Source organism: Henckelia pumila, chromosome 1 (assembly GCF_033568475.1).
Source record: "Henckelia pumila isolate YLH828 chromosome 1, ASM3356847v2, whole genome shotgun sequence".
In the NCBI taxonomy this organism is placed as follows: domain Eukaryota; kingdom Viridiplantae; phylum Streptophyta; class Magnoliopsida; order Lamiales; family Gesneriaceae; genus Henckelia; species Henckelia pumila.
The window spans coordinates 69,354,763-69,426,851 of record NC_133120.1 but is presented as its reverse complement, the minus strand read 5'-3'; the positions used below and the strand labels follow the sequence as shown (position 1 = coordinate 69,426,851).

At 37.7% G+C, this 72,089-nt stretch overlaps 2 protein-coding genes and 1 long non-coding RNA gene across 8 annotated transcripts; 1 reads left to right on the top strand and 2 right to left on the bottom strand.

Moving 5' to 3' along the window:
• Positions 1–31,921: 31,921 nt before the first annotated feature.
• LOC140875841 (uncharacterized) lies at positions 31,922–34,290 on the bottom strand. The gene is made up of 4 exons (XR_012148603.1): positions 34,152–34,290; positions 33,442–33,483; positions 32,472–32,670; positions 31,922–32,348 (listed from the first exon to the last, which is right to left on the bottom strand). It is a non-coding gene; the product is annotated as an uncharacterized lncRNA (long non-coding RNA).
• A 1,205-nt stretch (positions 34,291–35,495) lies between these two features.
• LOC140875256 (transmembrane emp24 domain-containing protein p24beta3-like) lies at positions 35,496–38,495 on the bottom strand. The gene is made up of 4 exons (XM_073278909.1): positions 38,088–38,495; positions 36,374–36,560; positions 36,155–36,262; positions 35,496–35,903 (listed from the first exon to the last, which is right to left on the bottom strand). Exons 1-4 carry the CDS (start codon positions 38,310–38,312, stop codon positions 35,770–35,772), a joined length of 654 nt encoding a protein of 217 aa, XP_073135010.1. The 5' UTR covers positions 38,313–38,495; the 3' UTR covers positions 35,496–35,769.
• Positions 38,496–53,826: 15,331 nt separating this feature from the next.
• On the top strand, positions 53,827–56,787 carry LOC140875790 (serine/threonine-protein kinase Nek3-like). 6 transcript variants are annotated; one of them, XM_073279576.1, is made up of 6 exons: positions 53,827–54,375; positions 54,471–54,746; positions 55,885–55,934; positions 56,030–56,111; positions 56,201–56,250; positions 56,558–56,787. In XM_073279576.1, exons 2-6 carry the CDS (start codon positions 54,620–54,622, stop codon positions 56,561–56,563), a joined length of 315 nt encoding a protein of 104 aa, XP_073135677.1. In that variant the 5' UTR covers positions 53,827–54,375; positions 54,471–54,619; the 3' UTR covers positions 56,564–56,787. The 6 variants fall into 6 exon arrangements, with proteins under 6 accessions (XP_073135677.1, XP_073135681.1, XP_073135676.1 ...); XM_073279580.1 differs by adding an exon at positions 55,384–55,464 and having other exon boundaries at positions 53,827–54,746; positions 56,526–56,787; XM_073279575.1 differs by having other exon boundaries at positions 53,827–54,746.
• The last annotated feature ends 15,302 nt before the right edge of the window (positions 56,788–72,089 follow it).

The window sequence follows — 72,089 nt, the reverse complement described above, 5'->3', positions numbered from 1 at the left end:
TAATATATATACATTTTTCTTGCAGATTATTACTTGCTAAAGATTGATAAATAGTTGAACGCATATTTAACATAAGTTCACATGATATGAATTATTTAAAAACACTAATATTATTTACATCCAATATTTGACATTGTGTACGTATGTTAAGTACTTAATTTGTGTATCTCGCACTTAACACGTTTATATCAAATTGGCAGAGGTTGATGAAGAAGACATACAATCAAATAGTGGTAATGAATCCGATCAAGCCGCGTTGTGCAATACACTAGATGCTTGGATTAATTGTATCTGTGGTGTAGGTAAAAAATTCAAGAATGTTGTTGAATTTAAAAGATGTGTTAAAAATTATGTTATTGCTACAAGACGGTCATTTTTTATTGAAATAATGATAGTGAAAAAGTAATCGCTCCTTGTACTGAAAAGAGTTGTGGATGGAGAATTTATGCTTCTAAATATCAAGTGGACAATTTATTAGCGATCCGAAAATGCATTTTACATCATACATTTGTTCGCTCATCAATTGAAGTTTTTATGTCAATGCGATATTGAATTTTTTTTGGATGCTTACTGACCATGATCCTGTATCGAGACATTTTCACGCTATAACTTCAACCGGAAAATCAATTGTGTTCCAACTTGGTTAATATGACTCACTCTACGTTGTGCTCGATTGACGATATATAGTACTCAATTAATGTGTACACGGTTATCGATTAGAAAACTAATGTACTCAATCAGATATATTTTGTACTCGATAATTTCTTTAATTGTCCCATCATCAAGTAGAAATTGTGCTCAATCGACGATATATTGTACTCAATTCATGTGTACATTGTGCTCGATTAAAAAACCAATGTACTCAATCAAATATTTTTTGTACTTGATAATTTCTTTACTTGTCCCTCATAAAGTAGGATATTAGTTTGATCAATAATTTAAATCAATATGTTGGATTTACCTTGCAATGGGATCTTGTACATTTTAGTAGCTAGTGTATATCACATCTAATGATGCTACTATAAAATGGTATATTTTCTTCTGTTTTACTAATGACACGTTGCATGTCATATGGATTCATCTGCATTGAAGCTTTTGTGTCAATGCTATCTTAAAGTTTTTGGATGTTTACTGACCATGATTTTCCACCTCGACATTTTCACACTATAACTTCATCCAGAAAATCGATTGTGTTCCAGCTTGGTTAATATGACTCACTCTACGTTGTGCTCGATCGATGATATATAGTACTCAAATCATGTGTATACGGCGCTTGATTAGAAAACTAATGTACTCAATCAGATCTATTATGTACTCGATAATTTCTTTAATTGTCTCTCATCAAGTAAGAAGTGTGCTCGATTGACATTATATTGTACTCAATTCATGTGTACACTGTGCTCGATTAGAAAACCACTGGACTCGATCAGATCTTTTTTGAACTCGATAATTTCTTTACTTGTCCCTCATAAAGTAGGCAATTAACTTGAACAATAAATTAAATCAATATGTTGGATTTACCTTGTAACGAGATCTTGTACATTTTAGTAGCTAGTGTAACATCAAGTGATGCTACTATAAAATGGTATATTTTTTCTGCTTTACCAATGAGATATTGTATCTCATATGGATTCATCTGTATTGAAGCTTTTGTGTCAATGCTATCTTCAAGTTTTTGGATGTTTACTGACCATGATTTTCACCTCGACATTTTCACACTATAAATTCATCCGAAAAGTCAATTGTGTTCCTTAGCTTGGTTAATGTGAATCACTCTACGTTGTGCTTGATTGACGATATATAATACTCAATTCATTTGTACACGGTGCTCTATTAGAAAATTAATGTACTCAATCAGATTTATTTTATAATCGATAATTTATTTAATTGTCCCTCATCAAGTAGGACTTTTACTCAATCGACGGTATATTGTGCTCAATTCATGTGTACATTGTGCTCGATTAGAAAACCATTGTACTCAATCAGATATTTTTTGTACTCGATAATTTATTTATTTATCCCTCATAAATTAGGATAATTAGCCTGATCAATAATTTAAATCAATATGTAGGATTTAACTTACAACGAGATCTTGTAAATTTTATTTGTAATGTATATCACATCAAGTGATGCTACTATAAAATGGTAAACTTTTTTATGCTTTACCAATGAGATATTGTATCTCATATGGATTCATCTGTATTGAAGCTTTTGTGTCAATGCTATCTTCAATTTTTTGGATTTTTACTGACCATGATTTTCACCTCCAAATTTTCACACTATAAATTCATTCGAAAAGTCAATTGTGTTCCTTAGCTTGGTTAATATGACTCACTCTATGTTGTGTTTTATCGACGATATATAATACTCAATTCATGTGTACACGGTACTCGATTAGAAAATTAATGTACTCAATCAGATCTATTTTATAGTCGTTAATTTATTTAATTGTCCCTCATCAAGTAGGACTTGTACTCGATCGATGGTATATTGTACTCAATTCATGTGTAAATTGTGCTCGATTAGAAAACCATTGTACTCAATCAGATCTTTTTTGTACTCGATAATTTATTTACTTGTCCCTCATAAATTAGGATAATTAGCCTGATAAATAATTTAAATAAATATGTTGGATTTACCTTGCAACAATATCTTGTAAATTTTAGTTGTAATGTATATCATATCAAGTAATGCTATGATAAAATGGTATACTTTCTTCTGCTTTAATAATAAAATGTTGTATCTCATATGAATTCATCTTTATTGAATCTTTTGTGTCAATGATATCTTCAAGTTTTTGGATGTTTACTGACCATGATTTTTACCTCCATATTTTCACACTATAAATTCATCTGAAAAGTCAATTGTGTTCCTTAGCTTGGTTAATATAACTCACTCTACGTTGTGCTTGATCGACGATATGTAATACTCAATTCATGTGTACACAGTGCTCGATTAGAAAATTAATGTACTCAATTAGATCTATTTTATACTCGATAATTTATTTAATTGTCCCACATCAAGTAGGACTTGTACTCGATCGACAATGTATTGTACTCAATTTATATGTATATTGTGCTCGATTAGAAAACCATTGTACTCAATCAGATCTTTTTTTACTCGATAATTTATTTACTTGTCCCTAATAAATTAGGATAATTAGCTTGATCAATAATTTAAATCAATATGTTGGATTTACCTTGCAACGAGATCTTGTAAATTTTAGTTGTAATGTATATCACATCAAGTGATGCTACGATAAAATGGTATACTTTCTTCTGCTTTAATAATAAAATGTTGTATCTCATATGGATTCATCTTTATTGAAGCTTTTGTGTCAATGCTATCTTCAAGTTTTTGAATGTTTACTGACCATGATTTCCACCTCCACATTTTCACACTATAAATTCATCTGAAAAGTCAATTGTGTTCCTTAGCTTGGTTAATATGACTAACTCTACGTTGTGCTTTATCGACGATATATAATACTCAATTCATGTGTACACGGTGCTCGATTAGAAAATTAATGTACTCAATCAGATATATTTTATACTCGATAATTTATTTAATTGTCCCTCATCAAGTAGGACTTGTACTAGATCGACGGTATATTGTACTCAATTCATGTGTACATTGTGCTCGATTAGAAAACCATTGTACTCAATCAGATATTTTTTGTACTCGATAATTTATTTACTTGTCCCTCATAAATTAGGATAATTAGCCTGATCAATAATTTAAATCAATATGTTGGACTTACCTTGCAACGAGATCTTGTAAAATTTAGTAGCTAGTGTATATCACATCAAGTGATGCTACTATAAAAGGGTATACTTTCTTCTGCTTTACTAATGACATTTGTATCTCATATGAATTCATTTGTATTGAAGTTTTTGTGTCAATTATATCTTGAAGTTTTTGGATGTTTACTGACCATGATTTTTCACCTCGACATTTTAACCCCATAACTTCATCCGAAAAATCAATTGTGTTCCTTAGCATGGTTAATATGACTCACTCTACGTTGTGCTCGATCGACGATATATAGTTTTCAATTCATGTATACATGGTGCTCGATTAGAAAATTATTGTACTCAATCAGATCTATTTTGTACTCGATAATTTCTTTAATTGTCTCTAATCAAGTAGGACTTGTGCTCGATCGACGATATATTATACTCAGTTCATGTGTACATTGTGCTCAATTAGAAAACCATTGTACTCAATCAGATCTTTTTTGTACTCGATAATTTCTTTACTTGTCCCTCATAAAGTAGGATATTAGCTTGATCAATATTTTTAATCAATATGTTGGATTTACCTTGCACATAGACATTTTCACGCTATAACTTTATCCGGAAATCACTTGTGTCCCTTAGCTTAGTTAATATGACTCTAACTCTACATTATGCTCGATCAACGATATATAGTACTCAATTCATGTGTACACGATGCTCAATTAGAAAACTAATGTATTCAATGAGATCAATTTTTGTACCAAGACACCGCGACAATATAACTTCATTTCGAAAATGACGTGTTATTTAGAATGGTTAATATGACTCACTTTATTTGTGCTCAATTGACGATATATTTTACCCAATTCAAGTGTACACGGTGCTTGATTATATAACCATTATACTCAATCACATCTTGTTTGTACCAAGACACTACTACAATATAACTTCATCTAGAAAATCACTTGTGTTCCTTATCATGGTTAATATGACTCATTTTAGTTGTGCTCGATAAACGCTAAGTTATACTCAATTCACGTGTACTTTATGCACGATTAGAAAACGAGTATACTTAATCAAATCTTTTTTGTACCCATAAAATCACTTGTGTTCCTTAGCATGGTTAACATGACTCATTTATACCTTACATGCCAAAATTTTTATCTCATATGATTCATCATTATTGAAGTTTTCTTGCCAATACTATTTGATGGTTTTGGAGTAGATAATCATCCTTACATGCCAAATATTATGTCAAGGTACACATCATACTTTTTAGGGATAATACAGAAAATATCTAGTATAAAAAACAACAAAAAATTGAGAACTCATTTTGGGTCCTCTATTTTCTGTATTGTGCTTGATAAATTAGGAAATGTGTTTCTGCTTTAGCGCACCATATGATTTATATGGTTGATCAAGGTGCATATGATACTTTTTATGAACAATATAGAAAATATCGAGGACACATTGAAAGTAATCGAGCTCAGAACTAGATAAACTGAGAACTCAGTTTGGGACCTCCATTTTCTGTATTATATGTCATAAAGTAGGAAATGTGCTTATGCTTTGTCATTCCTCCTGCGTTTTGGTGTGGAGCTATTCGGTTGGCATTAGTGACCTTGCCGTCAAAATTCCGCGTTAAAAATATAAAGTTCAGTTTCAAGTCCATGTCAACTGGTTGGTCACTATGAGGTAAGCCAAAAACAATTGAGAAATCTGCTAATTTGAAAGGGATGATAATGTCATCACGAACAATAAAAGAACATGAATCAACCTCAAATCTGTTTAGAAAATAATCAATCCGGCCACTACTTATTGCAAGGGCCAACATATCAATCCATTTTGCAAATGGAGTATCATTTATTGACTCCTCTGCTGCTCGCCTAATATTGGCTTCAATTCTCCCATCAGAGTTTTAAAATAAGGAGGGGAACATCGTGAAAATATCCATTTCCTCTCTTCTTCTCATGATGATCATTAATTGATCTCTCTTCCAAAACCATTTCTATATTAAAAACCAGAAACAAATTTATAAAAATAATTATTATAAACACAACTATGAAAAAAGAAGAAGAAACAGAAGATAAAATACCTTATCAATTAAACGTTTCACGTAAATATTGATGATAATTTGAGCCTTATATACATATATATGTGTGTATGCGTGTGTTTCTTTTCATTTCTAATAATATGCATAACAATCCAAATAATTGAATAAATAACAATATCAATCTTCTTGATTTTCAACTTAGTGAGCCGAAAAAAGATACAAAAACATCCCTCTAAATTTTCATGCAGTACACCACAACAGTAACCACAAAAAAAAAATAATCGAATGCCCAATAGAAATTGATTTGTACAAAACCCAAAAAATTTCGAATTGCTTCCTTGAAATCAAGCACTGCAACTCATTTCTTAATTTCAAAAATTTTTGGAAAGAGCAATCTAATGCAACTAAACATCAACGGAATTGCAATATCAAACACAAAACCTAGAAATTGGGGAAAATAGTTGTCAATAAGCTAAAATAAACAATTATAATTTCAAAACCACGAAAATTTTTGTAGCAAAAGATAAATACCCATATTGAAACTGAATTGCACAAAACACTACAAATTTCGATTTACTACCTCAAAATCAATGCAACTAAAAATAGATTGACTAGCAGTATCAAGAACAAACCCTATAAATTGGGAAAAATTGGTTGTCAATAAGCTAAAATAAAAAATAATAATTTGAAAACCCCAAATTTTTTTCAACAAAAAACAAACGATAGAAATTGAGAGAAATGTCTTGGTTTTCCTTCGTCTCTTTCCTCGATTTCTTCTTATTTGTAGTTGTATCACATTTTTTTTTCATTGTAACTTCTGTCGATTTGTCCTTTTGATATGAATCTTATGTATGAAAGGCAACACGACTACAACGAATCGCACCTCAATTCTATAACAAAAGAATTCAAAGATTTTATCCCGAATTTAAAACAAGTAACAGATTTTGGAATCTCCACCTCTAGTTGAACCTGTAACTAGCAACAGAGAATTCACGATGGAAACAATCAAAGATTCAATTAGACCTTCAAAGGAACCTGTCTTTGACAACCCAATTGAAAATCGATTGACAAACGCCACAAAGCTATGAAACTTTGATAAGTTTGATTTTTGGGTAAAGCAAAAGCTTTGATAAAATTCTAGAGAGAATTTTGTATTGAATAATCAATAATCAGAAATCTTAATTCTATCAATAATGAATGTTTTTGTTGTATTTATAATACAACTACAAATAATAAAAGATATCGCAAAATAACTTAAAAATATATCTAAAGATATGATAATATCTTCCTAAAAATTTCCTAGTAGGAATAAAAGACTCAAAATAAGAAAATAATGCCAAAAATATCAAAAGTCTCGCACACACACAAACACGCCGAACTGTGTGTAAAAACATGAGGCGCGGGCGCGCATAGCTCTCTGTCCGTCTAGCGCAGGCGCGCATGGGCTTCTGTCCATCCTCTTCAAAACACACACAGATAAGCGCGGGCGCGCATGCCTCTCGGGTCCTGTCACCTATTTTTGTATTTTCTTTGATATTTTCTCCACTCTTTTGAATTCTTTGGACTTCAATAAGATTGTAACATTCCCCAAAGTATTCTTCAGACATTCCAATGTTTTCTTGACAATTCATCATCAACGATTGAAGTGCTTCCTTGAACTTCTTAGCTTAACCTCTCGTAATTGGTCCTCGAGGCATCTCCAACGGGTCCTTAACCATGTGATCAACATGCGAGCTATCCGTAATCGCATCATCCTCCCCTTCTTGAAAAGGATTTGTCCTCAAATCTCGATCATCACCTACATCAAACAACGACAAGTCGAAAACATTAAAAGTAGTACTTACATTATACTCACCTGGCAAGTCTAATTTGTAGGCATTATCATTGATCCGCTCCAAGACTTGGAAATGTCCATCGCCTCTAGGTAACAACTTAGAATGCCGCTTCTCCGAAAAATGCTCCTTCCGCAAATGCAACCAAACCCAATCACCCGGTTCAAATACAACCTTCTTTTTACCTTTATTTTCTTGCTTCGTGTATTGCAAATTCTTTTTCTCAATGTTCGCCTTTACCCTTTCATGCAAATTTCTCACAAAGTCCGCCTTTTTCTTACCATCCATATTAACCCTTTCACTCATAGGCAAAGACATCAAATCCAACGGGGTTAAAGGATTAAAACCATACACAATTTCAAATGGTGAAAAATTTGTAGTAGAATGCACACTACGATTATATGCAAACTCAACAAATGGCAAACATTCTTCCCAACTCTTCAAATTCTTTTTAATGATAGCACGCAACAAAGTTCCTAACGTTCTATTAACAACTTCAGTTTGACCATCCGTTTGAGGATGACATGTAGTCGAAAACAGTAGTTTAGTACCAAGTTTGCATCATAATGTTTTCCAAAAGTAGCTCAAGAAACGAGTATCTCTATCAGACACAATACTCCTAGGCATGCCATGCAATCTAACAACTTCATTAAAGAACAATTTAGCAACATGAGAAGCATCATCAGATTTATGACACGCAATAAAATGAGACATCTTAGAAAATCTATCAACCACAACAAAAATTGAATCCCTCCCCTTCTTAGACCTCGGTAGTCCTAAAACAAAATCCATAGAAATATCTACCCACGGTTCACTAGGAACGGGAAGTGGAGTATACAAACCATGTGGATGTTGCCTAGACTTTGCTTTCTTACAAGTCACACATATTTCACAAATTTTTTCAACGTCATGCTTCATATGTGGCCAATAAAAATGTTCATGCAAAGTTTCATAAGTTTTAGCCACACAAAAATGTCCCATTAATCCACCCCCATGTGATTCTCTAACAAGTAATTCACGAATAGACGACTTAGGAATACACAACTTATCCTCCTTAAACAAATACCCATCATGCATGAAGAATTTATCTTTTGGACCATGCAAACATGACACATATATCTCACCAAAATCAAGATCACTAAGAGTTCCTATGAATTTAGAATCTAGAGTAGATAAAAGTACATACTTTCGTGATAGAGCATCCGCTACCACATTTTTCTTCCCTTGCTTGTATTTGATAACGTAGGGAAAAGTTTCCACAAACGCCATCCACTTAACATGCTTCTTGTTTAGCTTTTGTTGTCCTTTGAAATGCTTCAATGATTCATGATCCGTATGAATCACAAATTCTTTTGGCCTCAAATAGTGTTGCCATGTCTCAAGTACCCTTACCAACGCATAAAACTCCTTGTCGTAGGTAGGATAATTCAAGGATGTCCCACTAGGCTTCTCACTGAAGTATGCAATCGGTCGCCCCCTTGCATCAAGACACCTCCAATTCCTACACCTGACGCATCACATTCAATTTCAAAAGTGTTAGTAAAATCATGTAATACAAGGAAAGGATCATTAATTAATTTATTCTTGACAATATTAAAAGACTTCTCTTGCTCCTCGCCCCAATGGAATGGAACGTTCTTCTTGATTACTGCAATCATAGGTGTCGCCAAAGTACTGAAATCTTTCACAAATCTCCTATAGAAACTTGCAAGACCATGAAAACTCCGAACTTGACCAATAGAAGTAGGTGTTGGCCAATCTCGAATTGCACGTACCTTGTCCTCATCAACTTTGACACCTTGAGCACTCACAACAAAACCAAAAAACACAAGTTCTTTTGTACAGAACACACACTTTTTCAAATTAGCATACAATTGTTCAGCTTTTAGTGTGATTAGCACAATCCTCAAGTGTTCAACATGCTCATTCAAGTTCTTACTATACACCAAAATATCAACAAAATACACCACAACAAATTTTCCAATATAAGCACGCAAAACATGATTCATCAACCTCATAAAAGTACTCGGTGCATTAGTTAACCCAAATGGCATAACCAACCACTCATACAATCCGTACTTAGTTTTAAAAGCAGTTTCGATTCATCACCTTCTCTCATCCAAATTTGATGGTAACCACTCTTAAGATCAATTTTACTAAAGATGCTAGAACCATGCAATTCATCCAACATATCATCTAGTCTAGGAATAGGATGCCTATACTTGATGGTAATATTTTTAATGGCTCTACAATCCACACACATTCTCCATGAACCGTCTTTCTTAGAAACTAACAAAACAGGCATAGCACACGGTGACATGGACTCACGCACAAAACCTTTATCTAAAAGTTCACTTACCTGTCTTTGCATCTCTTTTGTTTCCTCCGGGTTGCTCCTATACGCTGGACGGTTTGGCAACGCACTTCCGGGTACAAAATCAATTTGATGCTCAATCCCCCTCAAAGGTGTTAATCCTTGAGGCAAATCCTCCGGAAATAAATCTTCAAATTCCTGCAAAAGAGAAACAACATTGCTCAGAAGATTTCCGGCTATATCACTTGTGTTAAGGAGAATCTCCTTATAGAAAATCAACACAAGTGAAGTATGCACATGTAAAATCTCTCGCAACTCACTCTTTTGGGCCATAAATATTTTTTATCGGCCTCTTTCCTCTCAATTTCTTTTTCATCTTTTTTTTTCTCAATATTTTTTTCTAAGACCATCTCACTTTTTTGTTCACTCTTTTTTTCGGCCTCCTCTTTCTTTTTCTTTTTCAAATGGTACTCCAACACTTGCTTTGGAGTCATAGGTAACAATACTATAGGCTCCTTTTTCAAGGCAAAAGAATAACGATTTTTAAAACCGTCATGTATCACCTTTTTATCAAATTGTCACGGCCTACCCAACAGAATATGACAAGTGTAGTGACCCTGCATAGTATCACCTACTAACTGGCAACTAATAGCATGCATTAAACTTAATACAGCAAAATAACTTAACAGAGTAAAACATGCGGAAACAAAACCATAATTTACATATCAGCTTAGTAACATAATTCAGGCTTAAATCTGTAGTGATACAACCAAATCGAAACAGTAAACATTATACAGCTATATCGAATCCTGCTGTATAAAATCCTCAAGGCTCCTGCGCCCTAGTCCTGCCTTGAAATACCAGCTCCGTCCATCCTGCGACCTGCCCCATGGAATAGGGTGTCCAAGATAACAACTAGGACGTGAGCGCTAACGCCCAGTACATAGACATGAGTAAACATATGTATATAATGCATGCAAAATGATGACTGGTACAGGGTCATCTGAAAAGTCATGCTCAGTACCGGCGCCACATGAGTGCTGCCACCGCACGGATCAACCTCTGGGTGCAACCACACTCGTCTAGTACACCAGAGTAGACAGACATAAATGCCCCCGCCGTCGCGGTACTCTCAGTGACAGACTATCGAGTATAGAGCTGAGTGGCTCTATAGTCAGGTATAACAAGGTATAGGCTCAACGTGTATATGCACATGACATATGAATATAGAAAGCAGTAAATCATATATCATGCCATATAATAATTCCAAATAAATGCAACATATAAACATGTATACTCGCTGGCAATCTCAGTCAATGTGTACGTACCTCTAGGCTAGTTCACGTATAATAAGATCCTAGGTTCCAAGCCTATATTCAAAAGTTCACCGTATCACTACATAAATTCTATCAGTCTTAACTAAGCTAATAAGTACTCCCAAAACTTAAATAGATTTCCGGACCATACCTTCGTCCGTAGATAGCCCTTTGGAGTCGCTAGTCCTGGATGACTATAACCACACCTTGGTTATTCCAAAACCTCTATTATAACCGATAGAGCCCTCAAGTGTATATCTCACACTATATAACTGAAGAAAGAAACTCGGGAATTCGTAATTCAGAATTGAATCTAAGAAGCCCTATTTATAGGAAAAATTCCCGGTCAGGATCGGAACTTCCGATTTCGGGATCGGAGCTTCCGATCCAGCTCATTGCGTGCATGCAAGACACGCCAGGATCGTAACTTCCGATCCGTCGATCGGAGCTTCCGATCTCACCCCCGATCAACACTTGTCAAAACTCGCGGCTGAGTCATCGGGCAAAGCTGGCAGCCGGAGATCGGAACTTCCGTTCCTGGATCAGAGCTTCCGATCTCGGTGCTTCCGCTGAGCTTCCAAAGTGGCTGGGATCGGAGCTTCCGATCTGGGTTCGGAGCTTCCGATCCGGCCCAAAGTCAAAAGCCCAAATTCTCTTCCGAAGTCCAAAAATACTCCGAAATTGATTAATTACCAACCATTAATCATGTTTAACATATTATTATCTTAAAATGGTCTCTGGGTTACTACATTATCCCCACCTTTAGATATTTCGTCCGCGAAATAACATCTAAAGACAAATTAAGATAACAATATAAAACATCAAACCATGTTTTATTACAACAACTGTAATTACATCTTACATGGTAAATCAAAAATACAAAGCAAACAACTCAGGATATTCTGCTCGCATACGACTCTCAGTTTCCCAAGTTGCTTCTTCAACGCTTCGGCGCTGCCACTGTACCATCACAAGTGGTATAGTTTTGTTCCGAAGAACTTTCTCCTTCCTGTCTAGGATACGGATTGGTCGTTCAACAAAAGACAGATCTGGCTCTAGCTGAATATCAGTAGACTGAATCACATGAGATTCATCAGCTATATATTGTCGAAGAAACGACACATGAAAAACATTATGTATACTGGATCTGGAAAGGTCCAATAAAACGAGGAGACAACTTGCCTTTCACGCCGAATCTCATCACCTTTCTGAAAGGTGATACTCGAAGGAACACATATTCACCAGGCTCAAACTGAAGTGGCCTACGGCGAATATTAGCATAACTGGCTTGTCTATCTTGAGCAACTTTGATCCTATGCTTGATCAAATCTACCTTGTCTACAATCTGCTGCACCAATTCAGGACTCTCGACTTGTCGTTCCCCGACTTCATCCCAGAATAACGGAGTACGACACCGTCGACCGCACAATGCCTCGAAAGGTGCCATATTAATACTACGATGATAACTGTTATTGTAGGCAAATTCGATCAAAGGTAACTGATCCTGCCAAGATAAGCCAAAATCCATGACAGAAGAACGTAGCATATCCTCCAGTGTACGAATCGTCCGTTCTGACTGCCCGTCAGTCTCCGGATGATATGCAGTGCTCAAACTCAGAGTGGTACCCAACGCCTCCTGAAAACTACCCCAAAAACGTGAGGTAAATCGCGGGTCTCTATCACTGACTATGCTCACTGGAATCCCATGTAATCGCACTATCTCCTGGATGTATAAACGTGTCATGCGATCATAAGAATACTCCCGATTGTAAGGAATAAAGTGTGCTGATTTTGTCAAACGATCAACGACAACCCAGATAGCATCACACTGACGTGACGTCATAGGCAAGTGGGTAACAAAGTCCATAGTCACATGCTCCCACTTCCATTCGGGAATCTCAAGATTCTGTAGTAATCCACCTGGTCGTCGGTGTTCAGCCTTGACTTGTTGACAAATCAAACATCTCGAAACAAATTGATACACACTCCTCTTCATCCCTTTCCACCAGAATCTAGTTCGCAAATCTTTATACATTTTCATGCTACTAGGATGAACTGATAATCAACTCCTGTGAGCTTAAGAAAGAATATCATTCCTGAGCTCCGCAACATTAGGTACAACCACTCGATTAGATAAGCACAATAAACCATCTGCCTGAAAATGGAATCCAGATGTATTAACTCCATTGGCTAGATGTGCCAAACGCTGAGTCTTAACATCAGATATCTGAGCATTTCTGATCCGAGAATACAATGCTGGCTCAGATAAAATAGTATACAATTGAATCCCATTTCTCCCTTTCTTGTGCTTGAGCATAAAACTCAATGAACAGCACTCTTAAATCATATGAGATACTTCACTAGTCTGAAGTGCAGAAAGTCTCACTTGCCGACTCAAGCATCAGCAGTAAGATTAACAGAACCTGAATGATATTTGATTTCACAATCATAATCCTTCAGAAGATTCATCCAGTGTCTCTGTCGTATATTCAACTCCGCCTTAGTGAATAAATACTTCAAACTCTTGTGATCCGTAAATATCTCAAATTTCTCGCCATAAAGATAATGCCTCCAAATCTTGAGCGCAAATACAATGGCGGCTAACTCGAGATCATGCACTGGATAGTTAGTCTCATGCGTCTTCAACTGTCGAGAAGCATAGGCAATAACATGGCCATGCTATGTTAGAACACATCCTAACCCCTGACTAGAGGCATCAGTATAGACAACATAACCTCCTGATCCAAAAGGTAGAGCTAGCATAGGTGCAGTAGTAAGACGTCAATGCAGCTCGTGAAATGACTCCTCACAATCCGAGGACCATATGAAGGCAACATCTTTCCGTGTAAGCTGTGTCAAAGGCCTTGCCAACTGTGCAAAATTCTCGATGAACCGACGGTAATATCCAGCTAGACCCAAGAAACTACGAATCTCAGCAACCGTCATCGGACGAGACCAGTTCAGTACTGCCTCTATCTTACTAGGATCAACAGATATCCCTTCATTAGAAATCACATGACCGAGAAACACTACCCGATCAAGCCAAAATTCACACTTGCTCAATTTCGCATACAGCTGCTTATCTCGTAACGTCTGTAAAATAATCCTCAAATGTTGTGCATGCTCATCCTTGTCATGAGAATAGACAATAATATCATCAATGAAGACGATGACAAATCTATCCAGATACTCTCGAAATATCTGATTCATCAGATTCATGAAGACTGCCGGTGCATTCGTTAAACCGAATGGCATTACCAGAAATTCATAATGCCCGTATCTGGTCCTGAAAGTAGTCGTAGAAATATCTGAGTCCCGTACCCGCATCTGGTGGTATCCAGATCTCAGATCTATCTTAGAATAAACAGAAGTACCCTGTAATTGATCGAACAGATCATCAATCCGCGGCAAAGGATACTTATTCTTGATGGTGACACGATTCAACTGCCTGTAATCAATACACAATCGCATCGATCCATCTTTCTTCTTGACAAACAAAACAGGTTCTCCCCACGGAGAAACACTCGGACGAATATATCCCTTATCAAGCAGATCCTGTAACTGCTGTTTCAATTCCCTCATCTCTGAAGGTGCCAGACGATAAGGTGCTCGGGATATAGGCGTAGTTCCTGGTACTAAATCAATACCAAATTCAACCTCTCGCACCGGAGGAAAACCAGGAATCTCATCAGGGAATACATCAGGAAACTCGCTGACAACCGGTAACTGATCAATACCCGTACTACTCGTGGACATATCAACTGCATAGATGAGGTAGCCCTCCCCACCTGACTCCAAGACATGACATGTCTTCAGAGCCGAAATAAGTGGCATCGGAGGTCGCGCACCCTCACCATAAAAATACCAGCTATCACCCTCAACCGGATGAAACTGTACCAGACGCTGATAACAATCCACAGTAGCATGATACAAAGTCAGCATATCTATTCCCAAGATACAGTCAAAATCTGCCATCGCTAATATCATCAAATTAGCTACTAACACATTACCTTCAAACTCCAGAAGGCAACCCATCACTAGACGCTTAGTTACTATCTCTTGCTCCAACGGAGTAGATACAACTAAATCCATATCTAATGATACATAAGGTAATCTATGTCTCTTAACAAAGCGACTAGAAATAAAGGAATGTGATGCTCCAGTATCAATTAATACAAGTGCAGGAATACCACATAACAGAAAGGTACCTGCCAACATGCGATCGCTTCCCTCTGTAGCCTGCTCCTGAGACAGAGCAAACACCTGCCCTTGAGTCTGGGGATGGTAACCAGAAGAACTCTGTGGTGCCGGCTGCTGACGTGGAACAATAGAAGCCTGAGATCCAACATGTGATCCCGATCCACTAGCAGAACCCATGCGCTGAGGACAATCTCTCCGCAGATGTCCCTGCTGACCACAAATATAACAAGCACCAGTAGCTCTCGGACATGAAGCTGCAGGATGCTTCCCTCCACAATGACTACAAAATTTTTTCTTCTTCTTCTTCTTCCCAAAATGAAACATACCTCGTGAACCACAAGATCCAGATGAAGTAGTAGGAGTAGAAGAAGACATAGGTCCAGATTGCACAACAGATTGAGCTCGAGGCTCAAAAGATCCACTAGGCTGTCCTGGCATCATCAACTGTGCCCGCCTGTTGCTAATCTCCACAAGACGGCAACGGTTCACCAAAGTCTCAAAAGATACCGGGTCATCATAGACGACAACCTGAGAGTAGATATCTTGGTTCAAACCTTGTAGAAAGATATCATACTTTGACGCATCACTCTCATTGATATGAGGACTGAAAGGTAACAGATCAAGAAATCGTTGCTGATATTGATCAATAGTCATTGATCCTTGCCTCAAAGTAAGCAACTCCATCGATCGTGCTTGGCGAACAGCTGGAGGAAAATACAATTTCTGAAACTCCCGACAGAAATCCCCCCAAGTCACATGTCCTCTCTCAGTACGTGCCTGAGCAGCCTTGGCATCCCACCAAAAACGTGCTCGATCTTCTAGAACAAATTCTAGAACTTCCAATTTCTGATCCTCAGTACAATCGAAAGCACGAAAAGTACTCTCGAGTTTAGACATCCAACTCCTCGCCTGTTCAGGATTCTCGCCTCCCACCAAAGGTTTCGGTCCTACTTGCATGAACTTATTGATAGAGTAGCGACATCTACCCTCATGATGATGATGATCATCATCATGATGATGATGGCGACGATGATGATGACCACCTCCCTGGCCAACACTACCGTGACTCTCGTCAGCCATATCCTGAAAAGAATTGCACATTAAAATCCCAAATGCCCAAGAATTACTCAAAACTAAACTAAATCCCAAGTACTAATCCCAAAATCTAAGCATGCTCTGATACAAAAAATGTAGTGACCCTGCATGGTATCACCTACTAACTGGCAAATAATAGCATGCATTAAACTTAATACAGCAAAATAACTTAACAGAATAAAACATGCGGAAACAAAACCATAATTTACATATCAGCTTAGTAACATAATCCAGGCTTAAATCTGTAGTGATACAACCAAATCGAAACAGTAAACATTATACAGCTATATCGAATCCTGCTGTATAAAATCCTCAAGGCTCCTGCGCCCTAGTCCTGCCTTGAACTACCAGCTCCGTCCATCCTGCTACCTGCCCCATGGAATAGGGTGTCCAAGATAACAACTAGAACGTGAGCGCTAACGCCCAGTACATAGACATGAGTAAACAAATGTATGTAATGCATGCAACATGATGACTGGTACAGGGTCATCTGAAAAGTCATGCTCAGTACCGGCGCCACATGAGTGCTGCCACCGCACGGATCAACCTCTGGGTGCAACCACACTCGTCTAGTACACCAGAGTAGACAGACATAAATGCCCCCGCCGTCGCGGTACTCTCAGTGACAGACTATCGAGTATAGAGCTGAGTGGCTCTATAGTCAGGTATAACAAGGTATAGGCTCAACGTGTATATGCACATGACATATGAATATAGAAAGCAGTAAATCATATATCATGCCATATAATAATGCCAAATAAATGCAACATATAAACATGTATACTCGCTGGCAATCTCAGTCAATGTGTACGTACCTCTAGGCTAGTTCACGTATAATAAGATCCTAGGTTCCAAGCCTATATTCAAAAGTTCACCGTATCACTACATAAATTCTATCAGTCTTAACTAAGCTAATAAGTACTCCCAAAACTTAAATAGATTTCCGGACCATACCTTCGTCCGTAGATAGCCCTTTGGAGTCGCTAGTCCCGGATGACTATAACCACACCTTGGTTATTCCAAAACCTCTATTATAACCGATAGAGCCCTCAAGTGTATATCTCACACTATATAACTGAAGAAAGAAACTCGGGAATTCGTAATTCAGAATTGAATCTAAGAAGCCCTATTTATAGGAAAAATTCCCGGCCAGGATCGGAACTTCCGATTTCGGGATCGGAGCTTCCGATCCAGCTCATTGTGTGCATGCAAGACACGCCGGAACTTCCGATCCGTCGATCGGAGCTTCCGATCTCACCCCCGATCAACACTTGTCAAAACTCGCGGCTGAGTCATCGGGTAAAGCTGGCAGCCGGAGATCGGAACTTCCGTTCCTGGATCGGAGCTTCCGATCTCGGTGCTTCCGCTGAGCTTCCGAAGTGGCTGGGATCGGAGCTTCCGATCTGGGTTCGGAGCTTCCGATCCGGCCCAAAGTCAAAAGCCCAAATTCTCTTCCGAAGTCCAAGAATATTCCGAAATTGATTAATTACCAACCATTAATCATGTTTAACATATTATTATCTTAAAATGGTCTCTGGGTTACTACAACAAGCTTGCATAGGCACCACATCACACAACATTTCATCTACATACTTACCAATGGAAAATGGTACCACCACCTGCTTATGCACTCTCACCTCCAAATTATCATTAAACCACTGCAATTTATAGGGTTGAGGATTCTTTATAACAGGCAAACTCAACTTTTCCACCAACTCATAACTCGCTACATTAGTGCAACTCCCACTATCAATAATAACATTACATACTTTGTTATTCACAAAGCATCTAGTATGGAATAAATTTTTCCTTTGAGTTTCTTCCTCCTCCTTTTGTTGTACTTTCAACACTCTCCTAATCACTAACAATTTTCCAACCACCGCATCATATTCGTCTTCATCGGGATCCTCCAACGCAGGCATAACATCATAATTCTCCTCCTCACTCTCAGACTCAATATCACCACCAGCATTCATAATCATAATTTTTTTATTAGGACACTGACTAGCAATATGACCAAGTCCTTGACATCTAAAACATTTAATATCTCTAGAGCGAGTATTAGTAGTTTCAGGTGTACCTTTACCCACTTGTTTTGGTGCCTCCAATTTGGTGTCAAATTTTGGCTTGGATACGGACTTGTTGTCCTCCCGTTTTGCAATGTTTGGACGCCAAGGAGTCGACGATCCTCCACCGATAGAAAGTCGACCAGCTCCTCTCCTCTTGAGCTGCTGCTCCATCTTCATGGCCGTCTATACCATCTCATCCAAATCAAAACAGTGGCGAAGCTCCACTTGATCTTGGATTTCTCTATTCAAACCGCACAAAAATATGGTCATTGTAGCTTCATTATCCTCCTCAATGTTGGCCCGGATCATCGTGGTTTCCAACTCCTTGTAGTAATCCTCCACGCTTCTTGGACCTTGCTTCAGAGATTGTAATCGCCTGTACATGTCACGATAATAATAGTTAGGCACAAATCGCTTCTTCATGACACTCTTCATCTCCTCCCACGTCTCAATAGGCGGCTCTCCACACCTCCTTCTAGTGGTCACTAATTGATCCCACCAGATTAACGCATAGTCTACAAACTCAACCACTGCCAACCTCACTTTCTTAAGGTAAGAATAGTGATGGCAATCAAACACAAACTCCAAATACGCCTCCGGGTCAGACTTCCCATGAAACGCTGGAATTTTCATCTTAATACTACTAATATTTTCATCCTCCTTACTACCCTCCGTATGTTTTTCTCGTACCGCTTCTCGCCTATGTCTACCCCCATGTACTCTTCTCTCTCCATCCCAATTCTCATCAAAACTCTCCTCATCTCCTTCAAAATTATTCCCCTTCCTATCTTTAATTTTTTTTCCACTACCACTACTCTCCTCCAATCTACTCATCCGCTCATCAAGAGGTTCCAACTCCGACCTCATCACCCTAGTAAATTTTCCCATCAATGCCTCCATTTGGACCTTGGAAATTCTTTGGTTCACACTTTCACTAGCATCTTTATTAGGATTCATGGTACCTGCAAGAAAAAGGTTAGTAGTAAAATTCCTCACACAAGTTCTCACAGTTCACTCCAACACTCGTTTTCTTTCCACTCAATTTATGTAGGCTTTTGCTTTGTGTAAAAAAAGTGAATCAAACTCTCAAGTTCACAACTTTTAGACGCTTGAAGATCGACTCTCGAAGATTGACAAAAAAAACAAGAAGAAGAAATTTATGGATGCTCGAATTTTGACTTGCACCCAAGGATGAACAAGAACGAAAATTGTACACAAGTTATCTTGCTTCTTCTATATATATATATATATATATATATATTTGAAGCTTTTTCGGTCTCTACTTTTTTTTTTTTTTTTGAGATAACTTGCAGCACGCGACATGAACGAGAAATAGACTTAGACGAAGAATTAGAAGAAGGACGAAGAACGTGGAGAACACAAAGAATAGATAGTCACAAAGATGTGAAAACTTACTTGTTTCAAACATTTGCTTTGATACCAACTGATATGAATCTTATGTATGAAAGGCAACACGACTACAAAGAATCCCACCTCAATTCTATAACAAAAGAATTAAAAGATTTTGTCCCAACTTTGAAACAAGTAACAGATTTTGGAATCTCCACCTCTAGTTGAACCTGTAACTAGCAACAGAGAATTTACGATGGAAACAATCAAAAATTCAATTAGACCTTCAAAGCAACCTGTCTTTGACAACCCAATTGAAAATCGATTGACAAACGCCACAAAACTATGAAACTTTGATAAGTTTGATTTTTGGGTAAAGCAAAAGCTTTGATAAAATTCTAGAGAGAATTTTGTATTGAATAATCAATAATCAGAAATCTTAATTCTATCAATAATGAATTTTTTTGTTGTATTTATAATACAACTACAAATAATAAAAGATATCGCGAAATAACTTAAAAATATATCTAAAGATATGATAATATCTTCCTAAAAGTTTCCTAGTAGGAATAAAAGACTCAAAATAAAAAAATAATGCCAAAAATATCAAAAGTCTCGCACACACACAAACACGCCAAACTATGTGTAAAAACACGAGGCGCGGGCGCGCAAGGACTACGCGCGGGCGCACATAGCTCTCTGTCCGTCTGGTGCAGGCGCGCATGGGCTTCTGTCCATCCTCTTCAAAACTCACACAGATGCACGCGTGCGCGCATGCCTCTCGGGTCCTGTCACCTATTTTTGTGTTTTCTTTGATATTTTCTCCACTCTCTTGACTTTTTTGGACTTTAATAAGATTGTAACTTTCCCCAAAGTATTCTTCAGACATTCCAATGTTTTCTTGACAATTCATCATCAACGATTGAAGTGCTTCCTTGAACTTCTTAGCTCGACCTCTCGTAATTGGTCCTCGAGGCATCTCCAAAGGGTCCTTAACCATGTGATCAACATGCGAGCTATCCGTAATCGCATCACCTTTGCTTCTCTTTCCTCATTTCATGTGCATGAGTCTCTTCATTCTTTGTTCTTCGTGGCAATTATGTTGTGGGCTCTGTAGAGGAAATTGAGAGAGAAATATAATGTGGATCTGTAGATGGGTATTTGTGGGTTTGAATTAAATATGAGGACAATCAAGTCTTTTGGCTTTCATTAGGGAGTTAAAACATATAAATGATTTTTTTGGGGAGTGATGATAAATCAATTCTGAGCTAGGGACTGACAGCAAAGTTCAGTATTCCATTAGGAATTTAAGTACAATTTACCGTTATTTTAAACTTCACATGTTCATTATAATCTCCATTTATGTGCTTTCATTTTATTTTAAATTAAATTTAAATCTCTATCTCTAGTTTAAACTTTATTTATCCATTATGATCTCCATTTTTGTGCTTTCATTTTATTTTCAAATTTAAATTGATTTGAAACAAAAATTAATACATATATATAATAAATAATATTAATATTTTAATCACATGCAACTCATTTTATTTTCAAATTTAAAATGATTTGAAACAAACATATAATATAAGTATACAATAAATAATATTCATATTTTAATCACACACGCATCGCGTGTGCAAGCACGACTAGTATCTATATATTTATGAGATGAGTTGACCAGGTTCATATCTGAATTAAGCGAAAAATAATACATTTGACATTAGAAATAATATTATTCATGAGTCGGATTAGGTAAAAAATTTGTATCACAAAATTAGTCTAATAAAATTTTTTGAAAAAGTATTAAACAAATAGCTCAGTGATTGAAATTTGATTTGTCAGAAGGCCGAAACCATGGAAAGTTCTATGATCCATCGGGTGAAATTCACCCGATGGATCTGGGCCGTTCATGGGGGCCGGGCCCCATGAATAGGAGCCCGAGCCCCACATAATTATGTGGGGCCCGGGCTATTTGGACGGTAGATGCTGCACCGGGTGAAATTCACCCGGTGCAGCATAGAATAAGCCCAAAACCATAGATAGACTAAATTATGCGACTGATTTCGCCATTTTTCATGTAGTAAAAGTCAACATTTACAATCATTCATCTAAACTTCTGAAATAGACCATATATCTAAAATCATTGTGATGAAGAAGCTTGCCTTAAAATAGATTTATGGGTTGGAGATGACCACGCATCCAAATCCTGAAATTTATCATAAGCTGGTTTATTGAATTGATTTTAAATTACATTAAAATAGTGTAAATTTTGCATCAAATACAACTTTAATCTGCAACTCATTTAATTCAAATTTAATACAAAAAAGAATATTCTTTTCTATTTTACATATATTATTTTTTTATCATGTATTTAATATCTACTTACAAATTTAATAATTATTTGGGAGAACTGCGATTTTAGTCATTTATATTTGTCACTTTGTGATTTCAGTCCTCTATGTTTTCATATTTCAGTTTTAGTTTTGTATGTTTCGATTTTTGGCAATTTTAGTCATTTTTCTTCGAAAATGTTACACGTCACCTTCACATCAGCACTGCATTGGTGCCACATCAGTGACACATCGAAAAAAGGACTAAAATTGCCAAAAAAACAAAGATAGCGGAGTAAAACTAAAGTTTGAAAATATAGAAGACCGAAATCGCAAAGTGACAAATATACATGACCAAAATAACAATTTTTCCTAATTATTATTAATATGATATAACAATATTATATTAGAAAAAATACAATTATTATAATATTAAAATTTTTAATTTAATTATACATATTAATTAAACATTTTGGCGTCGGGGGTCTAATATTAACTGAACTCCAAATTTATTAAATACATATTTGACCCGAAATGTTTGATGAACCAATATCTTGACGAAAAGAATATGACTCGTGAGATTCAAACGGCCCAAAAATAACTTATAGATGAACAAGTATTAACAATCTTAATTTTGATCACTACTTGACGAAACTCGTAGACAGAGAAAATTTGTATTGCTTAATTAATAGTGGCGGAGCCACGTTAATGGCCACCCGGGCTTTGGATTAATTTGGTATTAGTCCGGGTAATTCGATTCAAAATTTCAAATGATTCAAGAGTTTGAAATCTTAGCTCAAGTAGATAACAAATCCCGGCTCCGCCACGTTCGATTGTGTCATAATTTTATTCATATAACGATTGAAGCAAAACGAATTAACGAGCATATGATATGCTTTTGTCGCACATATCAGTAAACGAAAACCCAAAAAACAAAGGAATTGCATGTAACAACTAAGTACTAACAAGCAATTTGGGGAGAAATTGAGGTCCTAGTTCCCATAAAGTGACAATACAAAACTGTGGTTGAAGCAGAAAAGATGAAAATAGTGAAATATATAAAGTGCTTTTAACTTATAACAAGATAAGTCATGTCGCTTGTGATTGTATCACATCATCATTCTACAACTTCATGAGTTGCTTAAAACTTAAAAGGAGTCATTCTCTGTGACTTTAATTCCCCTTTGAACACCTGTACTCATGAATGGCCGAGCCAGAATTTTTAAATTATTCGAGTTAAAATTTTAAACTCTAGAAATACTCAATTTTTTGAATCGAACCACCCGGACTAATATCAAATTAATCTAAAATTTCTCAAAATTAATATATATAAAATTTTAGCCCGGGTGCCATAGCCACTGCCTGTACTGGAACATTTGTTCAAAAATTTTCATATCCAGATTAGAATATTTGTCAAGTATCAATGAGGATATTCATCATGTTTTCTGGTTTTATTCCAAGACCCGTAAGGTTTGGAAAAGAACAACACTATGGCCCTTAATGCGAATTTTTTTTAGACGACAGTTTGGTGGCCTGTTCAATTGAATTTTCGCTCATGGAAATTTCGGTGATTTTAAATATTTTTATCATGATTTGTTGGAGCATTTGGGAGGCTGGTAATGTATTCATATTTCAAGGTAAGATTTTCTCATGTGATGACATTATTACTCGCTCTAATTCGTACTACTTTCAAAAGTCTCATGGATTCTAGAGATTCTAGTGGCTCACCACCGAAACCATCCATGCCTTGGCAAGCTCCCCTACTGGTGGTCTTAAAGTGAATGTGGACGCAACAATTTCTCACTTCCAAAGATCCTCTAATCAAGTGGCCCATAAACTTTGCTCGAAGAAGTTTGAGCTCGCAACAATATATTTTGTACTCAAAGATGTTCCTTTGGGTTTTGTTCATGCCGCCCGCAGGGTACTACCCCGCAGGGTACTACCCTGCGGACGACGTGTAACCCTATGATTGGTCAAAATCAGTGGGTTCCATGTGGGCCCCACTAATTTTAACCAATCAAAGTCCGCCAAGCCACCCACAGGGCACTACCCTGTGGGTGGCATCTACTTAACCGTTACTTTGTTTTTACAAAAAGCTGTACGGACTGATTTATGGATTCCAAAAAAAAAAAAAAAAACTTAACTTAATAATCCAAATCACACCAAACCGAAATCCATGGTTTTGTTAGGTTATTGTGATATCCCATAAATACTCGGGTCAGAAAGACAAATCATATATATTATTTCTTATCTAGATACCTGTATATCTAGCAAGATAAGTAAAGAATATTTCGTAAAGATGAAAGTTTGAATTCAATTAAGAAAGTAATATTTCCTGTTGGTTGGAATCTTATAGGTTTCGCCTATAATTATCAGTTTTGATTTATTCTTAACAATATTGAGAATATGCACAATATATTGCACACCTTGTTGTATACTTTTTCTTAGAGTTTTCTTCTCCAACAAGCCCTATATTGACTTCAGCATCGAAGTGGTCACGCTAAAAAACTATTCTGACGCCCATTCACTAGCTGTTTATTGTGTGCAGAAGACCAGTTTAGTTACGAAGTCACGGTGGAAAGGGAAGATTTCATTGGAAAAGGTTGTCACGTCTACCCAACTTTTTTTCGAGTGATAACATTTGGCATCGTATGTGAGAAACCGAGTCTAAGATGTTGATGAGAGAATAGGAGAACATGGGTTTTTGGATTTCCTTGCACATCAGCCAAATTGCGAAAGCTGGTGGGAAGAATCGAAACGTCTGATCGGGTTCAAATTTTATGCATATTCATAATCATGTTTTTAAGGATTTGAATGGTGGAGATCGTGATTGGTGGCTTTGTAGGATCGGATTTTGACCACTTAACAGAAGTTGATCATCTTGCACAGTTTTTGTATGAGTTTTCGGATTTTCACATGACTTGGCTTGCACATCAGCCAATTTGCGAAAGCTGGTGGGAAGAATTGTACCGTCGGATCGGGTTAAAATTTGGTATGCATATGTATAATTATGTTTTTTATGATCTGAACGGTGAAGATCGTGCTTGGTGGCATATAGGAACATATTTTGACCGCCGAATAGAAGCTAATCGTCTCGCACAGTTTCTGTATGAGTTTTCGGATTTTCGCATGGCTTGCTCATCAGCCAACTTGAGAAACCATTTGGGAAAATTTTAACTGTCTGATCGAGTTTTAATTTAGTATTAAAATGTATAATTATGTTTTCTAGGATCTGAACGGTGAAGATCATGATTAGTTTCTTGTAGGATCGGATTTTGACCGCTTAGCGGATGCTGCTCTTCTCAAATAGTTTCTATGCGTTTTGTTTGAATAAGCTCTTACAAAAGATCTAATAGTTGGAATTCTTCGAAATATATACAGTATGCTCAGAGAATCTTGATTCAAATTCTGAACGCTGGAGATTTTTATTGATGGCTTGAAGACTTAGATATTTATGGCCGAACAAAATCTGCTCTTCTTCTAGCATAGGTTTTGCGCGACATTTTTGAAAACGCAATTTTGAAAAATCTAACCGTTGAAATTTTCTGAAATTTGTACCGTGTGTACAAAACATCTTGTTGCATATTCTGAACGGTGAAGATCAGATTTTATTTCATTTTGGAGGTGGATATTTGCGAGCTCCAGATCTAATTAGATGAGACCGTGGTGGATTTTCTATAATAATTTTATTGTGATACATCATGCATTCAAATTATTAATATTTTGGATTATTTTTGTATTGGTGTCGTGCAGCACTCATAATATATCATATTCTAACTCGGTCCCAGACCGTGCCCCTTAAGCTCGATTGAATGAGACCTCGGCACAATATTTATGGCTCGATCCTTGACCTTGTCCATCTAAGTCCGAGTGAATGAGGTCTCGACACTATATTTATGGCTCGGTCCCCGACCCTGTCCATCTAAGCCCAAGTATATGGGGCCTTGATACCTAAGCCCGAGTGTATGAGGCCTCGACACCATATATTAAGTCCGAGTGAATGAGGCCTTGGCACCATATTAAGCCCGAGTGAATGAGGCCTCGACAACATATATTAAGCCCAGGTGAAGGAGGCCCTATCATGGTATTTTTGGGTTGGTCCCTGACCCTCCCCCTTAAGCCCAAGTGAATGAGGCCTTGACACCTTTAAACCCAAGTGTATGAGATTTTGTCACATTTAAACTCGAGTAATCGGCACTATACCTTTTGGCTCGATCCACAATTGTTTTCGATAAGGACCTATCCGTGTCAAGACCTACTTTTTAAAATCGGGACAGCGAGTGATACTCTAGCCCGACTAAGAGCGGGGACTTGTGATATCCTCATAAATACTCGGGTCGTGAAAGATAAATCATATATATCATTTCATATCTAGATACCCGCATATCTAGAAAAATAAGTAAAGAATCTTTGATAAAGATGAAAGTTTGAATTCAATTAAAAAAGTAAATATTTCTTGTTGGTTGGACTTTTATAGGCTTCGCCTTTAAATATCAGTTTTGATTTATTCTTAACAACATTGAGAATATACACAATCTCATACACAATATATTGCACATCTTGTTGCATACTTTTTCTTACAACAAGCCCTATATTGACTTAGGCATCGGAGTGGCCACGCCGAAAAACTCTTATGACGCTCATTCACGGGCTGTTTATTGTGTGCAGAAGACTAGTTGAGTTACGAAGCCATGGTCAAAAGGAAGATCTCATTGGGAAAGGTTGCCATGTCTACACAATTTTTTCCGATGATAACAGTTATAATAAATTATTAGTGGTTTGGAATTTTTTCAAACCGATGAAATATGATTTGGATCAAATTTTTAGCTAAAACCGAACCAAATCGTAGTTGAATACTACTAATCAAAACCTTAGATTTCAATTTTATTTTATTTTCTTAATGACAATGGAACTTATTCTTTGATGTGTGTGAGAAAATCTAAAATTAACGCAATAACTTACAAACGCATCAGATAAATTGTATCGGGTGAACCTGGTGTAATATACTCTCTCGAAAAAGTGCTAGTAGAGAATCAAACTTATGATCATTAATCAAATGTTCATTTACACCATGAATTTGAATGCTTCTTGAGGCACCGAACCCTAAATTTCATGTTCTTATGTTGTCTTGCTGAAAACTTATTTTCAATTGGACTATTTAATTGACATCCGCAATTTGAATTTGTTTCCGAATGAACTGGAAATATTCATAATTCCTCTTACGTTCCTTTATTTCACTTTAATACTCTCATTTTTTTCCACCCATTAAACCCTTGGTACGGTATGACGTGGGATAAAGGGATGGTTTAGGACATATATATACACTGAAAATATGGGGAAAACAAAACAGCCAAAAAGATTCATCCACAATCATAGATGAGTTACTAGTTTCGGGCTTTCGGCACTCGGTTTTCTCCCAAATGTCGAAGCAAAATGATAACAATATTTTAATTACTTTATTGTCTTTATAATATTTTAACAATAAATTTTAAATTATTAAGTAACTAAAAAGTCAAACTTAATAAGTCAAACTTTTTAAAATATGTTTATTCAAATTTTTTTTTTAAGAATATGTTTATTAAAATTAATGGAGCTGGAATAAATTTTGAAAATTGATATTTTTTTAAATGAAAAAAGAAGTAAAATCCTAGAAACAAAAAGTTTTAACTTTTTTCCAAATATTTTTTTAAAACACTTTTTTTAACCAAATAATAAAAATAAATATATTCAAGCCACAATTTCTCACGAATTCTAATAATAAAAAACTAAAATGAATAGCTTTGGAATGAACCCAAGAATGCATGCAAAGTCACAATATTTCACCACTTGTCCCTTCAAAGTGCCACGTTTAACGTACCCCATTCTATAATCCTTACACCTATTCTTCCTTCTCCAACATTCATTTTCCATGATCCTAAAAAAATGTCATGTATTCCTCCTCCTCCTCCCTCTTTCATTTTCTTGAAGAAAGACATGATCTCCATCAAGATTCCGATAAAGAAATTAGCCACAACCCGGTATCATGCCCGATCATTTGCCCCTTTTTCAACCCGTTTAGCCGCCTACGACCCGAATTCTGTGCCCGGGAAGTCCCCGCCGGAGATCACCACGCCGCCACCGGTGCAAGAGCCTAGCGTTATTCCTGAGTTGCCGCGTACGCCAGGAGTGCCGGAATTTGATCCCATTCCATCGGAAAACCCGGCTGATCCACCGCCACTTTCGCCTGGACCCAATCCCGGCCCGGAGTTTCCAGGCCAACCGAGCCCGTCTCCACCGATGCCGGACGCTCCTCGGCCTCCTCTGCCGTCTCCGCCAGGCATACCTGAGATTCCCTTCCCGTCCCCACCCGGTGAGCCGGAGGTGATCCCGCCGCATGGGCCGGATGTGGTTCCTCCGATGCCGTCCGAGCCCGGCCCACCGAACCCGAATTATCCTGATATTCCGCCGCCAATTATAGGCTCAAATGGCCTTGTTTTTTACTAGCTGTAGTACTAGGCTAATGAAGTCAATTGGTGAGTAATGTAAAAAATTTCATGTTTTTTTTTTAATACAAACACAAATGCTTGTTTTCGTGTAATGATTCAGTCAAATAATTTAAAGCTTAAACCATTTGTGCTTGAGTCCAGCAAATGAGCGAATTATAAAACATAAAAATTTATGTAAGACAGGCACAGGCACGCATTTCATTATGTTTCATACTTTTTTTTTTGTCATCTATGAAAATTATGGAGATGATTTCATAGCTAAATTTTGTTTTGTGAGACGATGTATTCTTAATTGAATCATCAACGATAGCATATTATTTTTTTTATATCTAATTATTATTTTTATTGTAAATATTATTAGGCTGAACGACAGGTTTTGAGATTTGAGATTTGAGATTTGAGATTTGAGAGAAATTGATTTTTTTTGGGTAAGGAAGTAATGTATGCGATCAGATTAATAAGATCATTTTAAGATATCAAGACAAATAAACATACCCTTAAAAAAATTTGGAACGATTGAAGAGTTCTTCTATTGGGAATGATTAGATCTTAACATATGTTGTGTTTAGATAAAAGTTATGTTGTGTTTAGGTAAATTGGATTTTAAAAAAGTTTTTTTTTAATTATTTTAGGGAAATAACATAATAAATATATGGTATGTTATGTTAATTAATTATGATATATTTCCAACCTATTTAATAAACAATGGGATTAAAACTAATGAGTAGTTGGTTTTAGGGCAAGTTGAAGATTGTTAGAGTAGATGCCTTGCAAGTCAAATGTTGGTCAGAGATTTTATTGACTCAAGTGTAATAATAATTTTTATTTTAATAAAATTAATTTTTTATTTGGTATTTTATTTATCTGAATACCCATGCGAGCTGCATAGATAAAGACTTTGAATATATTATAATAATTTGAATATATTATAATAAGATATGAGCTTGTACATGTGATGACAATCATAAAACACATATTATTAATTATTGTATATTCTAAATCAAGTTTCTAGTAATCAATGTGTAAATAAATGATGTATGAATTTAAAATTTGATATCTTACTCTATAAGTGTTTAATTAACTAAGTTTTAAGGTGAAGATTGTGATGAAATTATTTACAAATAAAATCAAAAGTATTCGATAAATTAGTTATTTTATGTGATTTTTTTAGCTTTTAGATTTTATCTTAATTTTTAAAATGATATCTCATTATTTTTGTTTGTATTTTTTAAATTTTAGATTAGATAATTATTACTCATAAAGTTTTAAATATCTAATTAAGCACGTGATTTTTAAAAATAACATGAAAATCAATTAACATAAACAATTTTATGTATGTATATGCATAGTGTAAGAGACGTTAATATTGTTTTATTGTTAATAATAAAATTATAATATAAATTTATAGATTTGAAATTATTCATATCTTAGAGTAATATCCTAAAAAAACATTCCTAAAAAACATTTAAAGATCGAAATTTATCAATGTGTGAGATGCAAAAAAAATTTTAGTGGACACTCATATAAAGATAAGTGTCCATGTGTAGATTTACCTTAGATTAATATCTCAATGTGAGGAAATTTTTTTCCCGTTCAACATACTTTAAAGATATACTAGGTAGTGCTACCTCAATAATTGAGGTGCTTACCCATGTTTACAGTACTATAATAGGCACATAATCAAAGATAAATTAATAAAGCAAAGAAATGCATAGGAAACTCTCAATCTATGAATGGGTTAACTAAATCTAAGGATGATATCTAAATCATGCATTCAAAAACTCGTTTTTTACAAATAGACGTAATTAATGATATATTATCGACGTTACAAATCGTGAGACATTAAATTTATCAATGGGATAACACTCATATGCTAGGTTGAATTGTATCTTATAAATGATAGATATTTATTTATTGTGTCACAGCAAGGTGTGAATGAAATCAAATTAATAAGACATAAATAAATTAATAAAACATAGATACCTGGAGAAAACTCTCAAGTCTCAATCTATAAAAAATAGAGATTCATTTATTATGCCACATCAAAGTTTAAAGAAAGCCTTGTTAAATACAAATCAAGAATGATAAACAAATTTATGTGGTCCTCTTTGTTGTATGGGGTGCAAGATCAACACACACAAAGTCTGTAAGAGAAAAAAAAAACAGTGGGCAGAAAAATTGTTACTGAAAAATAAATAATGCAGTGCAAACTTTTGATATAAACTTTAACTTTCCAAAAGGTGAAACTAATTCACGAAGTCAAAATTTCAACCGATACAGTGCATATGTAATATTTTCAAAATTTTTTAATTTGGTAAACATTAATTAAAGCTTATAACTCTTCAATTCGAGATAGTAAATTTTTTTTTGTAAAGGGGTATTTTGGTCACTACAAAATACACAAAATTAATCTATAATATTAAAATCATACCAAACATCATAGATTTATTCCTTATCCAGCCATCTTATTTATCCATGTCTTTCATTTTTTAATCCCTCTTATTACTAATCATTTATTTATCCTATTAGACATACCAAGTGAAAGTTAGAGTTAAAGATCGATATCAACTGAAAATGTAGGCGAATTGCTTTATATATTAGCGAACACCACATTTTTTTAGCAAAAGTTACCCTTCATGTACGGGTTAGCCATAGTAGACATGAATAGAAAGATTTGACATATTGAGAGCACAGTATCAAAAATAGGCATTTTAGTGGACAAAGCAATTATTAGAAGATTTGCACTATTGAACCAGGAAAATCAACCTTACCATTAACTTACATTAGATTTTTCCGTGAATTATAATGTGATCCAAGGATGTAACAAAGCATGTGTTAAATTGCAAAATGTTATAATTTCTACGTAACATTTTTATTAAGTGAAGTGTCTTTGAATTATTAGATTTCATGGTAAAAGTATTAATGGTCATTTAAGTGGCTAAAGAAATCATGAAAATAATTGTTAGTACTAAATTATAGATGCTAAAGTGTAAATTGTTGAACCAGTAAGGGCTTTCTCAAGTCTGGTTTAGCATTTAAAACTGTGGCAATATTTCCAGAAAATTCTCCTATGAAGGGGATAAATTCTAAGTAACAAATGAGTGCAGAATCAAATTACACAACTTACATTTATCATTTACCGAAAACCACCAGATAAACATTTTTATTTTTGTCCTTCAGCTTCGTCACCAAGGCATCAATTCCAGGAAGAGAAATATATCATTCATTCTTCTTGCCCTCAAACTATATTATTTCATTGTTACTTTGAAGTATACGGAGCACATACTATTTCAATTTGCCCCTAATGCATAGACAAGTGAGAAGCGCATACATCACAAGCCAAAGTTTCTCGTTCGTAATCCATGAAAATGAGCATTTATTTTAAATACATTGCATTATTTTCAAGATGTTTCAAAAATAACTAAAAGAAAACAGAGAATAGCATGCCATGTTTCATACTTTGGAGGTCTCTTCTCAAGAAAATCTTGCACCTGAGAGAGTGATGGATTGAAAAGAGATAATCTAGCAGTCAATGTCTGCTCAAAAGGAACGAAGCCACTCATTGCCCTAGCAGAAACAACAAACGAAAATAAACTCAAAATTCCATCAATGTGGTGAGAAGAAAGACAAGAAAAGGAACTATGAGCAAAAAATTCAAAGGGAACTGCAATACAAAGAATGCTATTGAACCTGCAGTCCAATCAGCATCACCCTTTCCAGATCCACAGAACTCTGCCACCATGCCAATTCCCTTCCAAGCACACTGTGCTATTCATGCACAAACGGCAGCAATCCACCGACTTTTGAATGAGACAAACGCGGCAGGCATGATACAGCTGACATCAGTTTTGATCCTATCCCGTTCTTCTTCTAATGGCATAAGGCGATGCTTATACCATCAAAGAAAGTTTTAGCAAAATCAATTTGCCATATGGAAGTAAAAGACAAATGTTCATTCTCACAGAAGAAAGTACATCGTTATCCCATCAATTTCTGTAAAGCAAAATGTTATCAAATGAATAGTACCTATCCCCAAACACCCGAAGTTTTTGTATTGGTGTTGATTACTTGATTTTGTAGGGAATCATTTAGTGTTAAAAGCACATCTGATATAATCTAATCTAATAATGGTAAATTTGTGACTTGATAAAACACTAAAACATGACAGCAGCGCTAATATTTTCTACATGCTCTACTATAGACTCCACCTCTTTCGTTAAGGTATAGAAGTCTACAAATAATACAACAGCCATGACGAGATCTAGGTCCATAAATATTAGATTCATTGAGTGAAATTAGGCAGCAACACACGTCAATTCTTGGTAAAGTAGCACAGTCCAAATTACTTCATGAGAATTACTTGATTACACTAATTGAGATTTTCCTCCCACTCTCAGTAGAACTTGAGTCCTTAGTTTGTAATATCTATTCATTCAATCAAGAATGAATGAATTTTAATCATAAATAAATTGAAAATCCAACCATACATTGGCTTAAAATCCCATCATGCCAAAAATTTCGTAATAGTCACAATATCATGATAACCAACAACTTAACAATCATACATCACAATAGAAGCCAACAGTTTTTTGCATATTAAAAATTCAAACTGGACAAAGAAAAGGCTAAACAAACAATAAGACAAATCCACAAGCATTACCTTGCACAGCACATTCACTTGTTGCAAATAATACTCTTGCATCTGTTAGCAATGTGGAAGCACAAAAATAAGAAAAATTTGATATTATGTTTACATAAACAACACTTGAATCTACACGGGAAAAATATAAACTTACATTTAAATGTAACAATTCAGCAATCAAATTTTAAGACAAAGATTGCAATGGGAAAAACTAAAATAAATTCAGGAGACAGAATTGAACAAAGAAATGAAATCACTTCACATAACTCATTTCCAAAGAAAATTTATGCTAAACAAAGATAATCATCATCATCCTTAAGAAGTTCGAAGAAGCAACATAAAGCACACCCGAAGGGCCGCGAAGAAGGAATGAAATATTTCGAGTTCAACGAAAGTGAGGGTTCTCAAGAAATCAGAAAACCCAAAGGAATTACAGTGAAGCCAAGAAAGCCGATGGAAGTCAGAGTCCCAATACTTAGGTAGTGCAGTGATTGGGAGATCTTTTAGAAAAGTGATTGGGAGATTTTTTAGAAAAGTGCTTCTCAACTTTTCGTTAACAAAATTTTATAAAATTTCAAATTTTTGTTAACGAAAAAACTAAGAAGCACTTCTAAAAAGGTCACCCAAACACTATCTTACTGGAGGTGAAGCTCTCGTAGAAAAACGAAGGACGAAAGGAGTCCGAGAACAAAAACCAAAAAAAGAGAAGAGAAGAAAGCTTGCTTAACTCGAAATCGAAGCTTTCCAATCCACGAAGGATCTGTAATCAAGTGGAAAAAAATGAAGAACGAAAGAAGTAATGACTTGTATCGCTTAAACCAGTTTCGTTTTGATGGGCTCTCTTTTTTGCTGCGGTTGAGAAACAACTCTGTTATACGTGCATTTGGGATGACCGGCAACCGGACGTAAACTGGCCATTTTTTGAATTATTAGCAGGCTTTCATATATGTAGATATATATCTAATTATTCATGATTTGTAACAATTTGATATATGCTTTGAATCTCATAGGAAGAGTGACGTCTCGTTACTATAATTATCGTCTCACATACTTTGCTTAGGGCATCCGTAGTTTCTAGTTCTAACTTCCTTACGTGCATATAGAGGTGTCAAAATGTGTTAGTTCCGTCGGGTTGACCCATTTTGCCATACAAAATAGGTGGATTGAGTTGTCAATTTCCCAATTCGCCTTAAAGGTGGGCCGGCCCGCACCGCCCCGTCTAATGGTGGATTGGGATGGGTTGCAGGTTGGCCCGCCAAAACACGTCAAATTCACGTAAGTCTGTCGGGTTGTTCCGCCCCGTCACTTAAATAGGTGGATTGGGTTGGAGTTTTTTCAACCCGCCTTAAAGGTGAGCCGGCCCACCCCTCCCCGACTAATGGTGGGTTGCGAAGGGTTGTGGGCCGGACCGTCCCACCAACCGTTTTGACACCTCTACGTACATGTCACAACAAAAACACTATATATATTTTTTAGAATTTTTTTTTATGTAAGAGGAAAGTACGCTCTTAAAACTTTTTAATAATAAAAAATACATTTATTAATAAAATTAAACTATTTGACGTTTCTTAACGTTAATTTTTTTTTGTTTTCTTTTTGTTAAATCATGTGTACTAGCTAATATAAAATATAATTTCACATAAAATTAGTCATTTATTTATTTTCTATAGATACATTATTATATTTTTTAGTTTGTATTATGAAAGTCGATTCAAAGTATATTGTAAATTTGTAACATCCACAGTGAACCAATGGTTCGCATGATTCGGTGATGACATATTTCAAATTGATAACACAGATGATTATTATAAATTTGAGCCATGGATACCGACCAGCTGACGACATGTCTTCAAGAAATCTTAATTGGTGTTTCTAACTTCAAGAAATTTTTATGTGTTTGTAATCTACAAATATAAGTAATTATAGATTTTTTTTTTTCACAAATGGATTTTTTTTAATAAAATTTATTAACAAAAAAATTCATAATCATTTATTTTTAGAGGTTGCAAACACTACTTTAAATCACTTAACTTCCTTAAGAAGGAAATAATATTTTAATGACGTATCAAATATATAACAATTCTGTATATATATAAATGTAAATATAAATATTAAAAAAAAGTACAAATCAATTTAATTTGTTTTGAAAAATTATAATCGGTACAAGTGGAAGAAGAGCTAAGCAAACCCAATATTTCTTGCTATAGGTACATTTACCTTAAAGAAGTTGACCCTATATGTGATGTTCATGGACAGTGAAACGTAAATCTTACCCCTACCGGTTCCACATAATTATGGTGTCAAAACATCGAGTATGGTACATAGGCAGGCGATTCCGGGATCTCATCAAACGCGGTTGTACGCAACTGATTTGCTGAACAAGCGCCGTATATACGCAACTTGGAGCGTGCTTACAAGAGCCAAGAGAAGATATTCCCCCAATGTATAAAATATGACGCGCCTTCTCGTGCTCTCGTTTGCTGCAAAAAAATCCAAGATTAGCGGGAGTTTACCCCGTCGATTGATGAAGTGCAGTCTTCCCAAGTAGAGAACTTCACATGCGCAGAAACACAGATCATAAAAAATTGAAGACCCATTGTGATTGTTCTACTATAGGGGTCGATGTAAAGTTACACAAAGGTGAGTAAGTGGTCATAATTTCATGTTTTGTGTGAACCACGCGACTGTTACTGTAATTTACCAAAAAAAAGACTGTAAAGAAAGGCCTTACTGTGACGATGACGAGCTTCACGTGCTTTCAAGTACATCTGCTCAGCCGTGATTGATTCCATAGCCTCTCTCAGTTTCGCGATTTTTACGTTAATGGGCTCTAAATGTTCTGCAAATGAAGAGGACCAGCAAGATAACTAACCATCCAGTGAAGAAAGACTAATTAAATGGACCAACAAAAATGGATCTATAAAATAGGAAACATGGTATATGAACGAACCATCCTTTGCGAGGTCGTGCTCTGATGGAATATGGCCAACATGAACGTAGAAAGAGACTGATTCTGGCGTAGAATGAGGATTATGGAAACAGAATTTGTACATCCCATTTTTGGGGGCCTGAAAATCAAATTTGCCTTCCGATGTTCCTTTCAATGTGTCAATGACATCCCCGGCTGGAGACGTAATCTGTATAGAAAATAAATAAGCATGAAAAATTAAGTAAGAATTCAGATTAAAATATTTGCTCCATATTAGACATATCCATGCTGTATTTTTGTTAGTACCTCGAAGGGCACAGATAATCTTTAGAAAACAAAGGCCTTAGAAGCAAATAAAGGCTCCACAAGAACAACCAATCGTAGCCATGACACCAAAAGACAGACCAAACCACCCGCCAACTTGTCAATTTTATTCCAAAGTTTTAAAAACTGTTTCCCATTTCGCAACATATTAAATTTTTTTTTATCTAATCTTTAATGTTTAACCTTAGTTTGAAATGAAAATATTAACACATTAAAGGAGTGTGAATTTAATCAGAACTGGTTGAATTATTATAACACCATAACTACGGGTGTACACGAACTAGAACATAAATTATTTTGTTCAATAATTCGCAAACCTCCTGCCACTATAATATTTTATTTATATAGTATCATTATATATTAAAACATCTCTATATATAACCAAATAACACGAACCAGACGCAACTAATATCTTTATTTGTAATTTAATCTTATATTCTTGATTGGTTTCTAAATATTCAATCCAGAATAGCATGAGCTAAGTCCACAATTTCTCTTTCCCTTCCTCCCAAAATATCACAAACAAATCCATGAATCATTCCATCTCATCATAAACTCAACAAAGAAACTGAGACTGCACTAGACTTGCTTATCGACAAAATATACTATGGTCCAACTGTCCAAGAGGTTTTCAGAGACCAGGCTGAAACTTGAGGTGCCCAATCTGAGGAATTTAAGGCTACTGATTCTCGAAGAACACTTGAATATCCAAGTACAAGTGGTAAAATCTCAATTACACCAGATAAACATACTGGAGCAAGTGAGCAAATTGGTAAATGGAAAATATTACAATTCTAAAACTCGCAGGGCTCAACTTTGTACGAACGATAGTGTTCCGATCAAAGTCAAACACACAAGAAACCAGGAAATTTGGAGTGTGTCTCAATTACAGCTTAGATTGTAGAAGCACGTCGTTTAATCAGTCATTGAGATGGCTATGTTTTCGAGTTCGTATTGCTTTCTGAAAACAAGGAAAATACCACTTGTCATCTTTTTCCTTCCCCTTTTCTATTTCTCATTCCTCCTATTCTCTAGTATATTTACTTAATTGGTTCGATGGAATTGAAAGCTTGATGAAACTGCTAAATAGCAGGAGTGTATCTTGCTCAACGGACGATCATAAAAAATCCATCAGAAACTGACATATTGGAAGGGGGAAGTTAAACAACACAATTTCATATCACGTTTCTGATCTTTAACTATAAGCTTAATCTCAAACTATAACTAAATCATTAGACCCACAAAACCAGCTAAAAACTAACAAATCGAACCCGCAGCTACTAAATCCTGATAGTGTCCAAAAATAAAATAAAATCCCACCAATTAACTAAACAAAGATCAATCGAAAACCCATAAAGAACAGATAAAACCCACAAAAAATCCATCGATAACGCAAAGAAAAGTGTATTACAGTGAAGTCAATGCCGGGGTGATCGGAGCTCCAGAAAATATCATGATCCACAACAACGAAACTCCCAGAAACTGCATCGCCCTCATAGAATACGTATTCATACAGGCACTCGAGGTTGTTCACGGTTATGGAGAGGCCCGATACACGGCTCGCCGGGGCCAAAAGCAGCAGGGTCAACACGGCGCACGCCACCCCACAACTCCTGATTCCTCGTCCCCTGTCCATCAAATCAAAACTTCAAATTTTCGGAGCCACGACCCAGATTCTATTTCCTGATTATGAAGCTAAAGGAAATCTTTTGGGATTTTGGATTTTTTTTTAGAGGGAATTCAACTGGGAAAGTCGAGAAAAAGTCAGCCTCGGTCGGCGACCCCCCCACTTTTGACTTTAACCCAAGTATCGAGCTAATCAGGTTTTCGAAAATCTACAAGAGAAAAGCTAGCACAAGAATTACCCAAGACTCAAGAGCCATATTATATTAGATTTAGGTAATGTTTGTGAGACATTTTAGTAAGTATTTTTTAGTTTTTTTAAATAAAATTTCAAAACTTTGTTAACGAAAAGGTGAGAAGTGCTTTCTAAAAGCTTTCCAAAACACTACCTTATTGGTTCCCCGGTCCCGGATCCTATCGTTTCGGAACCGGAACGGTTCCGGTTTCAAGCTGAAAAAAGCTTGTAATCAATTCAAACCGAGACCCTATTCGGTAAAATCTGATGGTTTTAAATTTTAACTTTTCGAACACAAATTTAAAATGTTCATAATAATTTAAGTATTGAATTTCATAACTGAACATCTAAAATTCAACATGATAAACTAAAATATATTTTGAAACTCCGGATCTTCGTCGGAGATTGAGCTTTGAAATTCGTCTATTGCTCCAACGATACTATTTTTTTTTCGGCTGCAAACCAATCTTGGAAGCATATTAGCATGCTAAGGTAGTGTTTGAAAGAGCTTCTAGGAAACATTTCACTGTATTTTGTTAACAAAATTTTGAAATTTTGTTAAGACTGGATAAAGTTGAGAATTTACTCCCCACTAATCTAGAACATCGAAATTCTGTACAGTCTCAATATATTGGCTGGGATAGATTTGGATCTCATTGTAATTTATTTTCGTAGCCGATTTTTCTTTGAACTTTTGTCATTTCAAACTTTGAAGGAAGTTGAGTTGAAAGAAGTTGAATGCTCCACTTTTGTTTTTCTCCGTCGGTCTCTCCTCTGGTTGTGCACTAGGTTCACCTTGTTCACTAGCATACATGTAGTGACCCTTACCTGGATCACCTACTAAACAGAACTTAGACATGCAATTAACTTAATTAACAGAAAATCAGAATAAGCTGCGGAATCAATACAAATACTACAATCCCAAGACAAGGAATCTGTAAATATCCAAATAGTTATACAATCATATCGAATAACTGTATCAACCCAATAACAGCAGAAATAAAACCTAGGCGAAGCTCCAGTTGACCAACCATTGCCTAGCCCCTCTTGGATCCACCCGCCTCATCCAATCGCAAACCTGCCCCATGGAATAGGGTGTCCAAAAACACAGAGTACGAGACGTGAGCATAAAATGCTCAGCACGAGATTATGAGTATACATGCATGCAAAGTGAACTCCCAATAAACTCGAGGTCAAGGATCAGATAACAAAGACAGACCGAGCTCTGGTATGTAGCACGCTGTGCCGTCTCTTCAAGAGGTGACTCCCATACCGAAATACCAGTGGATATGTCGGACCCAAATCGATGGAAGTCCAACCACTAACAGGATAGGGTAAAACCCTACTATAGACATCTCGAACGAGATAGCTCAATATGAAAATGTATGCAGCATAAATCAATGACATATAAATCATGCAGTCACATAATACATGCATACTCAGTCAGGATATCTCGAACGCTACTTTCGTACCTAACATCGAAGTCTGAACTAAGCTGAAAGAAGACAACCCCTAGCTTTCTTAGGTTCAAGCCCGACCCGACCTGATCTCAAGCCCGACCCGAACTGCACCTTGTCAAGCCCGACCTGAACTGCTCCTTGTCAAGCCCGACCTGAACTACTCCTTGTCAAGCCCAACCTGAACTGCTCCTTGTCAAGCCCGACCTGAACTGCTCCTTGTCAAGCCCGACCTGAACTGCTCCTTGTCAAGCCCCGAGCTACTCTTTCCCGAACTCCCGAGCTACTCGTCGGTCCGAGTAGAACTAAGAAGTGATATGAAATGGTGTGAGAATGACCGAACCCTCGACTCCTATTTATAGAGGATGAGTCGGGACAGGTGTCCACCGAGAGCATGACACCTGTTAGGACACTAATCGTGCATTAGCTCCAGCCAAGTGTCCATTCCCGACCTGAATACCATTTGTTCATCCCATGACCGAACACTGGCCTTGCACATCACTTTCTTGAGCACCCTAAGCCCCGACCCGAGCCAAACACATACACATGCCCGAGCCCTAGCTCCATGCCCGAGCCCTTGCTCATTCTCATGCCATGTGTTCTTGACTTGTGCTCTTGTTAATAAAATATTTAATAGATCTAAACATAATTAACCATTTAATCTTGTAAATTGGAACTGAGCTACTACAATACAAATCAAACAATTATTGGAGAGAATGCATGATTGATTCTTTTGATCGTCAACATTCGTCTCAAGAAATTTAGCATAATATTCAAAAAATATGTCTAATCCGCCTTGAATTTGACTAGAATCAAGTAATGTTTCTATGTCATGCAAAATCGGGATATTCTTCCAATATTTTACAAATTTGTTTTTCATACTTTTAACAAAGTCATGCATAACAACATCATCACGATATTCAATAAATTTATAAAAGCAAATTGAAAATAAAAGGTAGAAACATAGTTGAATTAGGGTAGTTAATCCCAAAAAAATTTTCGGTTGTTTCTTTAATAATTTTAAACAAAAGAAACACAGTTCATCAAAATATTTCAATCTTCATTAGTCAACATTTGAAAGTCTAAACCATATTATTGGAATATGGAGTAACTAAATCTTTAAAACGTAATAAAGTTTGAAGCAAGTGATATAAAAAATTCCATCGAGTTTTAATAGGAAGAGAATTTTTTTTAATTTAATCTCGTTCTCCACTAGTTTTTTTCAATTACGTCCGTGTCTTTTTTCACGCAATAATTTCTCACATAATTTGAATTTTTGTATTACAATAGACAAATGCTCACCACATGCACATTTAACACATAAGTTGATAATATGACATGCACATCTAACATGAAGCAAATTATCATCTAAAATCGGTTTTAATGAGTCTTTAAAGTATCTAATCGCAAAATTATTGACACTCGCATCATCTAATGTGATCGAAATTATTTTATTTTGTATGTCATAAATATTAAAAACATTTGTAACATATCTAGCAATACTGTATGCGTTGTGTGTTGATTCTAAATGATCGAGTGCTAAAATCCTTTTTTGCATAGTCCAAGTTTCATCAATCCAATGACATATAAGAACGAGATAAAATTTATATTTCAAATTAGTCCAAATATCAGTTGTGAAACTAACTCTACAAGAAATATTTGAAAATGAGATTTTATTGTTTCTTTATATTCCTTATACATATCAAAACAATAATTCTTAAGTGTGTGCCTAAAAATATTGTGAAAATCAGATTGAATAGTACTAGTAAATTAAACAAAACCTTCTTGTTCAGCTATTATAAAAGGTTGACAATATTTTGTAACAAATTTAACAATATCTTTTTGCGAAATTTCTTTTAATTATGAAATATTTACCACTTGAAGATTTAATTTGTTGTTGGGTTGGTTCCCTACCCAATGGTTGTAGAGTATCATGGTCAAGTTTATATACCTTGAATTAAATTTTTTTCAAAATGCCGGTACCATCGGAACCACCACCCGTTTTACAAGAATATTTGGTTTCTCAAATATTACATATGGCAAAAGAGTTCGTATACCTTGTGTGAGACCTCGGTTCTAAACATCTAATCTCGAGATTAAACAACAATTAAGGCAAACTATAATCCAAGATTAAAAGCAATAAATTTTTTTTAAAAATGAACAGTGCTCTGCTCGATCGGTAAGATCTTACCGATCGAGCGAGCCAAAAACTTCACAAGTTCTGCCCGGGTAAAACCAGCGCCGCTCGATCGGTAAGATCTTGCCGATCGAGCGGCCAACGAAATGCAGAAACAAAGAATTGCAAGAATTGCCATCGCTCGATCAGTAACATTCTGCCGATCGAGCGGTGACAGAAACAGAGTAATAACAGCAGAATTCATGCTAGAATTTAAGTACAATACCATCATAATATTATCATGCATTACCATCACAACTTCTCCAACTAATATATGAAGAATTGGAGTCACTCACTCGCTCCAATTATAGAATATGCAACTATAACATTTCAACAAAGCTCGCATAATCAATACAACAACATAACGAAGTTCGATATCTAAACATGTTCCAATATCACTAGGTAGACATGCTGAAACGACTTCTAAACCGAGTCTCACTACTAGCTCTCCCTCTTGATGCTAACCAGGCCTTTGCTGACTTGATCCTGCCCCACCTGTTGCCAAGTACACATACAAAACAAAGCTATAGCCGGATAACCGGTGAGAATGATAATCCCAGTAAAAGCAACATAACAAGTAATACAACAATAAACATGCTTTCAAGACAACAACGAAATCAATAACAACGTAATGAAATGCATGTCTTTAAACCGGGATATCAAATCTGATAAACGAGGGATTGCTGCTGTGCTTTTGGGATCCCGAGGATGAGATCACGTAACGACTCACCGACTCTCCCAATCGAGGTGATACCACGTATCCCACTCCTATAGACTTTGAGCAACTATAATGAGTATGTTAGCACCAGGCGAAACGACTACGACCTAAGCCACTCAATCATAGTTCCCAAACGTCTAAACAAAAAAGGGCGGTTCTGCCCGCTAGAAACAAGATTGGATCAAGATGAATGCATAACAAAAAATAAACATAAGCCACATAAACAACTCAAATAACAACCAAAATACAAGTTCCACATGCTAGAACAAGTATTGATGCAATATGTGATTTGAAAGGGAAACTCGAGAACCAACAGTCCCGAGTATGCTATCCCGCTACGATGACTGCTTTTACCTTTCAAGGCAAGTAGTTCCAATCTCTGGAAAAGCTACAACAAAAAGATTTTATCAACATCTATACAACCTAAACAACAAACGACGACTCAAGGAAAACTCTTTACCGATCTTCGTCCAACTCTTGACGATCAAAATGCTGTTAACCCTGGGTTTGACAAACTCCAAACGAATCTGTTCAGATACAAATCAAAGATCAATAACCATGATCAACTTACAAGCCAAGTTCAACAACTCAAAACGGTTCGAAATCTCAAAACACAAACCGACGGCATAATGACTATAAACTGAACAAAATGACAACGCAGACAGCAGTTCAATACCGATATCAACTCATATCAAAGCCAATACAACCATAACAAGGCAAACCCAACAAATCTCAAAACCATGATTTTCGAAAATGGCTTCCAAAAATTATAACAAATCCGAACGTCGCTCTATTTCAAAACCGACAAGTAATAAACGATCAGAACTCTGTCGAGAAAAACATACTCGAATCTAGAACGATTCTAACAACATCCAAAAATGATGCAATCATGGATGGCTCGCATGCTGATCAAGTGCCTAAGGATCCGTTGGAGATACTACGAGGACCGGTTATGAGAGGCCGAGCTCAGAAGTTTAAGGAAGCATTTCAATCTTTGTTGCTGAAGACACAAGAGGGCGTTGGATTTCTTGATATTCAATTTGGAGGAAGTTATAATCTTATTGAGGTCAAAAGAGTTCAAGAAAGTGAAGAAATTGAAGACCCTGCTCGAAGCCAAGGTGCGCCCGCGCCATTATTTTTCGGATAAGAAGCGCGCTCGTGCCTCCTGATCGCACGCCCACGCTTACGGAAACCAAATTGATGATGTTCTTGCGAACCATAGGCGCGCCCGCGCCATGTCCTGCGCAACAAAGGCGCGCCCGCGCCTAGCCCTAGAGCGCCCGCCCCGAAGTTTTTACACATACCGAAGGTGTTTGTGTGTGTGTTCAGGATTTTTAATATTTTGGTATTGTTTTGTTTATTTTAGGTTTTTTATTCCTACTAGGAAACTTTAGGAGATATCTTTGATATCATTTTGATTTATTTTGCGTTATCTTTCAATATTTTTGGTTGTAATATAAATACTACAACATTCATTATTTGAAGAAAATTAATATTTTCAGATTATTGATTATTCAATTACAAAATTCTCTCTAGAATTTTATCAAAGCTTTTGCTTTACCCAAAATCAAACTTATCAAAGTTCTTCAACTTTGTGGCGTTTGTCGATTGATTATCCTCGTGGGTTGTCAGGAACAGGTTTTTTGAAGGTTCCGTTGTGATCAATTGTTTTCTTCGTGATTACTGTTGCTAGTTTCATTGTAAGCTAGAGGTGGTTAATCCAAAATTTTTACTTGTTTCAAGATTGGGCAAAATTCTTGATTTCTTTTGTTATTGGATTGAGGATACGATTTTAATATAATCGTGTTTGCCTTCCATGCATTAAGGATTCATATCAAAAAACTAGAATGTATCCGATCGTAGAAAAACTTACGATATAACGGAGCTCTCGCTGCAGTGATCGCTAATCTGCCTTCAGAAATAATTTCTAACGGACGGATCGAGCTCGGACTGGATTTTGAAAGCTTGGAAAAAGCTTGAAGGCGTTCTAATGGAGGATCTCGGTTAGGGGAGGAGAAGAAGACTTTCTCAATTCTAATATAAGTGTAGATAATATATAAAAATTAATATTTGCGTTTTAGTCCCTGAAATTTCCAAAATTTGCAAAAAGGACCCTAATCAAAATCAAATCGGCTCGAGAACTTTGTAATCTCCGATTAACTCAAATAACTCATTTCAGATAAAAACGGGGCGTTACAATTCTCCCCTACTAAGAAAATATTTCGTCCTCGAAATCAACGAGAACGACAACTCATAAGATAGAATAAAAAACTAAAGAAAGTAAAAGAACTAACGTCATCCGAATAACTCTGGAAAATGCTGTCTCATGTCAGACTCTATCTCCCAAGTTGCTTCCTCGACTTCGTGACGGCTCCACTGCACTTTCACCAACGGAATCAACTTGGTTCTGAGTTGTTTTTCTTTCCGATCAAGGATCTGAATCGGTCGTTCAAAATAGCTCAGAGTCTCGTCTAACTCGGCTTTATCAGGCTGAAGGATATGAGAAGGATCTGGATGATACTTTTGCAGCATAGAGACGTGAAAAACTTCGTGAATACCAGATAAAGACGGAGGAAGTGCAAGTCTGCAGGCAAGATCGCCTATCTTCTCGAGAATCTCATACGGACGATGAATCTCGGAGATAACTTTCCTCTCTTCCCAAATCTAACAGTGCCTCTGAAAGGTGAAATCTTCAGAAAGACTCGGTCTCCCTGATCAAAACTCAGAGGTCTATGACTGACATTCGCATACTTCGCCTGCCTATCTTGAGCTAACCTCATTCTGGTCTGAATGATCTTAACCTGCTCTGCCATATCTCTAAGCATCTCCGGTCCCAAAACTGGTGACTCGGACAAGTCATCCCAAAACAACGGAGATCGGCATTTCTTATCGTATAATGCCTCAAAAGGCGACATACCGATACTCGCTTGGAAGCTGTTGTTGTAAGAAAACTCGACAAGAGGCAAAGAATCCTGCCAACTAGTGCCAAAGTCTAGCACTACCGCTCGCAGCATATCCTCTAACGTTTGAATAGTCCGCTCTGACTGTCCATCTGTCTGAGGATGATAAGCTGTACTCAGATGCAATCGAGTACCAAGTGCCTCCTGAAGACTGTGCCAGAAGTGCGAAGTGAATCTAGGGTCTCTGTCTGAAACGATCGACTTCGGCACCCCATGCAATCTCACAACATTGCTAACATACAACTCAGTCATCTGATCGTGACGATACGTCATCCTGTACGGAATAAAACAAGCAGAATTCGTCAATCGGTCGATCACTACCCAAATAGCATCGCATCCTCGAACGGATCGTGGTAGCTTTGTGACGAAATCCATAGAAATGTGATCTCATTTCCATTCAGGAATAGATAGACTGTGCAAAAGACCTCCTAGTCGCTTTCGCTCTGCTTTTACTTGCTGGTAGTTCAAACACCGAGATACAAACCTCGCAATGTTGCTCTTCATTCTCTTCCACCAGAACTGGTTCTTTAGATCGTTGTACATCTTACGACCTCTAGGATGAATACTAAACCGACTGCAATGAGCCTCTCGGAGAATACGCTGTCTCAAATCCAAAATATCAGGCACAACAATACGGTTATTCACAAATAAAAAATCATCTCTAACCTGGAATTCAGACTGATGTCCCGATCTGACTTTCTCTACTGAAATCTGAATTCTCGGCTCAGACTTCTGTGCTTCTCTGATTGCTACAAACAACTCCGGCTTGGCTTGAATAGCAAACACTCTGAAAGTCTCCCTATCTGTTTCAAACTCTAAACCAGAAGTGCAACAATCATCAATCAACTGAGAAACACCGATAGTCGAAAGAGATAGAGAACAAAGCTTTCAGCTCAAGGCATCTGCAAATGCATTTGACTTTCCCGGATAATTCTTGATTTCGCAGTCAAAATCCTTCAACAGATCTAACCATCTTCTTTGTCTCATATTCAGCTCTGCCTGTGAAAACAAGTACTTAAGACTCTTATGATCAGAAAAGATCTCGAAAGACTCACCATAAAGATAGTGACGTCAGATCTTCAGAGCAAATACAATCGCAGCTAGTTCAAGATCATGAACCGGATAACGAGTCTCGTGCGATTTCAGCTGCCTCGATGCATACGCTATCACATGATTATGCTGCATAAGAACACAACCCAAACCTCAGTTAGAAGCATCACAATAGACTGTGAAACCTCCAATACCCTTCGGAATAGAAAGAATTGGAGCACTGGTCAGTCTCCTCTTCAGATCAACAAAGCTAGCCTCACAATCTGAAGTCCAGACAAAAGGCGCATTCTTCTGGGTCAGCTGGGTAATAGGCTTGGCAATAGACGAGAAACCCTTGATGAATCGGCGATAATAACCAGCTAAACCCATGAAGCTTCGGATCTCCGGCACTGAAGTAGGTCTAGGCCAATTCATAACCGCTTCAATCTTGCTGGGATCGACAGAAATCCCATCTTCATAAATAATATGACCTAGAAAGACAACTCGATCTAACCAGAATTCACATTTCGACAGCTTGGCAAACAACTGCTCAACTCGCAAAATCTGCAACACGGTCCTCAAGTGTTCAGCATGGTCAGTACGGTTCTTCGAGTAGATAAGAATATCATCGATAAAGATAATGACGAACTCATCTAAATAACGCTGAAAGATACGGTTCATCAAACCCATAAAAACCGCTGGAGCGTTAGTAAAACCGAACGACATGACTATAAACTCGAAATTACCATACCTCGTTCTGAATGCGGTCTTAGGAACGTCTTCCTCTCGCACTCTCAACTGGTGATAACCTGACCTCAGATCAATCTTAGAGTAGACAGAAGAACCCTGCAGTTGATCAAAAAGGTCATCTATTCGGGGTAAAGGATACCTGTTCTTAACTGTAGCCTGATTCAATTGGCAGTATTCGATACAGAGGCGCATAGAACCATCCTTCTTCCGAACAAAAAGCACAGGAGCACCCCAAGGCGATACACTAGGTCTGATGTATCCCTTGGCAATCAAATCCTCAAGCTGCTCCTTCAACTCTCTCAATTCAATAAGTGCCATACGATACGGAGCTTTGGAGATAGGTTGAGTACCTGACACTAAGTCAATGCTGAATTCGATTTCTCGAATAGGTGGCAAACCAGGAACATCTTCCGGGAACACATCTGCAAATTCTCTAACCACCGGTAAATCTACCAAAGCTGGGCTAGATTTCAGTACATCAACTGCATACACCAAAAATTCTTCTGCACCTTTCTGTAGCAAACGAGTCATAGATAACACTGAAATCAAAGGAATTCTAGATCGAGAACCCTTACCAAAGAATTTCCACTCGTCTGCCAATTCAGGTCTGAACCTGACAACTTTCAGAAAACAATCGACTGTTGCCCTGTACTTGGTTAAAGCATCTATACCGTCAATACAATCAAAATCTGACAGTCCAAGTACAATACAGTAGAATTCTAACAAATTTCCCTCAAAACACAGTTCACAGTTCCTGACTAATCTGACAGAAACAATTCCTCCACCCAAAGGTGAAGTAACAGCTACTACTGTAGGCAACAAATCAGTAGGCAAAGCATGCAATAACACAAATTTCTCAGAGATAAAGGAATGGGAAGCACCTGTATCTATTAAAACATGAGCAGAATGACCAAAAATCGAACAGTTACCTGCTATAACATCATCAGGTGCCGCCTGAGCCTGATCCTCTGTCAAGGCAAAAAGTCGTGCCTGCTGTCTCGGGGGCTGGTTTGCAGTAGGGTTACCTCCCTGTCTGTTCTGCTGCTGGGGCTGGAAAGAGTGAACTGCAAAAGACTGCCTCTCAGGCTGAGCTACAGGTTGAGATGAACTTCCACTCTGAGCTCGATCTCTAAAACGCTGAGGGCACACCTTAGAAAAGTGTCCCGGTTGCTGACAGGTGTTACACTTACCAAAGACTCCCACACACTGATCCGGTGAGTGTCTTCCCCCACACTTGCTGCAGTACAAGGATGATGATCTAAAACTCTGTCCTGAACCGAATTGCTTCGAACCACTGGAACTTGAAGAACTGTTCCCCTGCCTCTTGAACTGTTTACCTCTCGCTTTATACTGATCCTTTTTGTTTCCCCCACTGCTTCCACCTTCATACCTCTGCTGCTGGTTCTGATGCTGAGCTGGCTGATTTTGATACTGAGATGGTTGGTTCTGATACTGCCTCTATTGCTGAGGTGCAACCTGATTACCTCTTTGCCTCCACAAGCCTGCTTCTGCTCCCTTTGCGTGATTCATGGCATCCGCAAAGTTGTTAGGCTTGTTGGTGTTTACCTACATGAAGACGTCGGGGTTCAAACCATTGATGAACTGATCTGCCTTAGCTTCTTCATCTCCGGCAATTAGCGGTGCAAAACGCAACAGACTATCAAACTTAGCTATGTTCTCTTCAATGTTCAGATTCCCTTGCCTCAGATTGGCAAACTCTGCTCCCTTATCTTTGCGATACGAGATAGGGAAAAATCGCTTATAAAACTCAGATTTAAAAAGAGTCCAAGTAACTTCCGTACCTCTACTCTCAAATGCTTTCTTCGTCATGATCCACCAGCTCTTAGCAACCCCACATAGCTGATGAATGACTAACCTGATTTTGCTGTCATCTGTGTAATCAATGGAATCGAACAACTGATCAATATCATCCAACCAACTCTCACAGTCAACTGGATTTTCTGAACCCATCAACAACGGCGGATTGAACGACTGAAACCTCTTCAGCAAGGTTTCCATAGGCGTCGCCGTAGCATCTATCTCAACCGTTTCAGTACTAGCTTGCTCAGTTGTAGGAATAACTGGCGGTATGTTTCTGATAATCAAAGGTTAGGACACGAGATATCTCAATCGCTACAATCAGTGCCCTTACAACCGTTTGGAATACCGGATAACAGTCGATAACAGAAACAATTATATCTCAAGTAGATCATGCTTTATAAATTAAATCACAAAAACATGTAATTCCATAATTCTCAACAATAAAGCATGCTTGCATGGAATTAAGTACACAGTTAAATAATTCAAACACATGCGAGGAGCCAATACACGCAGACTCGATCTACCCCGCTCACTCTAGTTCGACCAAGAATCTTAAGGCTCTGATACCACTTAATATGAGACCTCGGTTCTAAACATCTAATCTCGGGATTAAACAACAATTAAGGCAAACTATAATCCAAGATTAAAAGCAATAAATTTTTTTTTTAAAAATGAACAGTGCTCCGCTCGATCGGTAAGATCTTACCGATCGAGCGAGCCAAAAACATCACAAGTTCTGCCCGGGTAAAACCAGTGCCGCTCGATCGGTAAGATCTTGCCGATCGAGCGGCCAATGAAATGCAGAAACAGAGAATTGCAAGAATTGCCATCGCTCGATCGGTAACATTCTGCCGATCGAGCGGTGACAGAAACAGAGTAATAACAGCAGAATTCATGCTAGAATTTAAGTACAATACCATCATAATATTATCATGCATTACCATCACAAATTCTCCAACTAATACATGAAGAATTGGAGTCACTCACTCGCTCCAATTATAGAATATGCAACTATAACATTTCAACAAAGCTCGCATAATCAATACAACAACATAACGAAGTTCGATATCTAAACATGTTCCAATATCACTAGGTAGACATGCTGACACGACTTCTAAACCGAGTCTCACTACTAGCTCTCCCTCTTGATGCTAACCAGACCTTTGCTGACTTGGTCCTGCCCCACCTGTTGCCAAGTAAACATACAAAACAAAGCAACAGCCGTATAACCGGTGAGAATGATAATCCCAGTAAAAGCAACATAACAAGTAATACAACAATAAACATGCTTTCAAGACAACAACAAAATCAATAACAACATAATGAAATGCATGTCTTTAAACCGGGATATCAAATCTGATAAACGAGGGATTGCTGCTGTGCTTTTGGGATCCCGAGGAGGAGATCGCGTAACAACTCACCGACTCTCCCAATCGAGGTGGTGCCACGTATCCCACTCCTCTAGACTTTGAGCAACTATAATGAGTATGCTAGCACCAGGCGAAACGACTACGACCTAGGCCACTCAATCATAGTTCCCAAATGTCTAAACAAAAAGGGGCGGTTCTGCCCGCTAGAAACAAGATTGGCTCAAGATGAATGCATAACAAAACATAAACATAAGCCATATAAACAACTCAAATAACAACCAAAATACAAGTTCCACATGCTAGAACAAGTATTGATGCAATATGTGATTTGAAAGGGAAACTCGAGAACCAACAGTCCCGAGTATGCTATCCCGCTACGATGATTGCTTTTACCTTTCAAGGCAAGTAGTTCCAATCTCTGGAAAAGCTACAACAAAAGATTGTATCAACATCTATACAACCTAAACAACAAACGATGACTAAAGGAAAACTCTTTACCGATCTTCGTCCAACTCTTGACGATCAAAATGCTGTTAACCCTGGGCTTGACAAACTCCAAACGAATCTGTTCAGATACAAATCAAAGATCAATAACCATGATCAACTTACTAGCCAAGTTCAACAACTCAAAATGGTTCGAAATCTCAAAACTCAAACCGACGGCATATCGGCTATAAACTGAACAAAATGACAACGCAGACAGCAGTTCAATATCGATATCAACTCATATCAAAGCCAATACAACTATAACAAGGCAAACCCAACAAATCTCAAAACCATGATTTTCGAAAATGGCTTCCAAAAATCATAACAAATTCGAATGTCGCTCTATTTCAAAACCGACAGATAATAAACGATCAGAACTCTGTCGAGAACAACATACTCGAATCTAGAACGATTCTAACAACATCCAAAAACTAGAATGTATCCGATCATAGAAAAACTTACGATATAACGGAGCTCTCGCTGCATTGATCGCTAATCTGCCTTCAGAAATAATTTCTAACAGACGGATCGAGCTCGGACTGGATTTTGAAAGCTTGGGAAAAGCTTGAAGGCGTTCTAATGGAGGATCTCGGTTAGGGGAGGAGAAGAAGACTTTCTCAATTCTAATCTAAGTGTAGATAATATATAAAAATCAATATTTGCGTTTTAGTCCCTGAAATTTCCAAAATTTACAAAAAGGACCCTGATCAAAATCAAATCAGCTCGAGAACTCTGTAATCTTCGATTAACTCAAATAACTCATTTAAGATAAAAACGGGGCGTTACACCTTGTTTCTCAATATCAAAGTGATCCCAAAATTTTCTTCGTTTTGCTTGGATTGTAGTCGTTCTTGTTGACATCATATTGCTTTCTCGGGTGGACGATGGTGTCCCGACATCCTTGTTGGGGAGTTCCATGGGTTCTTCCTCTACGTCATCAAAGTTGGACAAGTAGCCAAAATCTTCACCAAATTCGGGAATATATCCAGCTCCACCACGACCACCACCACTAACCACCACGATTTGAAGATGACACATGCAATTGAAATTCAAATTATTTATTGGAGTAAATTGCGAGGAGAGAAAATTGATTGTAGATAAATGTAGAAATTGGATAAAATTGTAGAGAAATGTAGAGTTGAGAGAATATTGTTGTGTGCAAATGTTAAAAAATTATCTTGTATTTATAGCGGTAAATTTTAGGGGGTAAAAAAAAATTGGTTTGCAATTGGGACCCCAAAATTGGTGGCCAAATTGCAATATATAATTCAGCAGCTGTTTGAAACGGCTACTGATAAAACCGTTGGGCCAACGGCTACCCCAATGGCCTAATTGTTTTTTAAAAAAATTTACTGGTTTCGGTTATGGGTTGGGTCCGATGACGGTTCAGATCCGATCCCAGAATCGGAACCGATTGAATCGGTTCCGAAAACAAAGAAAAGGTTCAATCTATTAAGCTTAATGGATTGGAGTCGATTTTGGGTCTGGTTCTTTCGTACCGGTCTTGGTCCCAGGTTTATTGGACCGGTATCGGGCCGGTTTCAGTCCTAACCGGCCCGTTAAGCATGCCTAATGATCATCAACTGGAGTGTCCAGTTTACAAGACAATGGATAGCCTATATAACAAGAGTTTAATACATAGCTGTGGTTCTATGTTTAGTTTAATATTATGGACTTAAGATTATTAACGATTAAGAAATGCACAGACTTACTGAGTCTATCCATGATTACCGTATTGCATTATGGATTTGACGATATTTTGGAAAGCCCAGAACAAAATCCATAGAAATATGTTCTCATTTCTATTCTGGGGTTTTTAGGGGTTGAAATAATCCTTTGGACCATTGATGTTCTGATTTAACTTGTTGGAACACCAAGCATCTAGCCACAAAATTTGCCACATCATTCTCATTTCATTCCCCCAAAAGTTTCCTTTCAAGTCTTTGTACATCTTTGAACTCCCGAAATAGACTGCATTACCTCATGTAGAATATAGTCAATATATGGTATATACAATATTTTCCTCATCCATATGATTCCATTACAATAAATCTGAAACTTGGGTGATTTTCCTTCCTCGGTTTGTTCTTTGAGTTTTATCAGTTTTGGATCTCGGCCTTGGTTAATTTTGATAATCTCTCGAATACATGGTCATGCTGAAATCGAACATAAAATCATTTTCCCCATGCTCTTTGACCGACTAATTCCGTTATTAAATAATTATGCAAGTGCACTAGGTCAACTAGTAGTAAGTGGATGAAGAGTCCAGATATCGATCCCACATGGACTGGCTAACGATTACCAAAATATATTTATTTTAACTTAATATAAACTAAACAATAAAAGTGATTTGATAAATTCAATTAAATTTCAAACTAACAAATAAATTATTAATAAAAGAAATTAAAGCAAACTCGCACTAACCCTTGGGATATGAATTCGATAAAAGTAAATCGATCAAGATGCACGCAGGTACCGAAAAAATTATGCATACACGTGGCAAAATCTAAGATCCAAATTTAATCTAAATCACGACGAATTCTCCTAATCTATTCAACAATCTATTTCTAGAATTTGTTAAACCTAAGAAAGTGATACACGTTTCCAGCTGTTTTTAGGCTTGATTCGTTGGTTTTAGGTTTTTTGGTGCGTGCGTTTGAGACTGAAGGGGTGGATTGTTGTAGGATTAAGAAAGGGACGAGACATTTGTTTTAACCGTGGTTTTTAAATAATCGATCCTGTTGTGTTTAGATTCTGAATGTGTGATTGCTGTTATTTTTTGAAGGATGATGAAATCACGTACACTTTCCTCCTACCTCATCGATATATAGTCTTAGATCGTCCCCCCGCTTCCGCAGATGGTATGAATAATTTTTATGATAGTCATCTCTTCTCTAGTACTGTGAATTGTGGATTTTGGAGTAAACTATGAATGTGTTATCTCGAACATCTTTCTCTTCCACGTATTGGATTAGGATCTGGTTTGAAAAATCAGTTAGTTAGTAGTTAGCTTTTCATTATTAATGTGTTGGATTTTCTTCTGCAGTTATCGAGATGCTGCTCACTACCATCAGGTATGTGATTTGTTCCTTGTTATTGTGTCATTTTGAATCTCATAGATATAGATTAACATTGGACTCGTGAATCGGATCTTAAACTTGTTTACCAGATGTGTGATAAATGTCGGCATCCGGGAATGATCACGATTGTCGATGCCTGTAGGTTGCGTGGATTCAGACCTCATGCCAAACGAGCGTTGAAAGTTTACAACAAGTCCAATGTTAGACAAGTTATATATATCACTGCTCTTATTATTTGATGTTCATAATTATTTTCCGGAGGTTCAAGCTAAAGAAGCTTTACAAGGTGAACTTTCGTGGAGCTCAATATCAATATATGACTTTCAGTGCACAACAAGTGGGACTGGCCGGTCAAGCTCCAACAGGTCAGATATGCTGTTTGATAATAATATTTATAATGAAAAAATAATATATTTGATATAAAAATTAAATTAATATTTTTGACATAAATTTTTTTTTATTTTTAATGAATTTGATTGAATTAAAACCTCATCCCATGTATCGATCGTATCATAGAAACTTGTCTGGTATAAAATTTTATTTTCGTGACTTTAATATCGGCGAATAAAGTAAAACTCTGGTTAACAATAAGATTTTTTATTCTCGAAATTAATAAAAATCTTGTACCTCATTACATTATCTAGTATTCTCTTCTCAAGAACATTCACTTTGATGAATGATCATCAAATATTGGAAAGAAATATATCTGTCATTTCATTATAAGCTCGTTCGGTTCCACAATAATTTAATTATCATTTTATTTCATTTCATTTCAATGATAATGTCAATGATCCATCGCATACTTTATAGTTACTTATGATATGAGTAGATCTCTTATGAAATTGTCCTACAGATCTTTATCGATGTATAAAATCTATTCATATTTATAATAAAAAAAGTAATACCACGCTTTATCATACAATCTTTATGTTTAATAAGTTTGTGATAAAATTCGTTACCGGTTCTGCTACTTTTGCCAACTGAACATTGAATGAGGAACAGAAACTTCGCAAGTGGTTGGTTCAACTATTGATGGCGCTTGATTACTTGCATACCAACCATGTACTCCACTGCGATGTCAAGGTATATTAAGATTCTAAACTGTTGGGTCTCACATTCGGCTGTATAATATTCTTGGGAGTTCCATATATGAAATTGGACAATCCCCCCTTGAGCGAAGCTTTTGGGGTTGGAGCTAGATCCAAGTTCATCATACACTGGGTACCATCATCACGATATAATGCCACAAGTATCCATATATTATAATACAAATTGATAGTTATCAGTATGTCACGAATACCGGTTCGTATTTGAAGGTTCATCTTTTAATCTACATTTTTATTCTGAGTGTTCGAATATATTTTTGACGAAAGAGCAGGACATCCGCTTAGGTGAGTGAATATATGTTGTATTCATGATATTCTAAATGTTCAATTATGAATAACTCATTTCAGATTTCTATTACTGTGTTTAAAAGTTGTTCCATTATGCTGTTGCTTTCAGGAGATTTCGGGCTTGCAAAAGTATTGACATCTGATGATCTTGCTTCCTCTGTAAGTTTATGGAATGCTAATTTCTCAGGGGTTTTATCTTTCTCAATATTTAAAATTAAATATTGTTTTCTTAATTACTTCTTGTGTGATCACAGATAGTGGGTACACCAAGCTACATGTGCCTGGAGCTTCTTGCAGATATACCTTATGGTTCCAAGTCGGACATTTGGTCCTTGGGTTAGCCTATTTATGTTTTGTTTCTATTATTTGACTTAAATTTTTTACATTATTTTTTTGCTGCTAACTTTTCTTGTAATGATATTCAGGATGTTGTGTGTATGAAATGGCTACTCGAGTACCAGCATTTAAAGCCTTTGTGAGTTATATTTTTCTACTTATTGGCATATTGTTGTCGACTTTTTTGTTTAGTCTTCACTTGTATCAATCTATTCTGAGCACTGAACCATGATAAAGATTTGACTCTAAATCTTGATTTGTCATGAAATCCAGTAATGGGAGTTGAGTAATGTTGATGCACGTCTCGTATTTGCTAAGATAAATTCTATTTTGCCCCTTATATTAACACCAAAATGTGGTATTTATACGCTATTGTACCTCAATGTATTTATTCCGGAATGTGCTATTTTTCAGTGAAAGAATGACAATTTCTGCTGAGATTACAGGGTTGAGTACGAGCTACCAAACCTCATCATTTGTGCAATTACCAAAGAAAGCTTGTATAAAGCATTTCAACATGGTATTACAGCAGAGCAGGCAAAGAATCACATTGTATAGTAGTTGCGGTTTTGCATCTCAAAGTTTTCCTTTAGGTTGCTTTTGGATCAGACAAATTTGCATCTTGGAGGAGAAGCTGTAACTGTGGCTTTAAGTTACTTTATTTTACCGTGTAGATTGAATTAGAATTAGAGTTTTGATTGATTTGTAATATTGAAAAATGTATATTAAATTTTATTTTGGAAATTTTAAATTTTGATTTATTTATAATATTGAAATTTGTATATTAAATTTTTTTTTGTTTTTTTATTTGAGAAGCGACAACGGATTTTATCCATTGTCTTTGTCATTTTAAAACTGTTGTATTTTTCGGTGTTGTTAAAAGTTCGCTAAAAAAGCATGCAAACTAAACATGAAAATAACAAAAGAATATGCACAAAAACATACTTATCAACTCCCCCATAATTGAATCTTGCTCGCCCCCGAGCAAGACAAATGACAAAACAAACACAATGCACAAAACAAAATTAGGATAATGCCATGGGAAAGTAATAGCCTCAGTGAAGTCTAAGTATAGCCCAAACTCATAAAATACCCTCAACTATTCACAATACACCCTTTATTTAGTGTGAACGTGTGTGTGTGTATGCATTGTTATTCCAGTTACATGCAACTTAGAAAGAATCCATTTACAAGACTTCTTAGCGAGCTATTAACACATCTGTGCAAGTATCACTCTCGTGCACCCATTCCTTCCAAATACCTCTAACAAACGCACCTCCCTTGAGATTATATTATTACGCACCGCCGGATTTTGCATCCGACTTTCTTAAGCCCCATAAATTACCCGCAAACTTAGCTACAACTTTGATAGGATTCGGATTTCAGTCCCCTCGTCTATAGTACGGATGGAGCATCAACCTCATTTCACCCGCAAACTCAGTTTCGGACTAGGTGATTAGGATTTCAATCCCTTGTCCGAAACCCAGATGAAGTTGTTATTATTTATTTTATTTTCAAAATTAAGAACTTTTTTATTTATTGGAAAAACAACCTCATTTCGTCTGTATACTTAGCCTTGGAATTGGTAATTAGGATTTCAAGTCCTCTTCCATGACCCGGATGGAGTTGAGTTTTTCAAATTTTTTTATCATTTTTTTTAAAAAAATTGGTGCGCTCAAGATCATAAGTGCAATGCTAGAAGATCATCAAAATTCACAGGATACAGTTAAGACCACTAAACACCTAGTGCCGTGTAACGGCCAAGCAGACAAAAATTTCATCAATTTTTTCTCTACAATTCACTGGTTTAACAGGATTGCTTAAAAATATTCACGGTTCAACCTAAGGTCTCTCATGTCAAGTCAAGGGCAAGAATTTTCAATAAAATTCAATTTTACTTCACTATCATCATCGGATCCCATTCATTATCCTAACTCGACACACAAAAATGCAAGACTAAATGTAAAATGCAATAAACTCTCCCCCCATACTTATTTAAAGCATTGCCCCAAATGCTTAAATTACAAAATAACACAAACAAAAATGAATGACACTAAACGCAAGAAAATAAAATAAAAATAACACTGCCCTGAGGATTCTTCTACATCCTCCTCCGACAGTAGAGCACCAACATCAACTTCACTTAACAGGGCAACATATGGAAAACGACGGGTGAGGAGCTTGGATTAACAAAAGATAATAAAAAAATAAAAAAATAAATATTTAATTTAAAGAAAACACTGGTTGCCTCCCAGTCAGCGCTAAATTTATAGTCTATAACCCGACTATGCTCCTTTGTTTAAGCTCAAGGTGTATCATCCACTGTCGTGGATGCAATCCCTTCAATGCTTCCTTGTCCTCCAAATCCTTTGGCGGACAGTGTGACATATTGTGAGACCTCGTTTCTAATCTTCTAAACTCGAATAATTAACTACAATCGAACATTGAGAGCTAAGGAATTCGAATCAATTTTTTTATAAAAGACCCCGCGCTCGCGCGCGCGGGCTAGCTCGACAGAGCCCGGAGGAAGACCTCGCGCTCGCGCGAGATACACCTCTCGCGCACGCGCGGGGTTACAAGACAGAGACCGCAGGGGATTGCTCGCGCGCGCACGGGCAAAATAACCCGAGTCCCCCCCAGGCCTCCCCTGCGCGCGCGCGAGGTTGGCCAATCGGACAAAAAATCCCAGGCTTTCCACAAGCCAAACAAAATCATTTCCAATCAATTCAAAACCCATGCACACATACATATCAATATTTAGAACATACAATATTCTAAGTTCTGCCCAAAATACATCATATCAAGTTCGACGATAGGGTTCGTTCGACTAATAAAAATAATACAAGTCCAAAAGGCACAACCCTACGACACACGGTGTCTCACTTATATCATTCTCACCCCGAGCTAACCCAGACGACTCGGTCCGGCTCCTGATCCTCCTGTTGTCAAGTATACATACAAACAAAAACAACAACCGGATAACCTGATTAGAAATATAATTTCTAAGTAAAAGGGACAGACATACAATATCAATTAAACACCTCATATTGAAATGTATCAATCATCAATAAATCAAATGAGGGTGGATGTATGCATGACTTCAATACTCGGGATTATCAAGTCAGATAATCAAAATATCAGTCGGTACTCGGTTGGGATCCCGGGGTCAAGTCATTACAACAACCCACCTACACTCCCATTCGGGGTGGATGACGCACAACTCAAACCCCTAGACTTCAGAGCAACTATAAGAAGTATTCTAGTACTTGAAAAAACTCAAAATCTAATGCCACTTCAATATAGCTCCCTAAATCGTCTAATTTCAAAACGAATCGAATATTCGGCTTAATATGAATGCAAGTGTAAACAAAATAAATCAATCAAGTTCACACCAACAAATAAACATGCAGTATGTGATTTTTGGGACTCGAGAATCAATCGAACTCGAGTATTCAACCCCATTCAATTCAATGTTGTCTTTTACCTTTTCAAGTTCGTCGAAGATTCAAATCGTCTTCAATTCTCGAATCGATTCAAACTTTCAAGTTCGTTCCAAACCCGAATCTTCAACCCAAATCTGAAAATGTAGAACCTATGGATTCGATATCAATCTACTAACTCAAACAAATCCGAAAAACAAACCGAAACAATACAACCAATAATCCAAAACTCGATTTCGACGGCATAACGACTATAAACGGTCAAACCAAAAATCTTCAATCTACAATCATCATCAACACACTTCAAACCATCTACTAAACCAACATAAACGACCAAATCCAACCAAAATCCAAAAACCCATTTTCGAAATTAAGCCTAAAAAATCATATAAAATCCAAACTTCGTTCTTTTTCCGAACCGATTTTGAATACACGGTCTATGCTAGCTCAAGAACAACATACCCAAAAATTATCAAATTCTGACATACCGACAAAAATCAAAGTTCGTGGATCGTAGCAAAACTTACGTCAAAACGAAGCCCTCGTTGCGGTGATCGTGAATCTCAACTCGAAACGAAAATCTGACGGTCGGATCGTGCGAATTGGAAGGAAGAAAAGCTCGAAAAAGCAACAACCATGGCTTCTCTCTCTCGGCTAGCGTGAAGAGAAAGGGAGGAATGAAGGAGAGAGGGTGGTGTTGATGATAGAGAATAATAATAAGTCTTGTCAAATAATATACTCCCCATTGACTAGTCAACCGACTATTTGCAATCCGGTCCTTGAAACTCCAAACTCAACAATTCAATCCCGGCTCAATTAATCTCCATTAATTCAGTATAAATAATAATCAACTCTGCTAATCACGAAATAATTAATTTCAGGGCCTTACCATTCTCCCCCTCTAAGATTTGATTTCGTCCTCGAAATCTGACAGATCAAAACTGAAACAAAGAAAGAATCATACAGAAGAAAAACTCACATCAATCGAATAACTCTAGAAATCGTTGCCTCATATCAGATTCGGTCTCCCAAGTTGCTTCTTCTACTCCGTGACGACTCCACTGAATCTTCACTAACAGAATCGACTTGTTTCTGACCTGCTTCTCTTTCCTGTCAAGAATCTGAATCGGTCTCTCGAAGTAACTCAGAGTCTCATATATTTCTTCCTCATCTGGCTGAAGAACATGGGAACGATCCGGATGATATTTCCACAACATCGAACGTGAAACACATAGTGGATGCCTGAAAGAGACGGAGGAAGAGCAATCCTATAGGCAAGATCGCCTATCTTCTCCAGAATCTCATATGGTCCAATAAATCTCGGCGACAACTTCCCTCTTTTCCCGAATCTGACAGTGCCTCTGAACAGAGAAATCTTCAGAAACACTCGGTCTCCCTGATCAAAACACAGTGGTCTGCGTCTGAAATTCACATACTTGGCCTGTCGATCTTGGGCTGTCTTCATTCGAATCAACTTCACCTGCTCTGCCATGTCACGAATCATATCTGGACCCAACTCATGTGATTCTGAAATCTCATCCCAAAATAACGGAGATATGCACTTTTTCCCGTACGAAGCTTCAAAAGGTGCCATTCCAATACTCGCTTGAAGCTGTTATTGTACGAAAACTCCACTAGAGGTAAGGAATCCTGCCATCCTGAGCCAAAATCAAGCACTACAGCTCGAAGCATATCTTCCAAAGTATGGATCGTATGCTCGGACTAACCGTCGGTCTGAGGGTGATACGCTGTGCTCAAGTGCAAACGAGTACCCAATGCCTTCTGTAGACTGTGCCAAAAGTGAGAAGTGAATCTCGGATCTCTGTATGATACTATCGACTTCGGCACGCCGTGCAGTCTCACAACCTCTCTGACAGAGATCGTCAAGTAGATTTCGTCAACCGATCAATCACTACCCAAATCGCATCACAACCTCTGACTGAGCGCGGTAGCTTCGTGACAAAATCCATAGCGATGTGATCCCACTTCCATTCAGGTAAACTGTGAAATAATCCACCTGGTTTCTTCCTCTCGGCTTTCACCTGTTGACAATTCAGAAAACGGGACACAAATCTCGTGACGTCTCCTTTCAACTGTTTCCACCAGAACTGAGTCTTTAGATCATTATACATCTTTCGGCCTCCGAGATGTACACTGAACCAACTGCAATGCGCCTCTCGAAGAATACGCTGTCTCAACTCAGAAACATCGGGCATAACAATATGGTTATTCATGAATAACACATCATCCCTGACCTGAAACTCTGACTGGTGACCTGATCTGACTCTCTCTATCGAACTCTGACTGCTCGGATCAGATCTCTGAGCCTCTCTAATCAACTGAAACAACTCTGGCTCGGCCTGAATCGCAAAAACTCTAATGGATCTCCTATCGGTCTCAAACTCCAAACCAGAAGTACAACAATCTTCAATCATCTGAGAGACACCAATCGTAACGAGAGATAAGTAGCAAAGCTTTCGACTAAGAGCGTCTGCAGCTGCATTCGACTTTCCCGGGTAATACTTGAACTCACAGTCGAAGTATTTAAGAAAATCCATCCATCTCCTCTGTCTCATGTTCATCTCGGACTGGGAAAACAAATATTTCAGGCTCTTATGGTCAGAAAATATCTCAAACGACTCACCATAAAAATAATGGCGCTAGATTTTCAAAGCAAAAACGATTTCCGCAAGCTCAAGATCATGGATCGGATAGCGAGTCTTGTGCGGCTTCAGCTGCCTCGAATCATATCTATGACGTGCTTCCTCTGCATAAGAATGCATCCAAGACCACGGTGAGAAGCATCGTAGAAAACTGAAAAACCTCCCGTACCTGATGGAATAGACAAGATCGGTGCGCTGGTCAACCTCTTATTCAGGTCAATAAAACTGGCCTCACACTCCTCGGACCAAACAAATGGTGCATTCTTTTGGGTCAACTGGGTAATCGGCTTTGCAATGGAAGAGAAATCTTTGATAAATCGGCAATAATAACCCGCTAAACCCATAAAACTTTGGATTTCTAACACTGATGTCGGTCTCGGCCAATTCATAACTGCCTCGATCTTACTGGGGTCCACATAAATTCCATCTCCCGATATAATGTGGCCTAGAAAAACAACTCGGTCCAACCAGAACTCGCACTTTGATAGCTTAGCATACAACTGTTCGGCTCGCAAAATCTGCAATACAATCCTCAAATGCTCTGCATGGTCAGAACGGTTCTTTGAATAGATTAGAATATCGTCAATGAAGATAATGACAAACTCATCCAAATACCGCTGAAAGATACGATTCATCAGATCCATAAAAACTGCTGGAGCATTGGTCAAACCAAACGGCATGACTATAAACTCGAAATGCCCATATCTGGTTCTGAAGGCTGTCTTAGGCACATCCTCGTCGCGAACTCTCAGCTGATGATACCCTGATCTTAGATCTATTTTCAAATACACTGAAGAACCTTGCAGTTGATCAAAAAGATCATCAATCCTAGGTAGAGGATACCTGTTCTTGACCGTCGCTTGATTCAACTGGCGATAGTCGATGCAGTCGCATAGAACCGTATTTCTTCCTCACGAAAAGCACTGGAGCACCCCAAGGCGATACACTAGGTCGGATGTATCCCTTGGCAATCAAATCTTCTAACTGCTCCTTCAACTCTTTCAATTCTAACGGAGCCATCCGGTAAGGCGCTTTCGAAATAGGCTGAGTACCTGGTGCAAGTTCAATGCTAAATTTGATCTCTTGAATAGGCGGTAATCCAGGAATCTTATCTGGAAAAACATCAGGAAACTCTCTAACAACTGGTATCTCAGTCAACTCAGGGCTAGACCTCTGAACATATCAGAAATCCCTCTGCTCCTCCCTATAATAAACGAGTCATGGATAACACAGAAATCAAAGGGATTCTGGATCGAGAACCCTTACCAAAAAACTTCCATTAGTTTGCCATATCGGGTCTGAATCGGACCACTTTCTGAAAGAAATCTACTGTTGCCCTATACTTGGTCAGAGCATCAATCTCGACAATACATTCAAAATCCGATAATCCAAGTACAATGCATTCTATCTCAAATGAATTCCCTTCGGACTCTAGCATACAATTTCGGACCAATATTACCGAAACACTTTCTCCACCCAAAGGTGAAGTAATAGAAGCAACATCAGATAAAGGCTCAGCAATTAAATCATGCATCAAGACAAATCTCTCAGAAATAAAACAGTGAGAAACACCCGTATCAATCAAAACATATGCAGGATAACCAAAAATCGAACAGTTACCTGCTATCACATCATTCGGAGCTGCATTGGCCTGATTCTCTGTCAAAGCAAACACCCTCACCTGCTGTCGAGAAGGTTGGTTCTGATTCTGATTACCTCCCTGACGAGACTGTTGCTGGGGATGAAAATAATGGACTGCAAAAGCTGATCTCTCGGGCTGAGCTGGCGGTCGAGAAGAACTGCCGCTCTGAGCTCTATCGGATCCCCGCTGAGGACAGACTCTAGCAAAGTGACCCGGCTGCTGGCAAATGTTACAACTACCAAACACGCCTCGACACTGATCACTAGGGTGACGGCCTCCACATTACTGCACAATACTCCTGAAAACCCTGAACTCTGCCCAAAACTGAACTGTCTAGAGCCACTGGAAATCGATGAACTGCTCCCAGACTTCTTAAACTGCTTCCCTTTCGGTTTATACTGATCTCGTCTGTTTCTGCCACTGTTACCTCTCTCAACCCTCTGAGACTGATTTGATTGCTGAGAAGGTTGGTACTGATACTGAGACTGTTGCTGTGGCTGAAAAAAAACAGGCTGAGACTTAAAAGATCTCTGCTGCTGCTGAGGAGCTAACTGATTTCCTCACTGCATCAAAAGTCCAGCTTCGGCTCCCTTAGCCTGATCCATGTCATCTGCGAAGTTATTGGGTCTCCCGGTATTGACCAAAGTGAAAATCTCAGGATTCAAGCCGTTGATGAAATGATCGGCTTTGGCTTCTTCATTGTCTGCTATGTGAGGTGCGAACCTCAAGAGACTGTCAAACTTACTCACATAGTCCTCAATACTCAGGTTTCCTTGCTTCAAATTTGCAAATTCGGCACCCTTTTTCTTTCGGTACGAGACAGGAAAGAATCGCTTATAGAATTTAGTCTTTAACAAACTCCAAGTAACAGCGGTGCCTCGATTCTCATTAGCCCTCTTGGTTGTGGTCCACCAATTCTTAGCAACACCCTGAAGCTGGTGAATAACTAACCTGATTCTGCGGTAATCGGTATAGTCGAGAGAATCAAAGAGTTGATCAATGTCCTCTAGCCAACTTTCACAATCAACGGAGTTCTCGGTACCCGTCAAGGTCGGCGGTCGGAATGATCGAAATCTCTTCAATAGAGTCTCCATAGGGGTCGCGGTAGCGTCCATCTGATCTACTCCAGTACTACCCTGATCATTCGAAGGAGTTACTACTGGCGGCGGATTCTCAGTAGAAGGAGGAACCAAGGGTGGTTGATATTTTCTCACAGATCGTCCAGGTGTCATCTGATATCAAAGGGTTAGGACACAATATCTCAAACTCAATCTCAATCTCAAAACCTCGGTGCCCAAAACTCTGCTCTGAGTGCTCATGAATCTCAATGTTATTCGAGAACAGATAATATCACAAGGCAGATATATATCACGTAATTAATGCTTTATAAATTAAATCACAACTCATGTAATTCAATTAATTCAAGAATCAATAAAGCATGCTCGCACATATTTAAATAATCATTTAAATAAATCAATCACATGCGAGAATTCAATTCATGAGGACTCGATCTACCCCGCTCACTCTAGTTCAATTCCAAGAATCTTATCGCTCTGATACCACTTAATGTGAGACCCCGTTTATAATCTTATAAACCCGAATAATTAACCACAATCAAACACTGAGAGCCAAGGAATTCGAATCAATTTTTTTTTTTTTGTAAAATACCCTGGCTCGCGCGTGCGGGGGCTAGCTCGACAGAGCCCGGCGAAAGACCTCGCGCTCACGCGAGATACATCCCTTGCGCGCGCACGGGGTTACAAGACAGAGACCGCAGGGGATTGCTCGCGCTCGCGCAAGTTACTCAGCTCGCGCGCGCACGGGCAAAATAACCCGAGTCCCCCCAGGCCTCCCCTGCGCGCGCGCGAGGGAAAGCCTTGCTCGCGCGCAGGCCAATCGGACAGAAAATCCCAGGCTTTCCACAAGCCAAAAAAAATCATTTACAATCAATTCAAAACCCATGCACACATACATATCAATATTTAGAACATACAATATTCTATGTTCTGCACAAAATACATCATATCAAGTTCGACGATAGGGTTCGTTCAACTAATAAAAAATAATACAAGTCCAAAAGGCACAACCCTATGACACACGGTGTCTCACTTCTATCATTCTCACCCCGAGCTAACCCAGATGACTCGGTTCGGCTCCTGATCCTCCTGTTTTCAAGTACACATACAAACAAAAACAACAGCCGGATAACCCGGTTAGAAATATAATTTCTAAGTAAAAGGGACAAGCATAAAATATCAATTAAACACCTCATATTGAAATGTATCAATCATCAATAAATCAAATGAGGGTGGACGTATGCATGACTTCAAAACTCGAGATTATCAAGTCAGATAATCGAAATATCAGTCGGTACTCGGTTGGGATCCCGGGTTCAAGTCATTACAACATCCTACCTGCACTCCCATTCAGGGTGGATGTCGCACAACTCAAACCCCTAGACTTTAGAGCAACTATAAGAAGTATTCTAGCACTTGGAAAAACTTGAAATCCAAAGCCACATCAATATATCTCCCTAAATCGTCTAATTTCAAAACGAATCGAATATTCGGTTCAATATGAATGCAAGTGTAAACAAAATAAATCAATCAATTTCACACCAACAAATAAACATGCAGTATGTGATTTTCGGGACTCGAGAATCAATCGAACTCGAGTATTCAATGTTGGAAAACTGGCGAGTTCCCAGACCAATTACGATTGATACCCGGTGCAGCGGAAGTTTAAAATTTTTCTCATGGAACGATTCCATGGTGTGGGTATCAACCATACAACGATTGAATTACGTGTGTGTGTAAAATTTAAATAACAATTAAATAAATTTTACCTCAAATCTCGCAACGAGATTAATGGACACCAACAGAACAATTCTGCTCTTGTTGTCTCTCCCTGGAACCGATGAACGCCTTCAATCAGGTCCACGAACAGAGGTTTAATCCCTCTGATAGATTGCACTAGAAAATCTATCAGAAGTTTTCTGCGAAGAGAATACACGAATTTGATTCGTTATTCCTTACTGCGATTCAAAATCACAGACCGGAATTTTCTCGGGCAGAGCAAAGGGAGGGGACGGCCGATCGACTTTGAGAGGGTCTAGGGTTTTCGAAATTTGCTCTCAAAATTTATGACCTGTTGTGTGTAATTTCTGTACTGAAATAACTTATTTATAATGCAGGCCACTAACACCTTAGGGCCCATTAGTCATAAGCTGGGGCCCGACAAGCAAAGCCCGCTCGTTCAGAAATTAATATAAAATTCATCGTGACTCCGATTGATGAAACGATTTCACCAATGTGCACAGAAACCATTTCTGCACGTTTTAAAGTCAAAATAAATTTTCCTGAATCCGAATTCAGTGGTTTCCAAAAATGTCCATCCCTATGTCATTTTAGGAAATCCTACTCCCTTACTCTTATTTAAGAAGTCCAACTCCTTAGTTCATTAAATTTAACTCTTTAAATTTAACTATCTCAACGGGGATTAAAACTCCATTACACTGTGTGACCCTCAATGGTTCAGGGATACAGCTAGCCGTGGGCTCACAACTCCTTGTGACTCGGAACAACACTTTCCGACTTGCCCAACGAATCATGGTAAAGCGCCTAGCAACATCGCCCCATGATTCCCTAGGTATCACTGATAGTGCCTACAAGAACCAGTAGATTTTGGTTAACGTACAGTACGGTCCCTTCATCCAAATATCCCGATCGAATCAACAACCATTGGTATATCGAGAGTCGCTCAAGATTCGATAACTATGCAATACATCTTGAAGATCAAATTAGTGACATCGCATGTGCTACTAAGAAACCATTTCTTAAATCACATCAAGTACTCTGGCCAGAGATTTGTCACACTAATATCTCCTCAGATCGCATAGGATATCCACACTCGCAAGTATGTGGTGAATCCTTGACAACAATGCATTGACTCCTATATGTGTCGTAACTGTACCCAATCTCGACACCTGATGACCCCTTCAGAGTCGGTAAACGAGTCAAAGCACAGTACTAGCATATAGAGTCTCCATGATGTTTCAAGTCGTAAGGACTAATGGTGTACAACCAAAACCGCGGACTTTATCCACTCGATAAGTGATAACCACTTGGAAAGTCCGGATAGGGTAGTTCGACTATTCATCCTATGAATATCCATTTGCATGCTTCGAACATCTCCATGTTCCCTACCAATGAAACGTGGTACTCCGCATTGCAAATGCTAGTCTCAAACTCGAGCGATCCTTATCCTTATTATCGGACGGCTCAATCGACTAGGAACGGTTTTAGAATATACAGTGACTATAAGATGTATTTCATGATAGACATCTCCATGTTCTACCACATCTTACATACACTATAGTATATTCAAGGTCTTTATCAAAACAACAATAGTATATCACAATATAACAATATGAAGTAATATAAAGTCATTGCCATAAAAGTGTAAATAATATTAAACAAAAGATTGTTTGTACAAAGAGTCAACAAAACCCATAGCCACACAGTTGGCTCACTGGGCACCCACTCTTACAATCTCCCACTTGCCCTATAGCCAACTAGTCATACTACGTAGACCCATTGCTTCGCGATGTTTGTCAAACAATGGTCCTGGCAAAGGCTTAGTAAGTGGATCAGCGATATTGTCTGCAGAGGCCACTCGTTCGACACTGATGTCTCCTCTTTCCACAATCTCCCGGATTATGTGGTATTTCCTCAGTACGTGTTTGGATCTTTGATGAGACCTTGGTTCCTTTGCTTGAGCAACGGCACCTGTGTTGTCGCAGTACACCGGGACTGGACCAACAAATTCAGGAATGACGCCCAACTCTTGGACGAAATTCCTCATCCAAACGGCCTCTTTAGCAGCAGCTGATGCTGCAATGTATTCAGCCTCAGTGGTGGAATCCGCTGTGGTGTCCTGCTTGGAACTCTTCCAAGAGACAGCACCGCCATTGAGCATGAACACAAATCCAGAGGTTGACTTCGAGTCATCCACATCACTTTGGAAGCTAGAGTCGGTATAGCCTTCCAGTTTGAGTTCTCGTCCTCCATAAACCATGAACATATTCTTAGTCCTTCGCAAGTACTTAAGAATGTCCTTCACGGCTTTCCAATGCATCTGACCAGGATTAGACTGATATCTGCTCGTGACACTCAGAGCAAATGCTACATCCGGTCTGGTAGATATCATCCCATACATGATACTACCTATAGCTGACGCATATGGTACATGTGTCATATTCTCTATCTCTGCATCAGTCTTGGGACACATAGACTTGGATAGAGAAACTCCATGACACATGGGTAGATGTCCTCTTTTGGACCCATCCATTGAAAACCGTTTCAATATGGTATCGATGTAGGTTGATTGAGTGAGTCCTATCATTCTCTTAGATCTATCTCTATAGATCTGAATCCCTAGAATGTAGGATGCCTCACCCAAATCCTTCATCGAAAATCTACCTGATAACCATATCTTCGTTGACTGCAACATCCCTACATCATTCCCAATGAGTAGGATGTCATCAACATAAAGTACTAAGAATGTCACAGCATCCTTAACTACTTTCTTGTACACGCACGGTTCCTCCGGGTTCTTGATGAAACCAAAATCTTTTATTGTTTCATCAAATTTCTGGTTCCAACTTCTTGATGCTTGTTTTAGACCATAAATTGATCTCTGAAGCTTGCATACCTTATGCTCGCTTCCCATGGATGTGAACCCCTCAGGCTGCTTCATATAGATTTCTTCCTTAATGTCTCCATTAAGAAAAGCAGTCTTCACATCCATCTGCCATATCTCATAGTCATACCATGCAGCTATGGCAATTAGGATTCTTATGGACTTGAACATTGCGACTGGTGAAAAGGTTTCATCATAGTCAACTCCTTGCCTTTGAGTATAACCTTTCGCCACCAATCGCGCCTTGTAGGTCAATACCTTACCATCAGGCCCAAGCTTTCTTTTGTAGATCCATTTACACCCTATTGGAACAATTCCATCGGGAGGATCCACTAAAGTCCAGACTTGGTTAGTATGCATCGAATCCAATTCTGATTGCATAGCTTCAAGCCATAAATTCGAATCCGCATCAGAAATTGCTTCCTTGAAGCTTCTTGGATCACATCCAATGTCGGGTTCATCTTGACCCTCTTCAAGAAGAAGACCATATCGAACTGGAGGTCTAGAAGTCCTCTCGGATCTTCTAGGTGCAGGCGTGTCCAGCAATGGTTCCTGAGGTGTGGGATCGTTATTTTGTATTTCGGGTTCTTCTCGAACTTCTTCGAGTTCCATCATCTCGCCTTTCTTATCCAATAAGAACTCCTTCTCCAAGAAGGTGGCATTCCGTGAAACAAACACCTTTGTTTCAGCAGGATAATAGAAATAATATCCGATTGAATTCTTCGGATACCCCACAAAATAACACAAGCTGGATCGACTATCCAACTTATCTCCCACTGTCCGCTTCACGTAAGCAGGACATCCCCAAATCCTCAAGTATGAATACTTAGGAGCTTTGCCATTCCATAACTCATATGGTGTTTTGTCCACTGCTTTAGTGTGGACGTTATTCAACAACAATACCGCCGTTTCAAGCGCATAGCCCCAAAACGAAGGTGGAAGCTCAGTGAAGCTCATCATGGATCGAACCATGTCCAACAAAGTTCGATTACGACGCTCCGATACACCATTAAGCTGTGGTGTCATAGGAGGAGTCCACTGAGAGAGAATCCCATTCTCTTTCAGATAGTCCAAAAACTCGGTACTCAAGTATTCTCCACCTCGATCCGATCGAAGTGCTTTAATACTTTTACCTAGCTTGTTTTCTACTTCAGCCTTGAATTCTTTGAACTTTTCAAATGCTTCAGACTTATATTTCATTAAATATAAATACCCATACCTAGAATAATCATCAGTAAAGGTAATGAAGTAGGTGTGGCCATGTTGAGTCCCTACTCTAAATGGACCACAAACATCTGTATGGATCAAATCCAACAGATTTTGACTACGTTCAGGCTTCCCCTTAAAAGGAGATTTAGTCATTTTCCCTTTTAGGCAGGATTCACAAGTAGGTAGAGAGTTAATATCAGACATATCAAACATGCCCTCTCCCACTAGCTTGTTCATCCTCCTTGAGGAAATATGACCTAGTCTAGCGTGCCAAAGGTTTGCCGGGTTTTGACTATCGATTTTCCTTTTGTTTGTTGTTGCCGGTTTGTCAATACAATTCACTGGAACGTCTTTTAGTTTTAAATTATATAGATCGTTTTCAAGTTGTCCATTTCCAATTAAACATTCATTCTTGTAAATACTGCAAATCCCATTCACAAAATTACAAGAATAACCATCTCTATCAAGCATAGAAATAGAAATAATGTTTTTAATTAAATCTGGCACAAATAAAACATCTCTCAACAATAATTTAAAACCGTTCTGCAATATCAAACAAACATCTCCAATGGCCGTAGCTTCAACTCTGGAACCATTCCCGAGCCTCAGCTGGGTCTCACCCATTCTAAGCCTGCGACTTCTTGTCATCACCTGCAAATCATTGCAAATGTGAGATCCACATCCGGTATCCAATACCCAAGAAGTTGTATTAAGTGACATGTTTATTTCGATATAGAACATACCCTGGGCGGCGCCGTGCGCCCCCTTTGGGCGGCGCCGTGCACCGCCCCTGGGGGCAGCGACCATCGCTGCCCCCTCCGGGCAGCGATCCAATCGCTGCCCGGGTTTCGCCCCCGGAAAAAAAAAAAAAATTTTTATTAAAAATATTTATTTTGTTTCAAAAACCGAGACTCAAAAATTTTGTACAATTGATTAATTCAATCGTTTGATCTGAGCAACCTGGCTCTGATACCACTGTTGGAAAACTGGCGAGTTCCCAGACCAATTACGATTGATACCCGGTGCAGCGGAAGTTTAAAATTTTTCTCATGGAACGATTCCATGGTGTGGGTATCAACCATACAACGATTGAATTACGTGTGTGTGTAAAATTTAAATAACAATTAAATAAATTTTACCTCAAATCTCGCAACGAGATTAATGGACACCAACAGAACAATTCTGCTCTTGTTGTCTCTCCCTGGAACCGATGAACGCCTTCAATCAGGTCCACGAACAGAGGTTTAATCCCTCTGATAGATTGCACTAGAAAATCTATCAGAAGTTTTCTGCGAAGAGAATACACGAATTTGATTCGTTATTC

Bases quoted from the DNA above. Each gene is read 5' to 3' on its own strand.
- LOC140875256 (XM_073278909.1), bottom strand. From the start codon at position 38,312: ATGGACAGGGGACGAGGAATCAGGAGTTGTGGGGTGGCGTGCGCCGTG. The intron at 36,561-38,087 runs GTAATACACTTT...TTTTCTATACAG, and splicing joins ACCCCGGCATTGACTTCACT to ATTACGTCTCCAGCCGGGGA. The intron at 35,904-36,154 runs GTAAGGCCTTTC...ATTTTTTTGCAG, and splicing joins TGAAGCTCGTCATCGTCACA to CAAACGAGAGCACGAGAAGG.
- LOC140875790 (XM_073279576.1), top strand. From the start codon at position 54,620: ATGTTCATAATTATTTTCCGGAGGTTCAAGCTAAAGAAGCTTTACAAG. The intron at 55,935-56,029 runs GTAAGTTTATGG...GTGTGATCACAG, and splicing joins CTGATGATCTTGCTTCCTCT to ATAGTGGGTACACCAAGCTA. The intron at 56,112-56,200 runs GTTAGCCTATTT...AATGATATTCAG, and splicing joins GTCGGACATTTGGTCCTTGG to GATGTTGTGTGTATGAAATG.